The sequence below is a fragment of the Erpetoichthys calabaricus genome, chromosome 2 (assembly GCF_900747795.2).
Source record: "Erpetoichthys calabaricus chromosome 2, fErpCal1.3, whole genome shotgun sequence".
Classification (NCBI taxonomy): Eukaryota; Metazoa; Chordata; class Cladistia; order Polypteriformes; family Polypteridae; genus Erpetoichthys; species Erpetoichthys calabaricus.
Genome location: NC_041395.2, coordinates 94,351,652 through 94,423,740, shown reverse-complemented (window position 1 = coordinate 94,423,740; position 72,089 = coordinate 94,351,652). Strand labels below are relative to the sequence as shown.

The window sequence follows — 72,089 nt, the reverse complement described above, 5'->3', positions numbered from 1 at the left end:
TTGTGAATTTTACTTTGATCTGCTCTTTCTTGCTCTTTCATGCTTTAGTTTAAAAACAGGAAAGTGTGGCATAAATGTGGAAATTTTTTTTGCAGATGCTTATGAAATGTGTTGACTAAGTAGAGTATAATCAAATGTCATGTGTCAACACTAATGCTACATGACAAAGCATGACATGGGTTTAAAAAAAAAACCAGGAAAAAGTCAAAGAAATGTTTGGTAGAAAAAATAAAAAAATATAAATCAAAAAGATAAGGTAGAAAAGTAGAAAAAAAGACAAAGACACTATATTACAAGATCCTAGCCATTTAAGGGTGGCATCTTTGTGGATACACTTAAGAAAGGATTTAACAGACAAAATGAGGCATTTGTAACCTTACTTTAATAAGCACAGAAACAACCTTTTTTGACATTCTGAAATACTACAAAATACATTGAAAAGTATACTTAAAAGTATGAAAAAATGTGTTTTTCATTATCTGTGGATCTCACTGAACACAAATCTTATTTTGGCAGAACCAGGCTTCACTCTGTTGTTAATGGGTCACTGAAAGGAGCTGCTGAACAGGAAGGAAATTAAGCTTCAAATCCGCCTGCACATCTGTGTGCTTTTCCTTTCCTTTTAGTTTCCATGATCTGCTCTGTCATGAGCTTTGTAACTCCACTTATGTTGGTGTCTTTGGCTCCAGCTGCATTTGTCTTTAACTCATCTGACCCAGCCTCAAATGTTTGTGCAGATTTCTAAAAGTTTAAAACTACACATTTTTCTTATTTTCTTTCACCTCACCTGCCATCACTCCTTTTGCCACTCTCCACTGCTATCCTATGGCCTAAAAATGTTTTTCTGTATCCGTGGATCCTTTCCTCTGAGTGCTGTTGGGACAAGTGACCCCTCAGCCCCCACCATTTGTAAATCTGAGCTAATTTCTGTGACTTTGCCCCTTTGTACTACAACACACTGATTGCTTTTTGTCCCTGGAGCTGCCAGGCCTGGATTTTTGTCATTGGTTGCGGTCTCCAATGTGACCTGGAATTCTGTCCTAATTACTACCTGGCATGGCCTTAAATGTTAAGTTTCTTTTTCTATTACAGCCCAAGCTTACCCAACAAATGAGTTCTTCTGTACAGAGGAGTTAGCATGCTTAGTCTTTTATTTGCATCTGCTTGAGAGAGCAGGCATTATCAGGTTTTCACAGCTGAGGTTCTGCTCTGCCATTTAAATAATGAGAAAATTGGTACCTGCTGTAAGGAACATTGAAAAAGCATCTTGGAATTTCCTTATAATATGGTTTCTGTTCTTTATGGGTGCAATTTCAGTATTGGCTAACTACTACTACTAATACTAAAAATGATGATCATCTTAATTTGGGACACTGATTTCAAATCTTGACCTGGTCAGTCTATGAGGAGTCTGCATGTTCTCGCTTTGTCTGCTTGGATTTTTCTCTGGGTATTTGTACTTCCTCCAATGTGTCGATGAAATGAATGTTAAATTAAGTTACTAGCTGCACCTTTAAACTATCCCTCTATGAATAAGTTTGAGTGTGCTATGAAAGACAGAGACACTGTCGTCCCCTTGAACCCTCAGATCAGACGTCAGACACCAGATAAAAGTCCAATTATTATTTATTTTATAATAATAATGTGCACCAAGCACCCTTCTCTCCACAATACTCATAAATCCAAGAACAATAACCAATAAACACTACAATAATCAATCCTCCACTCCCAGACGCGTTGCCACCCTTCCACCCAGCTCAGCTCACTCGTCTGGTGTTTCCCAGAGTCCTTTATACCCCCTGACCCGGAGGTGTTCCTGTCCAACAATCCACAAGTCCTTATGACTTCCAGGTCAGGGTAAAAGTCCTTTTCCTCAACCCGGAAGCACGTCGTTTCTTCTTGTCATGTGATCATGACGCACTTCCGGGTTATAGGGCACGTAAGAGTCCTTGAGCCTCCCTGCAGCGTCCTCTGGTGGGCCCCATGGTGTCCAGCAGGGTTGGGAATAAAAACTCCATTGTCCATAATTCCCTGCTGGTCTTCGGGGCACTTCCATGCTACAGGGAGGGCTCCATCTAGCGGCCTGTGGGTATTGGCCGGGATGAATGGCCGGCCATATCTCACAGTGCCCAGTGATGTACTGATGTCCCATCCAGAGTGGGTTCCTGCCTTTTGCCTCATGCAGCCAAATAAGGTTTGACCTCTCATAATCCTGTATTAGGCTAAATGTGCTCAAATGATGAATGGACAGACAGTAATAATTTACACTGTACAAATATCTATAAACTGTTTTGACGTGTGACACTCTTTATACTCTTCATTATGAAGGCTTTAACGGAAAATAAGTTATATTACAAGGGCCTTATATCAGACCTTTGGCTTTTTTGTTTTTCTTTCAATCGAACTCCATGTGATGTTTATGCTTATACAGTTTAAAAAGTTCTTTGGTGTTTTTGACATTCAGAATATGATGGTTTTTATTACAATCATTTACTAAACAGTCCACTTGATTTAAATGATGAATTTTATTCTCCATAGATATGCATCCTATCAGTATGGAGTCACTTAATATGGCATCTGACATTAAGTAAAATGTTAAACAGCTAAAGAACTTTACATGTATTGTACATATAAAAATAAAGTACATCAATATAGTCAGTCATTCAGTTATTCTCCAACCCGCTATATCCTAACACGGGGTCACGGGGGTCTGCAGGAGCCAATCCCAACCAGCACAGGGTGCAAGGCAGGAACAAATCCCGGGCAGGGTGCCAGCCCACCGCAGTAAAACAATATATAAATATGTAAATACTGTATGTCCAGGAAAAGCCACGTGAAGTATTGATTACTGATTATTTTTATTGCCCATTGGAATAAAATGATGTAGCATGCCTGACAGAAAGGTACAACCAAAAATGTGAAGAATGCGATAGAAACAATTCATTTGACATCAATAGAAAGAACTGATCAAGACAGTATAATTTTAACAGGTGTCTGTGTGATTATTATTCTGGTTGTCTAATTTTGAACATACTGTAGCCCTTGCATTGCTTTCTGAGAACTTGCAGTCCTTCAAGAGAAAGACACCAGAGCGTGAATGTTTCAGATGCTTATTCACTATGATAGAAGGTTTGATATAAAAATTATCTCTGTGCCTAAAGAATCAAGTATTAATTTCATTTTTAAAAATTCTATTAACTATGGGAACATTAAAGTGGGTAAAAGAACCAACTGCTAATATGGGAAGAAAGGTTTATGTGGACACAGATTATCAGAATAGAAATTAAATAACAAGTGAAATATTCTCACCTGTTTTCCTTCCACATATATTATTAATAGTTTAAGAACAGAAACACCAATGTGACCATAACTCCATACTCTTCTTAATTGCTTCGTCTGAGAATACTATCTCATGCTGATAGAAGTTTTGCTGTTGTGGTTCAATGTAACTCATTAAATTTGCTGTGGATACAGCAGTATTTTTTGTGCCCCACAGTACAGTATGTTATCACCTGAATCCCAGTACTCCTGGCTTAGGCACTCTTATGGCACAGCCATTACTGCACTGGCTTAACTTTATACCTTGTTTGTGTAAATCTTTTTTGTTGTTTAAATATTTTTTTTCATATTCTGTCATTATTTCTGGATTTGTTATTGTTCTCTATGTGTTTTATTTATTTAATATGGTGTTGTTTATTAATATGTTTTAAATTTTGTATTATTTTAAGTGTGTTCCTTGTCTGCCCTGCTTAATGTATGCAGAGCCTTAGGAGGCGGTGCCACCTAATTAGGTAGATGGTGTACTGGCTCTGTAGTATTTAAGATAAAGCTAAAGAGGTTTGAACAACTTTGGAATCAGATTTGTGATTTTGCTTATTGTTTATGACCTTTGCTTCTTTTTGAAATTGGATTTTGACCCCTGCTTCGTAATTAAGGTTCGGTTTCTGATTCTGTTTTTGGATTTGTGAATATGTTTGAATATGTTTGTGAATATGTTTGATTTTTGATTGCTAAATGTGTTTGCCCCATTTTTGGTACTTGAGAAATCTGAAGCTTGTCTTTTGAGGTTGGAGCTTGGCTGCCAGTGAAGAGGCCAACTCTGGGGAATCAGACCAAAGTAACGTTCTGGTCTGGATGGTGGTTTTGAGGCCTGCACTCCCATTTTTATATTTAGTGGTGGAAAGATTTCATTACATTCACCAGCTCCCTGCAGCCCTGAACTTTGGTGATTGTCACTCTGTTTAACATCCATTCTTATTATTTCCCTTTGAGTCATTTATGTCATTTAGTTATCTATGGTATTCATTTCAGAGTTTCCCTTTGTTGCCACTATTTTTGCTTTATGCTGTACTTTTTTGTATTTCTTCTCCTCATCCTGATTACTATCAATGATGAGATTACAGGCAGTGTTGTTTCACCTTAACCACTTTAAATTATCTTTAACATTTTCTTAATCCATAGTGGAGGGACTGATGCACTGAGTGAAAGGTAGGAACTCACAATGGAGTGCCAGTCCATTAATTCTCTGCTATGTAATTAAGGAACAAGGTACCCAGAACTGTAAACCATAAAAAAGCAGAGTTAAAAAACCTACAGACTGAGTCTTTCCAGTACTTTCTTTTGGTCTCTCCACTAAGTTACCATAGTTACTGCCTTCTAAATCAGAATTATTGCATGCAATCCAAACTACCAGCTCCACCATGTGACTGCCTCTTTCCCCATCAGTCATACAGTAAAACCTCTGCCATATATAGTGTGCCAGAGTGTCAGACTGGCAAGGAATTCCATTGGGCAGAAGGCCCACAGGTATGGAATGTGAAATGGGAAGATGCCAAAAGGAACATTATTTGCCATAAAACCAAACTGGAAACAGGAGATCCAGAAATATCATTGTGAGATGACAGAAGCACTAGGGGCAGTAAATACAATATTCATTATGAAGTGAGAGAGGAAATAGGAAGCTGAAAAGCAATGAAAAAAATATTTAAGCATTAATAGCAGTAGTTAAAGGCCATCGATTCAATCCTGAACCATAGCGACTTGATGGATAAATGATCTGTAGGAAGATCAATCTTATGCTAGTTGATTAAGTTCAGCCAAAGTCATCCTTGTTGTTGCTGTAATGGTGTCAAACCATCCCATTGCTGGCCTTCCTTGTCGCCTTGTTCCCTCTGTTCTGCCAATCATGATATTTTTTTTCCACTGACAGTTGTCTTCTTATGGTATGTTCAAAGTAAGTAAGCCATAGCTTTGTAATCCATGCTTTGAGTGACATTGCCAACTTGATCTGTTCCACAACTAATTTGTTTGTCCTTCTGGCTGTCCATGTTATTGATAAAATCTGTCTCCAACACCACATTTCAAATGCATCAATTCGTTGACTGTCCAGTTTCCTTAATGTCCAGCTTTTGCAGCCATAGGTGACCACAGAAAATATCAAACTGTGTGTGAGCTGTATCTTGGTTGGTAGGGAAATGTTCTTAGATTTGAAAACCTTGTCCAGTGATTTCATTGTCAAGCATTAAGAAAGTGTAAAAAGATAATAGTTATGAAAGACCATGGGGCATGGTATGGAGGCCTTTCACCTGGGAAAATGCCATGACTGGATGTCAATTTCGTAATAAAATAATAATAATTATTATTATTATCAAAGATATATTAAAGTAAATCCCACAACTTTCTAGGGGTGGAGTGGTTGCTTTGAGATTAGGGATCTGCACCCACAATCTGAAGGTGGCTGGTTTTGCATCCTGTAAATGCCAGAAGTGACTCTACTTCATTGGGCCCTTGAGCAAGGCCCTTAACCTGCAATTGCTTCATCCTGGGTTATGACGTTAATCTGCATCCAGCCCTACAAGCAGGTCCTCCAACTTATGGGATAAACTTTGGTGGCAGGATTGACACTCCAGCCACCGTAAAAAACCTCACACTGCTCCAGTGTTGTGCTGAGGTGTCACCCACTGCACTCTGGTCCCAATCCAGGTGGCTTGTTGTGTGGTGGGTATGGCAATGCACTATCAATGTATGCTCCCAGATCTCCTCTACAATTTTACTTTATTAAACCAAAAACATTAGATGGTAATATTATTTACATCCATGATGAATTATTAACTAAATAAAAACCATTCCTAACACAAGATGGACAACATTCCTAAAACAACTTCAATCCACTTGTGTTCCCTGTGAGTTCAATGTACAGTATTTAAATGTGCTTCAAACTACTAGGGTATGCTATTGCAAGTAATGGTGCCATATTTTAGTAAGTAAGTGTACCAATGAATAGAAATGCTGACATTCAGCTCTCATCGGTTATTCTATCTAGATCTAATGTAATTATTTAGATAACTAAAAATTTAATGTTAATTTTTAAGAGATTTTTCAGGTAAGGAAGACAGGCAAAGTGAGGTAATTATTAGAAGTAAGAAAGACAAAAGATTTGTGGTAAGTCAGTTATACTCATTAGTCATGGTACTTTTGTACTATAAACCTATAAAAACACCATAAACTTTTCTCTAATACATTACCAGGAAAAACAAACTGCTCATAAAAAAGCATGTTAGCTTTTTCTTCAATAGGTTCATTTGCCTTATTTGTTTCAGAAATGTCAGGTAAACATAAGAATTTCAGAAATTTGAGTGCAGTTGGACACACAAGTGTGAGGTGAAACTAAGACCTTAAGTGACCTGAAGTGATTCTGGCGATTGCATTGAAATAATTCCTGAACAGGTTTTCATGGCCATGGATAAAGAGGTGTGTAAGGGTAAGGGATAGACTGACAAGGAGTGACTGATGCTGGTAGCACAAAGGTGATATCCTTCATATGGAGTTCATCTCTTTTCTTGAACAATATCATTAAAAACATAGCACAAATATTTAATATACTAATACTAATACATACTATATAATATGTATAATATATACTATATATATATTATATATACTAATATATATTAATATGATATATGCAGCAAAAAAATCAACAGCTGGTCTACAAATGAGAAAAGTTGCACAGTGAAAAAAAGCAATTCATTCACTAGAGAGAAGCTGAAAGTCAAAGAGAGAGAGAGAGTAAAAAAAATGTGAAACCCAGCAGATGGAGTGCCTGTGGAAGAAAACACTCCCACCATTCCAGAAAAAAAGATATATTGCCTGCCGGGAAAATGAGCCATTTATGGTTGGCAGGAAGAAGGAGAGAAAAAAGAGCAGAATATCAACCAATGAGAAAGAGACACATTGGTCATGAGAAATAAACAGAGTATTAAATGACACGGGGAGGAGACAAAGGGTGAGGCAGTGAGAGCCATGGAGCTGCTGTTTAAAAGAGGAAGCAGGTATGATAAAATGGGAAAGAAGAAAGCAAACACATTCCACACAGAGATGTTTTTATGTAAAAGAATTCACTTCAATGTCTTATTGCCTTTCATTGTTTTCTCATATTCAAAGAGCCATCATTCAATCAAAAATGATAGAGAATTGTATGAAAGTCTGTTCATTTTCACTGGAAATGCTGGTCTTTCTGCCATCCAACAATAAAAGTAAATGATTGACGGAATTTAACAAGTTGCCCATAAAATTTCTTTTATGATTTAAAACGTTGCTTTTCCTTGTTGGGACACATTGTTTAATAGATATATATCCAGGTAGTAACAATTAAAGAGTACTTAGTGATATCTCCGTTTTATCCCAGTGAAAGCCTGGAAACTGTTCTGTCTTAATAGCTCTAATGAAATAGAAAAAATGTTGACTTGAAAAATATTTCAACAATACATTAATGAATTAATCTATGACTAAATGAACAAAACCTTAATGCAATATAGTTTTGAGGAATGTGCCTTGGTGTGCACGCTTATGTGATGCTAAGTAGGAGCATAATGCACACTCGTTCAGGGCAACTGGACAACAGAGAACTCAGTGAAAGACAATACGGCGAAAAGACAACTCAGCAAAAGACAACTCTGCGACATCTTTTACCAGTTAGGTAATAGTTAAGTTCAAAGATATTTTTTAATGATATTTAAATGATAACATAGGGCGCTGGAAAATCCATAGAATCACCTGCTTTATGAGAGTCCCAATACATTGAGAGTAAAGATATTCCTTAAGCCATACTCGCAGGTCACCTTTTGTATTCTAAATAACATTATAATACGATTACAATCAATACAATTTATATAAAGGATTAGCAATTTTGGTTGCAGAAGATAATGTAAGATAGAGTTTGTTCCTTCTATTACCTAACTGGTAAAGGGTGTTGCCGAGTTGTATTTTGCCAAGTGGTTTCTTCGCTGAATTGTCTTTCGCCGAGTTGTCTTTTCGTCGAGTTGACTGTCTCTCAGTTGCCTCCAAACCAATGTACAACATCAAATATCACAATGCAGGACACATTACAAAGTAAATGTAAAATTCATAACTTGAGGACTACACTACCAACTATCCTCATTAATATTAGATTGTGTATCAGAATAAATTAATTATAATTTAGTAGTTTTGAAAATGAAAGGCATTTTATTTAATGAAAGGACAGGAGTAGCAAAACAGGAGTAGCAAAAACAGATATATAAAGAGATAATAAAATACTGTATATCTATCAACCCTGTACCAGTCCTCCATGAAATGTGCCAGGATTCATGAGTAGCAGAGGATACAGACAGTCTCCTTCCCTCTTACACTTTCCATTTCACTTCAGGTCCTTTCCTTCTCCTTTTCTCACTCCATATCCACCCTAACTTGCCAAAGAGCTACCTCTGCCAACTTTGAACTCCATGTTCAATGTGTTCTGGCAGTGGTTTCCCACTGATGCCATATCCTACATTTCACCCCCAAAAAGACTGGGATAAGCCACCAGGTTAGATATCTAAACTTTCCAGGCCACCCAGGCATAATTTTCCTGGAACACCCTGGGTGGACTGTATTCTAAACTCTCATTGTTCTCATTTATAGAGCTAGACAAAAAAGAGTTGAAAGATTGTACCATGCTGCTCTTCAACTCTTGTATGCTCTAGTGAGTTGTTTCTGAAATTCTGATTACTTTTAAGACCCATTCAACTCCTTCATTTTATGTTAGAAAGTTCAAAATGCTGCCTCAACATTTGGCCTACAAATGTCTTATTTCATTATGCCACTATGGTCTGTGTATTTAATAAGCTTTGCATTCATATAACAACAACAATTTATTTTTTGTATAGCCCAAAATCACACAAGGAGTGTCGCAATGGGCTTTAACAGGCCCTGTTTGTTGACAGCCCCCCCAAGCCTTGTCTTTCTAAGAAGACAAGAAAAAACCTACACCCCCAACAAAAAAAGAAAAAACCCTTGTAGGGAAAAAATGGAAGAAATCTTGGAAAAGGTGATTCAGAGCGAGACCCCTTTCCAGGTCGGTTGGGCATGCAATGGGTTTCAAAAACTGTGGTAAATACAATACACAAAACAGGACACAAGTAATCGTCTTCACAGATCTAGACAGCCAATCTATCATTGCCACCTCAGGAATACAATAGAATAGTACAATAGTAATATAAGTACAGAGCAAAATGCAAGAATAGATTATATCACATCAGAGGATTCCGATTTGTTCAGTGTCCCATAGACCTCGGCCAACAAACTGCTGCTCTCTTACTGGCCATTCTAGAGCTGAGTCAGTGCTGTTGTTGATATCTGCTTTTGAAATACAGTATTGTTCTTGGATATACAGTACATGCTTGGCTCTTGCATATTATTTTTATGTTAAACTGCTTACTTTTCCTATTATGTTATAGCCTTGCTTTTTGCTTTCACTGTTATGCTGTGTATTTCTGGGGCTCTGCCTGGTGAAACACCAAAAATGCTCTTTGTTCCTAGAGATTCTTTATTATTATAAGGTTCACACCTTTATCCATGGCAATTTACAACATTTGAGATACAATTTATTACTTATCTTTTGTTTTCCCAAATACAACACAGGCAGATGAAGTGAATCCACAATCACAGGGTTTGAAGTCCAGAGTCCAAGGCCTTAACTTGTAGCATAATTGGGAGCATGAAGCCACTAGTAAAAAACAAAACAATGTTATCTGAAAGTAATACAAAATTTGAACACATCCTGGAACTTTAAACCCCACCACCAACTGGACCCTGGACACACTGAAGCACTGAACCTGCTGATCTACTCAACACCAGAACTTTTGAATTGTGGCCTTCAAGCTCTCTTGAACTGTCCCTCCTTTTCTACTTTGCATTCATGGACATGATCTCTTAGGGTATAAACAGTGCCGGATTAACCAATAGGCACATGTAGCTTATGCTACGGGCCCCGCAATTTTGGGGGCCCCCAAATGGTGGACCCAATATTTAATGAAAAAGTGTAGCATTGAAAAACTGGTCTTTAAAAATATTATCTTTACGTTTTTAAACTGTAAATTTCTTACACAACAAAACTTTAGGGGCCCAACACATAAAATTCACATAAATATTATAAGATTCTTATTATAATCGAGAGTAAAATAATTATTTAGTCCGGTTTGAACTGTTCAGAATCTAAACTTCAGATGATGCAGACCAAAAGGGCCCCCAAATTTGAAATGTGCTACGGGCCCCCAAAGCTCTTAATCCGGCCCTGGGTATAAACTCTTGTTTTACCATTTTTATATTTAGGCCATTTTACCACACTTCAAATTATAAGCTTACGGCCCATGATCAGAATTACGTAATCTATTGCAAGGTCCAAGCTTAAAGCTATTGTAAGGCACAAGGCAGGAATCAGCTCCACTCTGGACGCTCTCTCTTGAAGAACAGTACATGCTCACACCCACACTCATGCAGTACCATTTTTGAGTTATCACTTAACCAAAAGTACACATCTTTACAATGTGAGAGGACAACACTGAGAAAATACATATGGAGATGTGAAAATGTCTTTGAAGAAGTGAACCACATAAAGCACGTTTATGCAAGACAGCTTTTGTAGCACTGTGGCAAAGAGTGAATGAATGTTATGTATCATCCCAGTGCTTTTGTTTAATTTTATTTTTTTCACATACAGACATTTGCTCCTCCTGTCCAAATACCCTTTATATAACATATCCGCTTTCCAAGCTACTATCATAAGTCCGTCTGCTATAAAACAGATTGTATGAGACACAGAGAGGTGGAATTTGTGACAAATAAGGCATTCAGTGGGGGAGCGGGGTGGGGGGGTGGGGGGGGGCATATGAGAGAAAGCACAGTGGAAAAACAGGATAAAAAGTGCTGCTTACAAGAAAGTGAGAGTGAAACAAACACACAGAAGGCACAGTTCAGCAGCCAACCTAAAGTGATCTCAGTGGATGAAATCAGCAGCAAACATGAACTGCTCTTTAATTAAACTTCCTCTGGATCACAGTCTGTGGAATTCAGAAATGTTTTTGTTAAAGAAGCAGAGGAAGGGGAGGTATGTTGTGCAGTGCCCATCAGTTCTATTTCATAGCTCTAAAGACCTGGCTTTCAAATTCACAGTCTCATCACTATGCAGAGTTTGCACAGTTTCAAATTGTCTCAACCAGTTTCATCTATTATGCCAGACACTTGTAGTTTAGATTATTTTATGAAATATCTGTCTTTGCTCTTTGACTCAAAGGCATTCTAACTTGGACTTTTCCATGAGGCTGATAAAGTTAAGAATTTGAACTTTGAACTTTATTGTGAAGCTACATAGTTGCTAGGATTTTTTCTTGGTGTTACATCCATACACTAACAAGGTACATAATAGAATGAAACAACTCAATATAAAATACATGACACCATCATAGCATTATGTACAGTAAGCATAGATACATAAAACAATATGGTAAAGTAGAATTGCACTCTCGCCCAGGAGTATATTAGGTAAGTCCTATATAAAATAAAACATAATTTTTATTAAATAGAGGAGAATAGAAACCAGGAAGGGGCAGATGAAGCAGAGACTGTGTTTAGCCATTGCGACTGCAGGAGTAACGAAAAAATAATCTTGCAGTTCTGAAATAAAAGATTATATGTTTATGGGGACATTATTGTCATGTGTACAAAGAGCTGTAAAGAATCAGTGAAAAACGATAGTAATAAAAAAATCTTTTGAACGCCTTCAAGTGCTTCTTTAAGCCAGTCACACAATCTCTGAAGTGAATATTTTTGAATGTACAAAATAATTTGATTCAATTACCGTTGTCCATCCATTCATTTTCCAACCCGCTATATCCTAACTACTGGGTCAGGGGGGTCTGCTGGAGCCAATCCCAGCCAACACAGGGCGCAAGGCAGGAAGCAAACCCCGGGCAGGTCGCCAGCGCACCAAGAAATGCAAATCTTAATTTAAAAAGAATGCATGTTTGTTCTTGTCCTTACTGTTATTCTTATCATGTGGAAATAATTTCCATTCTTTCAATGAGGCCTTGTGGGTTATGACAAGGTTATGATAAGCTTTGGAATTTATACATTAGTAGCCAAGATTAAAAGTACAAGTTACAAGGAGCCACATGCCTACTATCTAGTTGTACATTATTATAATATCAGTACAATTTTAAATACATACACAAATTCTTATATTTCAATTTATCTGAAATATATTTCTTCAAGTAAATAATGTAAAATGTGCCATATATATGTTTAACTGTAGAAATCTTTTGGAATTCAGAAGATAGGATTGTTGGCTTCTCGTGAAAGAGGTCTCCCTTCTGTTGCATTGCCGGCAATGTCAGTATTGGAATTAAACAAAGAAATGTGCAACAAAAAAAGGAAATTTGAGAATTAATGGCCTGACTCAAGTATCCTTCGATGAGCTCCGCTGTGTTGTTGCACAATGCTGCTTCCCCTGCTGTTCCTGTAACATACCATTGTAGTGTAACTCCAATAGTAACAGAGCCTACACTAAATTTGATTTCCAGACTTGTTCTGTTATAGGGCATTCATCACAAAAACTGTCCTGAACATCCATATAAGCCTCATTAATGTACAAAATCTGACATGCTTTAAAAACATGCTTTTCTTCAAGACAAACATAAACAGCCTGCACTATTTTTATGAAGAGAAAAACTCATTCAGGATATGAAAAAAATGAAAAGCACGATGAGTAAGTACACCTGCAAGCTGTAACATGTACATGCCGAGTGTCAGATTAGAGAGAACAAGCAGCTGATCGCTTTCTAGCACTTCAACTGTGAGTTCTTGTGCCACTCACCTGTTCATATGAGGCAGACTTCCAGTGGGGTGGAATATAACAAGGAAATTAGTTAATCCCAGGACTAGACACACACTCACACTCATACCAGGCCAATCTGTGACCACCAGTTAACATACAGTAAAAGCTACCTCCTAGCTGAATGCAGCATAGCTCACTATTGAACTGTGGCCTAGGTTCTTTGAGGTTGCAAATAATATGTCTGTTAATGACAAAACTATGTTCTGAGATTGTTCAGGTAAGGAAAATAGTTGTTTAGAGGAAAATAGGTGTTTAGAGGTAAGGCTATATCTCACAGACCATGTCTCTGGAAAGTGGCCACATGTTTAGCACCTACAAGTAAGGATTTCATTGTGCTCTGTACATGTGAGAGTAATGACCCTATAAACTATAAGCTATCACACAAACTATATGAATAATATAGCAAAAATGTGAAGGATTGCAAAAATGTTGGGCATCTGTGTGTCATGCTGGCTTTGATGTGTAATACATTCCTGCATACACAGGTGATAGATGATAATATAACATGTCATGAAGTGTGGACACTATTAATAAGTTAAGTTTTGAGTTGTCTGCCTTAATGTCAACAATATACAGTAGTTACAATGACAGACTGACTGTTGTAAAAACACCTTCGTGGAGATGGTTAGTTTGGGGATTCTGGAGAGCTAGGAGGATGACCGTCAGACAGTTAACATATTTGAAAGACCGATCTTCTGTCAAACCTGCTTAATCCACTTCAGGGTCACAGTGGTAGTGCCCTCTGACAGCATCATGCACGAGGCAGGCAACAATTCTGAAAGAGGCACAAGTCTGATAAAGGTAATCACATGAAATTATCCTATACATATTTTACTAATTTTATTATGAAAGTGCCATGAACAGCACATAACACCAAAATTTGCTTCACAAATTCTGATTTTTTAAGAAGACTATATACAGTAATAAGTATCCTGAGCAATATGAGCATTGCAGATTGGAAAGGGCCTAGGAATGCTTCAGGAAGGACAGGAAAAGAATGCATTGGCAAGTATGTTGTCATGCTGGGGCAACCTTATGAAGCAATACATCCTTCTTTGGTTTACCCAAGAATGGTTATGAATAGGAGCTCCCTGGGATATAGGCTAAAACATGGTCTGAACTAGCATATGCTGTTTTGTCAGTTTGCTAGACGGAAGGTGATGTGCCAGGTTCTGGTGATACCTGTCCCTTCCTGCTAGAAAGAGAAGAAGGTCAAGGAGTGAAGGGAAGACCTCTTGACTGCATGGCTGACAGTGTGCTGCAAACTGTCCTTTATAAGATCTCTGGAGACATGACCCTCTTAATTGAGCTGATAGCTCTGGGGTCACGAGAGGGAATTGGCAATCTGGTGTTCATGTTGCAATAGCAGGCCTGTAACTGGCTTTAGAAGTAATAAAGACTTGGTCAGAAGTTACCCCAGGAAAGGGTTTAAAGCCAATCTGAATCCTAAGACTCATTGGATTTGAGTCAGGAGGCAGATTTCAACTGCAAGGCAGAAGAGAAAGGCCATGTTATACAGAGGGAAATAGAGAGCAGTTATGATTGGCAGCGTTCATGCCACTTTAGGATGGACAAGTGGATGAGCCACCCCAACTACTAGACAGAGCTAAACACGTGTATAGGTAGACCTACAGAGGCTTCAGGATTTGATGTTAGATAGATAGATAGATAGATAGATAGATAGATAGATAGATAGATAGATAGATAGATAGATAGATAGATAGATAGATAGATAGATAGATAGATAGATAGATAGATAGATACTTTATTAATCCCAAGGGGAATATACTTCGTCTATAGGCTATTCTGTGTTACTCTCAGTTTATTGTTCCCTAGTTTTTTATTTAATGTTTGTCCCTAATGTTTTGTTATTCTGGATATGAGGACCAATAAAAACTATTACTCATTCATAGTTATCAAAGTATTGGATGGTGTGGTCAGATAAATCTAACTTTAACAAGATGATGACTGTGACATTGTTTGCAGATTATTGAATATGAGTTTATCAGTTTGACAATTAATGTATTTTAATACATGACAATGATATTTTCAGCAGAGGGGCAGAGTGGTGGCTCTGAGGCTAGGGATCTGCACTGGTAATCGGAAGGTTGCCAGTTTGAATCCCGTAAATGCCAAAAGTGACTCTACTTCATTGGGCCCTTGAGCAAGGCCCTTAACCTGCAATTGCTCCATCCTGGGTAAGACGTTAATCTGCATCCAGCCCTGCATGTAGGCCCTCCAACCTGTATGGATAAACCCCGAGGTTGTTGGAAGAATTTGCACTCCAGCCACCATAAAAAACCTCACATGGGTTCAATTCCATCTGAACTAGTGTGGTACTGAGGTGTCACCCGTCGCATGGCTGCACTCAGGTCCTAATCTGGGATCCTGAGTTTGTTTGTCATGTGGTGGGTGCGGCAATGCGCTGTATCAGCATGTGCTCCTAACATCCTCCTCCTTTTTTATGACTTATTCGCACCCAGAAACAGACTTTGCTCTAGGAGGTCATTCACAGCATTATTTTAATAAACAATGCAATGGCTGGCATTCCAGGATGGACTCCCTTCCCTTAACTGGCTGGTAGGCCCAGGTGGCAAGTGGCCAGGGAGAGTGGCAAGGTATTCCCTGTCTTAGCCAGGAGGATAGCAGAAGATGACATTGTGGGTATGTTGGCATCCCATCAGGGTTGACCAGTGTGATGGAAGGACAGGAGGAGAAAACCTCTCAGAGCTACATGCTCTCCTGACACACTAGGTGGCAGCATCCCTGGGCAACACTGCCTGTATGGATGCCTGCAAGGCATGCTGGGACCTGTAGTCTCATGTGGTGGCCTATTTTATCTGACACTTAGCATCCATTACAGTATGTATCATAAAAGTACTGTACATTGTTTAAAACTATAGAGACTATATGAATAAATGTTAAATCCTTAATATTAACATTGATTCTTAGCATTACAATTTATTTCTCTATCATTTGGACAATTAATACATATAAAAAATATGGAATAATTGATGGATGGACAGCCTCATACCTTATTAACATTTTAATCTGATTTATTTTCACATAGTGCACTTCACTTTGGCCAGCTGAGAACTGTACACATTTACTATTTAAATGTAGTTAAAAAATATTACCAAACATAAAATAGCATTTAATAATAAACACAAACCACCATGCAGTAAAACAAAAAACACTGTGCAGGAAGAAAATAAGAAAATGTGTGTGAATGTATCTACATGTTATCTAGTTCTCTCTTCTGTAGCTTGTAAATAATTTCATGGTGGTGAGGGGCTGGCACTTATGCTGGCAAAACTGGGCACAAGACAAGAACCAGCCCTGCATGTGAAACCAGTCTGTTGCAGGACACACTCACTCATATCATGCTTATTCAAAGTCACCAATCAGCCTAACCTGCATGGTCTTGGGATGTGGGGGAAAACCAGAATGCTCATTGGAAAACCCACAAACACAGGGAGAGCAGGCACTCTGTATAGAGGTGGTATATTGGCCAGCTGTGACGCTATAGTGCTGCACTACTAGATCAGGCACCTCCAGAAATTATAAGCAGCGCTGAAAGTGGATGGATGGATGAAAGGATGGATGTTTTTAAACCCCTTGACAATGATAATGGTGATTGATAATGTAAACAAATATCAAACAAAGAAAGACAAATTTCAAACCTTGAAATATTCTTCAAAAATTAAACCTCCATTGGCCCCGATCATAGTTATATTAAGTGAAGACAAGTCTGACCCAGGCCAACTGGTTGGCATTTCAAAGTGTACTACAGTGCAGGCGAATGTTCATGATTTTGGTGGAAAAGGCTTGATAGTACAATATAATACAATACAATTTATTTTTGTATAGCCCAAAATCACACAAGTGCCGCAATGGGCTTTAACAGGCCCTGCCTCTTGACAGCTCCCCAGCCTTGACTCTCCAAGAAGACAAGGAAAAACTCCCAAAAAACCCTTGTAGGGAAAAAATGGAAGAAACCTTGAGAAAGGCAGTTTAAAAAGAGACCCTGTTCCAGGTAGATAGGGCGTGCAGTGGGTGACAAAAAGAAGGGGGTCAATACAATACAATACACAGAACAGAACAAATCCTCAATACTGCACAAAAATAAAAATTTTACAAGTACGGAGCAGAATTTAACAGTAGATGATATCACATAATATTATTAGGATTTGTTTAGAGTCCTGGAGACCTCGGCCATCAAGCTACCTCCCCCATTTGGCCATTCCATAGGTGAAACAGCACTGAGCCTGCCAATCCGATGAAAGGACCCCTCTACCCCACGATTCAGGGATGACTTTACCTTAGGCAGGCAAAACAACTTGGCAGGTGGGCCGCAGCACTAAGTGCCACATTTGAGTACCGAGAAGAGAAACAGAATAGGTGAGGGTTAGTAATAAATTATAACTATCATGTTACTTATGTTTTAGTGCCAATGACTAACAACAGAGATACAGTCTGTACAGTTAATCAGCAGCTCTAGTCAAGATATGCTAAACTGAAGTAGTGAGTCTTCTGCCAGGATTTAAAAGCTGAGACCGAAGGGGCATCTCTTATAGTAGCAGGCAGACCATTCCACAGTTTAGGGGCCCAGTAACTAAAAGCTTGACCTCCCACTGTTATTTTATTAATCCTTGGAATCATAAGCAGACCGGCATCTTGAGATCTTAATGTGCGCTCTGGTTTGTAAGTCATGATAAGTTCAGATAAGTAAGCCGGACCTTGGCCATTTAAGGCTTTATATGTTAATAGGGGGATTTTGAAATCTGCCCTAAACTTAACCGGGACCAGTGTAAGGATTTAAGAACTGGAGTTATGTGTTTGTATTTTCTTGTTCTTGTCCTTGGGTTTAATAAAGTATCTATCTATCTATCTATCTATCTATCTAATAATTCTTGCAGCTGCATTTTGGATTAACTGGAGGTTGTATAAAGAACAGTTTGAACATCCAGTGAACACTGCATTGCAGTAGTCAATCCTACTAGAAATAAATGCATTAATTAATTTCTCAGAATCCTGTTTATTTAGAAAGCACCTTAATTTCCTAACATTTTTAAGATGGAAGAAACATGATTTGTTACGCTCAACTTACTCAAAGTATCTATAAATTTTGAAGCAGAATTACAATCTAGATGTCGCACTGTCTTTGTTTTAATCTGTGAGTGCATTGGCAAGGCAGGACTAAATCAAATGTAATTAAGTAGTGATCGGAAATAACTTAATTTAATGGAGTAATATTTAAATTTTGAATTTCAACTTTGTAAGTTATAATTAAATCTAATGTGTGGTTATGATTATGAGTTGGACCTTTGACAATCTGACAAAATCCTACTGAATTTAACAAATAAGTAAAACATTTGCTAAAAGTGTCAGTTTCCACATCAATGTGTACATTAAAATATCTCATCAGTAATACGTGATCATAATTTATAGCCAAATCAGATAAAAGGTTGCTAAATTCAGTCATGAACAATGAATATGGCTCTGGTAGTCTGTAGACTAGCACTATATTTGTGTTGGAATCCATTTTAATATTTAAAATGAATGCCTCAAAGGATGTAAAATCACCTAAATTTTTAGACGTGATTTGCATTTTGTTACAATGAATTATTCCAAGGCCTCCTCCTTGACTTATGAAGGAACAAGTATCCATCTGGTGACGCCTCAGCTAGGGGATTTACTAAGCCAGGCTTCAGTGAGAAGACACAGATCAGATTTTGTACTTAATATAATATCATTTACCAAAACAGCTTTACTGCCCAGAGAGCGAATGTTCAATAAGCAGCATTTAAAACTGCATGCTTCTTTCTGAACTGGTAATGTATTTTTTTGTTTTAATTTGAAGTAAATTTCTATTACAGATGCCCCTGGTGGAAGATCTGGTTTTATCACTTGGTCTAATTATACACCTTATTTTCTGGTTATCAAGTAATTTAAGGTTTGCATCAAGACAAAATTTACAGGATGCCCCACAACAGGGACTATGGGTAACAGCTTCAGGACAGTAACAGGTGGAATAAACAACAGCCTGTGATTTAAGAGCACATGACTGCGGCCTGGATGGTGCATTAATCAATCACCCAGGCAGTTTTGCTGCCATATTTTGGGATAATACATAAGATCCCCTCCAGTTAGGATGAAGACCATCTCTTTTGAAAAATACAGGCCTTTTCCAAAAATCATCCCAATTGTTCACAAACGCTATGCTTTTATTTGCACACCAGGTTTCTAACCAGCAGTTAAGGGAATGCAATCTGCTATAAATCACATCCCCTCTATGTAAACTTGGTAAGGGGCCAGATACAACTAAATTCTGACATTTTCTTTTAGCTTTGGTGCATAGAGAGATGAAGTTCCACTTTAATACCTCAGATTGTTGTAAATAAATATCATTAGTGCAGACATGCAGCAATAAGGTAGACACTTCATCTTTGGCGACACGGTCCAATGCAGCCTCTATGTCAGAAATCTTGTCCCCTGTGAGGCATTTAACATTAACTGCTGGTTTAACATAGTTTGGAATTCTAACATTCCGCACTATGGAACCGCCAATTATGAGCACTTGGTGACCTGGGTGCCGAGGGACTCAATTTTGGCTTCTTAGACCCCCATCTTACTGTTACCCACTTGCCCTGTGGCTGAATTGGTGCTGCTGACTTTGGCCGTGCACTGATTACAGTGGGACCTGGATAGACTGAAGCCGAATCAGAAGTAGCCGAATTGTCTAAACAAACCGAGTCAAACAAATTTTTGGTTTGCCTAATTGCTATCAGGTTCCTAACGCGGTCCTCCAATTCGTGTATTTTCCCGACCAACTCTAAATTAACTAAACACTTTTGGCAGGTGAAGCTATCTACACTATCGGCCAGAAAACCTGAATTATACATGCTGCAGGACACACAACATATAAACGTGCCCTCAACGGGCAGAGAGCAGATAGAATTTACGTTTAGCGCTGATATCGTCTGTTTTTGTAGTAACTTCAGTGCTTCGGCACTTTCCGCGTTCAGCTGAATAACTAAGAGACCGTTGACTTTAAGTTTCCACCACCCGCTGAGCGATCGACTTTGATTTCTCACTGCCGGTTATTTCTCATGGTCAGCTGTTGGCTTTACTTCAGTTGAACTTACTCGGGTGTTTATGAAGGGCTACGTGCCTGTGGGAGACACCGCTGCTCTCTGATAGTCTATCATTGGTGATCGTAATATACTCGCATCAATTTAAATTCTACAATAAACAAAAGGTGTAGAATCATACCATTTAGTTTTAGTTATTCCTGCTGCCATGTTTAACAATTGTAAGGAATCACTCAAACAATTTGAATGGACTGCTAAAAAAGCATTACAACAGACCATTCTACTTGATGTAAAAGAATGAACCAACTTTTCCATTTGTTATATTTCTTACATTGATCCATCCATCCATTCATCCATTTTCTAAACCTGCCTAGAGCAAAAGACACAACTCAGATGACTACCGCACCAGGTCCAAAAGCTTACTTCAGTCCAGCATAGCAATTCTCTGTCTCCTTCCACTCCTTCTTTGTGAGCGTTGTTTTCTTTCTCCCGACTCTGACATAACTGGATGAGCCCCATGGTGGCACCTAAGGACCTCGACAGGGTCACCCTTCGGCACTATGATTCCCAGATAACCCTGTCAATATCCAGGCTGGGAGCAAGCCAGAGGAATACTGACACTTCTTGGGCCGGGGGATGAATTGTTCTTAATATCCAATCTCCCCCTGTACATCCATTACTTGTTCATCCTAATTGGAGTAGAAATTTGAGGATCAATCCAGCCAAGTAGGGAATTGTCCTCCACCCCATTCTGGATGCCAGAAGAGTTACACCGAGCAGAGTTACGGGGAAGCTAAAGTCAATCCCAGGAAACATTGGGTGCAAGGCAGGAACAATTCCCAGACAGGGAACCAGCCCATCACAGGATGAACACGCACACACAAATCTCACACACATACTACAGCCAATTTATTTAATAAAAAAGCACAACTTTGAATATAGCAGATTTTAAACTGAAGAAAACACATCTTAAAAAGTGTATAAATGTAATGATGACTAAATATCATATACATTAAGCCACTTTCAAATTAAGAGGTATCATTTGAGTCTTGTGGGATTTCCATTCAATCACAGACCTTGTGTTTTTTTCAGTTTTTTGTGTTCTTAACAATCTGCCCATGCCTTCAGAGGGTGTCACCCTCCATTTGTGTCCTTCCAGCCACAGGATCCTTGGCAATCATTGTGGGAGCGCTAGATTGGCAGGAACCACCAGGATAAGGGGCACGATGAACATGTAAAGAACAAAGATTGTTTAATTTAGGACAAAAAAAAGGAGTATCAAACTGAATCACATTGAAAACAGGCAAAGGTATTACTGAAAACTAAACACGGTGAAGGGTTAAAAAATCTCATTAATTACTGGAACATTGCAGGAGTTTGACTAAAGAATTTTGCCATTTTGCTAGCTGACCTCACACTGTTTGTCTTGTTCTTCCAATCACATAACTGTGGCACAGCTAATGCTTCCCAGCAACAGTCAAAGTAAAATGTCAGGGCTAAAGTCCAGGATCACCCAGAGGAATGGACCAAAAGCAAACCTCAAACTCTAATCCTTAACCCTAAATTACAAAAAAGAAAAACCATGAAGTTGGTGAACACACCAGGAACACTTTCATTAATAATTAAATTAATTACATGAAGGTTATTACATAACATATCATTCCCAGACCGGCTTAATCCAATTCAGGGTTGTGGGGCACCAGAGTCTATCCTGGCATCACTGGACAAAGACAGGAAAAAGGGCATCAGACTTTTCCTGCATTCATGAACTTTCAGGCATATGGTAAAGCTGAGTTTCTGAATTGGTAATTCCACATGGATGCCCTATGAATTTGAAACACCGAGCAGGAAAATTTGGAGAAGGCAAATTGTCAATTGTATAAGTAAAAATATAACCTGGTCAGACATAAATGCCATTTTTGTGGTCAAATTGCATTTGGAGTGAAGTAATGCACATTAATTACATTTAGTTTGCTCTTTATTTTCACTAAAATAGATAATCTTTAGATGCGGTGGGCTGGCGCCCTGCCTGGGGTTTGTTTCCTGCCTTGTGCCCTGTGTTGGCTGGGATTGGCTCCAGCAGACCCCCGTGACCCTGTAGTTAGGATATAGCGGGTTGGGTAATGGATGGATGGATAGATTATCTTTAGTTGATTTTTCTTGCAGATCAAGTAAACAAATCACCAATGCTCGTGCATTTCTCCTAACAGTACAAAACAAAAACCTCAAATGAACACATGAAAGTGGGAATGTGAAACATTACAAGCCGGAGCTTTGAAAACTCTGAGAGCAGACGAATACAAAGGGCCAATTCAGAATCCCCAATCAACCTCACCAGTGTAGTCAAAATCAACATTTTAAGTAAAGAAAGGAACTTATCTTGTAAAGGGACAAATCAGTAATCAGGCAGGAGAAAAAGCTTGTCCCATCTGCGTAATTTTTTTTGTGACCTGCAGCTCCATGCTGAGGAGGAAGCATCTTTCACAGCAGTCTGTTACAGCATAATGAGAATGGTCAGAGTGACATATACAGATTAATTTTATAAACTATTGAATTTCCAAACAGTATCAATCAATGCATACATTTATTCTGGTTGGTTCACTGGTTTGAACCTAAATGACCTAACAACACAAAAGTTTAAGACACCATTCAGATTTGATCATTGTAAACTTTCAGCATCTGTTTGGCATTTTTCAAGCATTTTAATGACATTTTGCAAGTTTTTCCCAGATGTTTTTTGGGTGTTTTTCAGGTGGTTTCTGGGCATTTTTCTAGGGTTTTTCAAGCATTTTCAATGTAGCTTGTCTGGCATTTCCTGTCACCTTTTTGTTGGTTGTGTCTCTAGGGCATTGTCTATGATTTTTATGCATTTAATCCTTGTGATCACAGGAATAAAGAGGATGGGTCATTAGTGCCATGAATGCAGATATTCTACACCAAAGGGAGTCTACAGTAGAAATCAGTTCCATTAAGAGCACAGGCAGCATTCTGAAAAACTCCAGAATTACACACATATGTTGATAAGCATATACACTAAATACAGTGATATGTGATAGTGTCTTTATAATATTTACAGAACCTTATTCCCTCCATTCAAAAAAATGAATATTATTGTGGAGTGTCAGAAAGATATTAGCTGCTGCTGTCAGTGCAAAGTCGTGTAGTTCAGTTGTCTAGTGACAGTTAGTGAGGAAGAGGTTAAGAACAGGTATAACATGTAATCAAGTGACAAGAACTGAACTGACATTATAGGTATACATTTAATCCTGTATGTGCTGTGGGATACAGTTAATCCCCCCTGTTTAGTATCACAGAGAGCCAGTGACTATCACAGCAGTTCTGGGTGTAAGGAGCAAATGTAGTGGACAGTAAGCCAGTCCTCTGCAGGGTTCAGTCGCCGGGCCAATCAGAAAAGAGTGTTCTGCATGCTATCCTGTAACAGAAACCTAGAAATAAAGTGTCAGTTTAGTTTTAATCCAGCTATTTGCTAAAGATATTTTGAAAATGTGTGATCTGGTGGCGCAGCGGCCAGTGTTCAGGCCTCAAATCTTCAGGGGTTCGTATTGGAGATGGAAAAAGGGGATAGAGGACTAAACATATTTTCTTAATTGAGAAGTATTACTGACACATTTCTAGTATTCATTGTTAAAACAGGTAATTATGCACAGTTAAACACTGATACTGATCGATGTAGAAATGCACAAGTAGAACATGCAAACCCCATACAGTCCCTTGCACCGTGAAGAAGGAATTTCAGCTCTGTGCTATAACTCTGTTTGTGTTAAAATGTCTGTACTAAACTTGCTAAACTTTAACCTGATTAAAACTAAATGTATGTGTGTTGCTTTTATTCAGCAATTTTCATCTAATTGCAAGATACACACATTTTTCTCCATCAATAGCTGTCACTAGATGATTGAAGCATGGGTATGCACAACGACTCCTGGCTCATCCAGAAAGAGGGATTGACCAGAATTTCACAAGCATTACCATTTATTTCAATGGAACAAATGTTTTGGATGTAAATTCTTGAAAACCGCTGCAAACAAAATTGTTCTAAACTGCTCACTGCTAAAACACTTACAGATACATGTGTATAGTGTCAGGAAAATAATAGCAAATAACTTCGCAGATGGTTTAGGATTCTTGTGGTCTAGTGCTGAAATATCTTAAAAATGCTGAGGTGTGAATGGGCCCTAAGAAGTTGGTATGTTGGGTTGGTGAACAAGAAATACGCATATTCACTTAAATTTCAAATTGATAACACCGTGTGTGTGTCTCTGCCTCCCAACTCTGTGGTCATTAAAATATGATGGTTTCATAGGCAATGTAGGCAAAACAGAACAAATTGGTCCCTACACCAAACCATGAGTGAATCCATATATTAAACTATAGAAGGATGTGATGCAATAATGAAAATTGCAAAATAAATATTATGCAAACTATTTAAGAACAATCCAAATAAATCTTCAAGCCTTTGTCGCAAAATTCCATATGATGTTTAACCTGATGTCAAAAGCTGTGAGGAGATGTGGAAAGTTCCCACAATTTGTGTGACTGGTAGATCGGTGACCAAGTTTACCTCTGAGAATCTGGCTGAGGTATATCATAAACTAACATTTTGTAGATTCATGCTAAAGAGATATCATAGCCGTATCAGGCCAAATAAGGAACCCATTGTGTATACTTATCAAGAACCCAAGAGACCATTCATTGTTTTTGCTTTTGTAATTTATTTGCATTATGATAGTGCTGAACAATAATATTTTTGCCAGGAAGTCTCCCAAATCTGCATTACTGGCCAGAAGTTGATGGAATGATAAACTGTTACCAGTAATGCCTGACAAATCATTTACTTAACAACCACAGCTTTTACCTTAAAATCATCAATGATGCAACCTGTGAGACTAAGGCTCAATATTCAGTCCTTCCAAAGCTATTGCCTCTCCCTGATATAATGCATATGCAATATGCTATGTCAAAGATGTGAGGCCTGCAACTTTTGCTGGACTAATACATTGACTTATGAAAGAATGCTCAGTGAACCGATAAATCAATCTATTCATTTTCTAAACTTTGTTTTTTTTTACTGTTTTGTGACTAAAAAGAGACAGAGCTGATTCTAATGACATCAAGCCCCTAGAGGGGATACTCACTTACACACCTATTATTATTATTACTGTATACTCATTCAGTCTAGGCCAATTTATACTTAGCAATTCTCACAACTTGCACATCTTTAGTGTGTGAGAGAAAAGAGAAGTACTGAGACCAAAGTCATTGTGACACGGATAGATTGCAAACCACACTACAAACCCCACTGTATGGCCAAATTATTGAGTCCAGATGTCTCACTTACACCCATTGGTAACAGGTGCACATGGCCATGTGATCTCCATGACGAACAATGACAGTAGAATGGGTTGTACTGAAGAGCTCAGTGACTTTAAACATGGCACTGTCATAGGATGCCACCTTTGTCGCTAGTCAGTATGTGGAATGTCTGCTATGCTAGATCTGTCCAAGTCAACTGTAAGTGCTATTTTTATGAAGTGGAAGCATCTTGGAGCAACAATAGCTTAGCCACGAAGTGGTGGCCAAGGCAAACTCACATAGAAGGGCCACTGAGTTCTGAAAGTTAATAGTGGAAAAAAAAGATTATCCTCTGATGCATCACTTACAACACAATTCCCAACTGCCTCTGGAATTAAACATCAGCACAAGAACTGTGCACTGGGGCCATCGTGAAATGGGTTTCCATGGCCAAGTAGCTGCTGATTGCGAGCCAAGTCTTCCCATCCCACATCAGTACCTGACCCCACAAATGCTCTCTTTACGGAATGGGCACAGTTTCCCCCAGATAAACTGTACCATCTTGTGGAAAGCCTTGCAAGAAGAGTGTTAAAGTTGCAAAGGTGGTGGTGGTTGGGGTAGACAACTGCATATTAATGCCCTTGGTTTTGTAATGTCCAACAAGCTCATATTTGGGTGATGGTCAGGTGTCCGCAAACGTTTGGTCGAATAGTATATCTATAGAGAGTGGGTGGGCCAATAATTGACTCCAGGTCCCTAGAGGTGTGAGGCAGCTATAGTGACTATTGTGCTGCCAGTCCTGTGAACCCAGTAAAGTAATATATGGATATTAATGCATCAGATCATTTTTTAAATCTGCCTAGTCCCATATTGCATCCTGGCATATTAGACAAAAGGAGGAATTAACCATGTATTAAATACCAGCCCACTGCAGGCTAGATTCATGTACACATCTACTGTATACTTACTAATACAACTTAAACTGAAAATGAACATCCTTAGGATATGGAGAAGAAAAAGAGAACCCTAAAACTTAAAAGGGAAAAATATTCAAACCGTACAGATTGCACCTGGCCTAAGAACTGATCTCACATCCCTGGAGTGCTGATGTAACATTTTCTGGCACTGTACACCAGCTCTATGAATCCACAAAAAGAATATATATTATATGCAAATGCATTAAATATATTTTCTAAACCTACTCAGTCTGAAATAAGGTCATGGCGAAATTGAAAACATCCGGACAACATCTTGTGTAAGGACGGAACCAGGCCATCACAAGGCACAGTGAGGCAAAATGTTATTCTTCATCATATGAGAATAATTTAGTGATGCCAATGAACCTAAGTCACATGTCTTTGGGATGTGGGAGAAAATGTAAGGAATAACTAACACAAATAAATGCCTATGACTGGAAGTAAACCCAGATTCCTGGAGTTCTGAGTCAACAGAGGAAGACCAAATGACCACTAGAAACTGTCCGCTATCCAAAAGAATAAGCAGAATCTTGATTCTAATTAAAACATGTCCATTCATAGATTCTTACACTGCCTAAAGTTGATGTCAAATTAAGGAACTTTCTGTCATAGGGTACATCAAATTTGCCACTTGATCTTGTTGCTGCACAGTTTCAGATTGCACGACTGAAAATGCAGCCTGTTCAACATTTGCTGACTGTGCACTGATCTTCCAGTGTAGTCGTCCTTGCTGCTTTTTCTGAAAGTCAATAAATAGCATGTTACCTGAAGGAAGCTGGCTCTGTATGAAATAGACATGGTGTGTATGGCTGCAGTCTTTGCCTTTTGCTTTCTTTTTATATTCTGTTTTTATATAAAACATGAGACATCAGACAGACCAACTTATCTTCTGTTGGTGAGGGTTCAAACACGTGTGTTCCTCATTCTTCAAAGTTACATTCTATGTATTGAACTTCCACCTGAATGCTCATTGTTTCTCCACTCTCGCACACAAAAAGCCCACCCCTCCAACGAGATTGCAAATTAATCCGGTTTGATTTTATCCTAGCCAGTCACAGACTAGTTGGATGTCACATTGGATGATCCAGCTTCTGACTGGCTAAGATTATAGAAATGAAGGCTATGACTGAAAATTCCTGGCACAGCCTTAATGTGATAAGTGCTCCAGCATAAAGACAAAGCGTTAGACATTTTATTTAGAAAATAGCATAACACCATCAAACCACTGCTGCCTAAACTGATCCAGTGTCCTAGGTTTAGATACTGTAATGTGGCCAATCGTTATCTGTGTGGTGTTTGCGATTTCTCCCTGCGTCTGTGAGGGTTTTCTTTACACATCCCCAAAAAAATGCAAGTTTGGTTTATTAGTGATTCCAAAGTAGTCCAGTGTGAGTGTGAGTGTCTGTGTGAGTGGGTCCCACAAAGAACTGGCACCCTTCCCTGGGCTGATTAGTAGTCGGAGCCCAGTGTTCCCGTGATAGGATCTGGCCCCCCATAACCTTGGATTGGACTAAGTAGATGTGAGATTGTTATGATAACCAAAGTGACCCAACAGTCCCTTAAAATAGTCAGTCAGTTATTGTCCAACCCTCTATATCCTAACACAGGGTCATGGGGGTCTGCTGGAGCCAGCACAGGGCGCAAGGCAAGAACAAAGCCCCCTGCAGGACACACACACACACCAAGCACACACTAGGGACAATTTAGGATCGCCAATGCACCTAACCTGCACGTCTTTGGACTGTGGGAGGAAACCCACGCAGACCCGGGGAGAACATGCAAACTCTACGCAGGGAGGACCCGGGAAGCGAACCCAGGTCTCCTAACTGCGAGGCAGCAGCGCTACCACTGTGCCACCGTGTTTCCCCTCCCTTAAAATACACGCTATTTAATGTCTCATACAGGGCAAATAAAGTTACAGTATCTGGTAGATCATGAAGCAGTAATATTTTTTAAGCAACCAATTGACTCTCCCCACTAGTCTAAATACTTTGCTTGTTGCTAGGCATTGTTAAAGAAAAAAAAAAGGAGCACACAGCTTCCTAAGGACTTTTTCAGGACGTTTCATAATCACTCCTGCAACCAGTTTCCTGTGTTTGATAATCTGTGAACAAGACAAAAGGAAGGCCTGAATCAAAAACTTTAAGAGCAGAGGAAAAAGGAGAAAAAGTTTCATGTCTCAAAATAATTATACCTAGAAGATGTAAAGCGCCATCTCATAATCTCAAGAGAAGATTAAGCTAAAGTTCCCTCCTTTGGAGTTTTATTACATAAATAAGAACAGCAGGGCAGATCTGTTAAAGTTACTTCATTCTGTTCTAATTACAGACTGTAAACAGAAAATATCTTTTTTTACTTTCCATTATCTTTCACTGTCCTGCTGATTTGTTACTCTTTATACTCTGTATTATAATCTGTAAATGTCACTTTCTTGGACAACACAAACAATTTACCTCCTAGAGTGCTTTCAGATGGCCTTCCTGGCATGTACAATGCCCAGGCCATGTTGCTATGTAGAGGATTATTTATTCACAGCTGCTCAAAATGCTGCATTTTCTTTTTTCCTCTGCTTTGAAAGGAAACCCCAAACCTTCCCAAACTACCATAGCGGGGTGGGTGTGTCGCTGGCTCAGCACTAACAGGTTTTTCCTGTAATGTATAAGATAAGCAAAGACTGTTGCAAAATGTACAGAAAAGCATGAGGCCAAATGAAAAACTCAGTTGCAAAAAACTGAACAGAATCAGCAGTATTTGCATTCGAAAAAAAAATCTTTTAAGTTGTAGTCTTGGTGAGGAGCAAATTAAAAAAAATACAATAAAATAAAAATAAAACAAAGGAAAAAAAAAGTAAAATGGAATCACGTGTGTGGGTGTCGGCTTGCAAAGAAATCACAGCCTAAGAAGAAAGTTCCAGAAAGTAAACAACTCAAAGTGATTTTAACTCTTGACTTGGAGAGTAAGGTGCCCTCTGGTGGATTATGAAAATATAGCATGTTTTAAAATAAGCAATGACATGTAATACCGTTTGTAGTCTCATATCACTTTTATGTTTGAAACTGTAATAAATATACTTAGGAAATATAAGTTGTGCTAATAAACCCAGGCATTCACTATGCCCTCATTACAATGGTTAAATAAACAAATAAAGAAATAATTGAGTAATTAAAACAGTAATGTAATCAATCAATCAATCAATCAATCGATTCATCAGAATTCTGTTTTCAGTTTAATTTCAATGTATACACAATCTCTCATTCTCTTGGTCTTTGACTCTTCCACTGTCATCCACAAGTCCTTTTCTATAATATTACCGTACTGTACATTGCTCTAGTTTCTTTCAATATGTCTTCTAGCACATCTTTCACCAGAGGTTAGTTACTTGATTTTGAAAACCATTTGAAATTTTCCCACAATATGCTTTCACCACTTTTTTTCTTTTGACGTCATTTGCTGCAATGTTTAAAATGTTTCTGACTTCAGTACTCACTAAGTTGTACTACAAAACACAGCCCTCCTTCAGGATGTCTCTGTTCAATATGTTGGATGATCATCCATTTTTCCTACTAAAACTGTCACCGACAGTGCGCTCTTCTGAGGGGGTCCTCTGTCAAGGATGATATCAAGAATAATTATTGATCGACTCTACACCGAATGTTTTTCAGGACTAATTTATGTAACAAAACCTTATTTCACATAAGAAACTTTTAGTAAACATAAGTTGATTAGCAAACTATTAAAACAAACAACACCAAGGGACAAGAAAAAAGTACAAGCTGATAGTACATTCTGTTGCACTTAAGCTGGAGTTTATCTGGTGCATTCACTTGACAGAGCATCTCTTGGCTTCACTCAGAATTGCTTTCACATACCAATTTATATCAGTGGGGAATTTAGTTCTGGGCCTGCAGGGCCAAGGTGAGTCAAGTTATTTTTATTCTAACTAAATGGTTAGGGTTAGGGTTAATTTCATGTCAGTTCATACTGTTAATTGAACTGTTTAAGTAAAGGTCTTGCTCCACATTTCCACTTGCACTCTGAGAAATCAATAAGAATGCGCTTTCTTCTTAGTGAAAATATATATTGCTGTGCTTGCATTTTCCACACTGCAAAAATTGTTTTGGCAGGTTGGCATTGTTTTTTGTGCTTTGGATTGATATTTTTTGTTTGTTCATGAAATCTTTATACAGTCATGTGAAAAGTACACTACATAGAAATTGTTGACTTTTCCAATATATCTGAATAGGCAAACATTAGAACTTCATGCAAACAGTGCCAAAAGGAAAATGTGATATACTGTACTTGATAAAATGACACATAAAATTCATTCTTTCTTATACTCTTAACAAAAACAACATAAAATAAGTAAACCCCTAAAAGTATCACCACGTGAAATCCATAAAACTAGAATCAGGTGTTCCACATGAGGTGCCAATGATTAGACTCTCCTTAGGGAGTATACTGATTGAACCTGTCTATTTAAACCACAGATACCTAAGGTTTGTGGTGTCATCATGCCAAGATCAAAAGAGCTCTCGAAGGCCCTTTAGAAAGAAGGCTCTGAATGTCTAGGAGTCTGGCAAGAGATTTAAAAAGATCGCCAAATTATCTGAAATCACTCATTCTACTGTAAGGAAAATCATCTGGAGTGGTGTAGATATCAAATGATTTCCAATTTGTCCAGGAGTTAACTGATTAATACTAAAAGCAGTCTCCAAAAGCCCCAAAATTTCATTGTGGGATCTGCAGATAACACTTGCAAACATTGGTGCCAAAATGCATGCATCCACAATCAGAAAAAGACTGAAAAAATGTAACCATGCATGCATGGTGTGCCAGGAAAAAGCTTTTGCTTTCTAAAAAGAAAAACAGTTTATGACAACAGTTTGCTACCAAATATATAGGGAAGGACTTGGGGCTTCATGTATGATACCTCACTTAGATTCCATACTGAAATTTTGCTTACACTAGTAAGGCAGATACAGCATATGTACAAAAAAAAAAAGGGATTTATTAAACCATATGTCTGCCAGGTCCCACGCTAAGTTCCTTTATAAATCTCAAATGATCTTAGAACTATGTACTTGTGAATGTGCTTTGTTTGTTGTAAAAAGATATTATTTAATTAATTACCAACTCTCTATGAGAAGCTGTCGTGTGGTGGGTGTGGTAACGTGCTGCATCAGTGCATGCTCCCAACCTACAACAGACCATCCTCACAGTATAATATAGTGACATTATTCTCTGACATCCTACAGTTGTTGATAATGACACAGTACCTCATAGAACTGAAAAAGGCGTAATGATAGCACAAAATGCAGTTTGTGATGATCGATGCTTCGACAGAGACAGGCTGTCTTTTTTGAGGCATCACAAAGTGTGTCACCTCCCCATCATAGCTGCTGTATTTTCTGAGACAGCATGGCTGTGAGGTGTAAGGAGGATACTGAGGACGACAAACAGCAGGTTCTACATTCCTACTCTATCTGCAGTCTTTCCACAGGGTCTGCTAAGAATGTCACTTCCTCATCCCAGCAGCCATACTCCCCGAGAGTGTATGGTTGGGACACAAGCTTAGGACACTGGGAATTACAGCCAGCTGTTGACTGAGCTACTTACCTGTGTGTGAGCTTACTGCCTGTGCTGCTGGTTACATCTGATGACACAAATACATGAAAGTACAAAACGTTTGAAAGTGCTGACATAGTCCATATTGTGTAGTGATCTGGGACCCGTCTGTAATTATATTTAAAAAAAAAAAACACAATTCAAAAGTTTCTAAATAGTACAGACATGTAGAAATAAGACTTTCAATGCTTTTATCATTTAACAATATCACTTTGTCTATTTTTTTTTTGCATATATATCATCTGAACAGTAAAAGCCAGTCATTTAAAGCAAAAGGACTATAATATACAGCATTACCAATATTAATCTGAAATGTCTGTGGGGCATCTGTTGGTGAATAAAGGGGCACACAAGAGACTGAGCGAGGAATCGGAGTGTCTGGGCTTGCGAGCGTCCTGGATAAAAACCAAGATCCAGGCTTTTAATGACCTCTTGGGCACAGTCATCAGCTGTGTGTCTGTTTGCGGAGAGAGTGTTGACCTTGTCGAGAGGTTTACTTACCTTGGCTGTGACATTCATGTCTCTGGTGACTCTTCCTATGAAGTCAGTAGATGGATTGGGAGAGCATGGGGTTCATGAGGTCGCTGGAAAGGGGTGTGTGGCGCTCCCGATATCTATGCAAAAGGACAAAGGTTCAAGTCTTTAGAGTACTGGTGCTTCCTGTCTTGCATGTTGCGAGACATGGACACTATCCAGTGACCTGAGAGGAAGACTGGACTCTTTTGGTACTGTGTGTCCGGAACATCCTTGGGTACCGTTGGTTTGACTTTGTGTTGAATGAGTGGTTGCTCATGGAGTCCCGAATGAGGCACATTACCTGCATTGTGAGGGAGCATCAGGTACGGCACTATGGCACATTTCTCCGAGGTTGATCCAGCTCGTAAGAACCTCATTGTTGGGGACCCGAGTGGCTGGAACAGGCCAAGGAGTCGCCCACGTAACACCTGGCTGCAGCAGATAGACGGCCATTTCCGGAGTGTCTGCCTGGGGGGTTGCCAACCGGGATCCCGAGTTGTTTCGTCATGTAGTGGGTGTGGCAACGCACTGTACCAGTGCATGCTCCCCAACTTGACTTGACTTGTTAAGAAAATTAATTAGCAAAGACTTTTCTTCTTTTCCTAGTTCAATATTAACTCCAGAGAAATGAAAAAAAAAAAACTGAAGTCACTGTGCTGATGTCCAACTAACAGGCAAAATGCTGAAATCAGCACAACTGGATAATTTTTCAACACATGTATAACTTTATTATATTTTTGAGGACCTGCATCATAATGTGACAAGACGTTTTTAATCAATCCAATGCTATAGTTGGGAAGAGACAAACAAAAATAGTAATACATTTGTATATCTTAATCAGAACAGAATAACAATTAAAGGTCTTACCAAGAATTTAAAAATTGGATACTTAAAAAAAAGTATAAAAAAAGCATCACCTTCAAAACATGAAGCTAACAGTTACTGTTCTAAGAGAGGGAATACATGAAATAAAAGCAAACATGAGCCTAAAAAGCTGGAATGGTTGAGAATTTATCATATTGAATCCTGAAATAACAAAAATGGATGTTCATTTAGCTAGGTGTTCAATTTAAGGGCAGAAGTTAATAAAGACTGGTTGGAATAAAACCCCTGAATCCACTATTGCCAAAGATGTCCATTCCTGGTCATGTCATTTATTAACAGTCTGCTGATATTGTCCCACCTGCCTTTCCCCCACCCTGACATTTACTGCCTCTTTTGACACGCATTTAAAATCATCTGCATTTTATTTTCAACATCTTCCATTTTCTTTCTCCATTCTCTAATACATCGCTTCTCATTATCCTCAATTATAACTGTGTAGCCCACAAGGGCTATGATTCCAATAGAAAAAAGACACCTTAAGCGAGTGCACAGGGTTCCCATAACATTGGGATCATTATTTGAATACTTTTTGTATACCTCCAAGATAGGTTGGCCAAAAAGCAAGTTTTTTCCCATGACAAGGTCATAAAGGGTGTGCAGATTTTGGTCTTCTCCTCTCTTTGGGAAATTATCTTCAAAGTATTGTGTCCTTTGTTGTTTGTGTTCTGGCTTGGCATCATAAATTTCCTGAAACATGCGAAACTGGTCTTTAATGTTTCTCTCAATCCTAGAATACTGTAAATCGGCAGATACTTTTTGAACCTGATTCAGTGTTTCATTAGTTTGCACTAAGATTTGATCCAAGTTTGTAAAAATATTGTCCATTTCTTCTTTCAATTCACTGACTTCATCATTGCCTGTTTGATCCAATACAACCTTTATGAAGGATCCTACTATGCCAAACACAGGATTGAACACTGCTGCTGCAGAGGAAACTTCTGCTACACAATTCAGAAACACTATCAAGCCTTGCTTAATGTCATCTTTGTATTCTAGTATATCTTCCATAGTTTATGTATTGGCTTGAAGCAGCTAAAAAGGAAAAGTGAGAAGAGAAAAAGAATTACAATTTGACACTCCAGCATAATCAAAACAGATTAATTATGATCCTAGCAATAGGAACTTACAGATAAGCATAAGCAATTAACCTTTATATGAGAAGAATAAAAAGCAGAATGCTGCAGAAAACAGTAAAATATGAATATGCAGGTTTATCACATCAATCATTTCTGCAACACTACTGGATAATTATTAGACGAGCACTCTTGGCACACTTTCAATAAAAGAGAATGTAAAAACATGAAATCGCCAGGCAGAATTTCACTCATATACTATATGTTCAATAACTGTGATAAGCCCAGAACTCAAATATAATGTTTAAGATAGGTATGATTAAGTTCAGTCCTGCGAAGCATGGTGGAGCAAAGCTCTATGGGTACACTTGCAGAATACATGCAGGTTTTCTTTGGATACTCTTCATAGGTATGTCTTTAGTAAGTGAGACAAAACAGGTTAACTGGTATCTAAATAGGCCCAGTATGAAAAGTGCCTCATTATAACCATTATGGTACTCAAGGATATCATTTCTGAACCCCAGTACAAGCACTCCTTTTAGGTAAGCAGCACAAGGGGCATAGACATTAATGGTTAAATATCAAAAATCTAAAAAAAAAAATCATTGAACAACAATCATTAAAATCTACAATTACAATTAAGGGAAGCCAGTAATTAAAATGCAATAACTAAACCTTCAAAATGGGTACATATAAGAGGAGTGTTTTACTGATTTTTCTAACAGAAAATTCTTTGGGCCTCATGTATAATGTTGTGCATAGAATTCACACTACAACATGGCGTGCGGACAAAACTGGCATACACACAAAAAAATCCAGATGCATAAAACTATGCGCATGCCAAATTCCATGCACTTCACCTTTATAAATGACAATGAACGTGAAATTTAACCCATGCGCCTACAGCCCCATCCCGATTCCTCCCAGAATTTTGTATATTTGAATATGCAAATCAATATACATAGCCCCTAAACTTCAGATTCACCAAATGTTAAGTGGTGGCCAGGAAAAGTGTACTATTTCTTGGCTTAAGCAGTGGTATAAGCAGCAAAATGAAACTGATGGAGTAATACAAAAGTTCAAGTTCAATATGTCGCACAGTACCTAAAATAAAAAAAGAAGTTGTCCAATAACAAAGTCGAGTCGTAGCCCACTGTCTGTTTATTCTGCTTCAGACAATATTACAAAATCTGACCCCTGTGCCAAGGACACAACTCCAGGCATTGATGGTGCTGCTGTGCCCAGCACATCTTTGGGCACTGGCTGCTCATACACCTCTGCCTTGGAAACCACTGGGTGACCATATGGCTGTGTGCTGATGGACACTGTTCTGATGTAACAAAATGCACTAAGAGATGTGGCCAATGAACTAAGGAATGTAAGCGCTGTACTATATGATAATGACCACAAATTAAATTAATTGGTTAGAAACAAATGCTGCATCTGATTACATTCTGCTAATTACAGTCAAACGCAGTTGTAACACTGTTCTTTTTGGCTGATCATTTGTTGGGGCAGGTTGATCATACTGTATCTCTTCAGGTAGGGAAAGCCATGATTGTGTGTGACATTATGAAGCATGCTACATGCTTGCACAATGCAACACATTTTCTGTGGACTATAAAGCAGCATGTTAATAGAGTGGAAATGCTTTCTATGTACATAAGCAAATTCATTCTCTGGAGGTGTCTATATAGTGTAGCATCGGCGCCAAGCGCCCCAATGGATAGATTCTCTGCTCTTTACGTGGCTCTTTTGAGGTGACTCTCCTTAAAAGGACTGCTTGCCTTTTGCCGCACTAGTTGTTGCATATCCATAAATAGTGAAAACCTACTAATGTCATTATGCCTGAACATGAAACCTCAACTATGTATGTCTTTCAACAAGATGTTGTAAGCTGACAATTAAATGCTATGCTAAAATACAGATTTATAGTGTTTTAACTGTCAAAGGTACACATGCCAAACAACATGCAACATGTTGCCAATCTCCAGCACCATGATTAGTTAATATACAGTGAGTAGGTAACTACCTCATTTCGTCATCTTAAATTATCCAAAAAAAAAAAAAGCGATTTCCACCTGTCAATTATCAGTAAAGATGGACATCTTACTGCTCATTAAAAAGTTTCACAAAAGATCTAACTATACTTGAAATGACTGTATACAGAATTTTTAATTACAATTGTTTGAAAGTAGTACAATATAAAAACTGTATTAACATTTATCAAACAAAAAATTAACTTACTATCAGGAACCTGATTAGATAACAGTTTTATGAAATGTATTATTTAGATAAGTCATGAAGCTAACATCTAACCTTTTACTTTTAATTTGGCCAATCAGGTCCCTGTCAATATAAACTGCTCAAGAAAATTAAAGGAACACTTTTTAATCGGAGTATAGCATCAAGTCAATGAAACTTCTGGGATATTGATCTGGTCAGTTAAGTAGCAGAGGGGGTTGTTAATCAGTTGCACCTACTTTGGTGTTAATGAAATTAACAATAGGTGATCTAGAGGGGCAACAATGAGACGACCCCCAAAACAGGAAGGGTTTAACAGGTGGAGGCCACTGACATTTTTCCCTCTTCATTTTTTGGACTGTTTTTTTACTCGTTTTGCATTTGGCTACGGTCAGTGTCACTACTGGTAGCATGAGGCGATACCTGAACCCTACCAGAGGTTGCACATGTAGTCCAACTTCTCCAGGATGGCACATAAATATGTGCCATTGCCAGAAGGTTTGCTGTGTCTCCCAGCACAGTCTCAAGGGCATGGAGGAGATTCCAGGAGACAGACAGTTAATCTAGAAGAGCTGGACGGGGCCGTAGAAGGTCCTTAACCCATTATCAGGACCGGTATCTGCTCCTTTGGGCAAGGAGGAACAGGATGAGCACTGCCAGAGCCCTATAAAATGACCTCCAGCCACTGATGTGAATGTCTCTGATCAAAAAATCAGAAACAGAGTTCATGAGGGTGGCCTGAGGGCACAACATAGAGCTCGATTGGCCTTTGCCATAGAATACCAGAATTGGTAGGTCCACCACTGGTGCTCTATACTTTTCACAGATGAGAGCAGATTCACCCTGAGCACATCTGACAGATGTGAAAGGGTCTGGAGAAGCCGTGAAGAACGTTATGTTGCCTGTAATATCGTTCAGCATGACCAGTTTGGAGGTGGGTCATTGATGGTCTGGGGAGGCATGTCCATGGAGGGATGCACAGACCTCTACAGGCTAGACAATGGCACCTTGATAGCAATTAGGTATCAGGATGAAATCCTTGGACTCATTTTCAGACCCTGTGCTGGTGCAGTGGGCCTTGGGTTCTTCATTGTGCACAACAATGCCCAGCCTCATGTGGCGAGAGTATGCAGGCAATTCCTGAGGGATGAAAGAATTGATACCACTGACAGGCTCCCATGCTTCCCTGACCTAAATCCAATAGAATACCTCTGGGACATTATGTTTAGATCCATCCGATGCTGCCAGGTTGCACAGGAGCTCAGTGATGCCCTGGTCCAGATCTGGGAGGAGATCCTCCAGGACACCATCCGTTGTCTCATTAGGAGCATGCGTCGATGTTGTCAGACATGCATACAAGCACGTGGGGGCCATACAAACTACTGAGTACGATTTGGAGTTGCTGCAATGAAATTTCAGCCCCTGCGACATCATTTTTTCACTTTGATTTTCGGGGTGTCTTTCAAATCAGCCCTCTGTAGATTGATAGTTTTCTTTTCCATCAATTGATGTGGCATCCTTTCATTCCTATCACATTACCCAGTTCATATCAGTATAGATATCCAGCATGATTTTTTTTCCTACTGAGATGTTTTCAAAGTATTCCTTTAATTTTTTTGAGCAATATATTAATGTACAAAATGGGTGTGGCAAACACCATGCACATAGGCAGTGTTTTTGAGAAACAATAGCACACAAGCAGCAAGTAGAAAAGTACACAAAACACAGTAAGAGAAAGTCTGCATTTCAACCCATGAATTAAAGTGGTGGAAATTTGTTAAAAAAACAAAAAACTGTCAATTATAAAAAGACAATGTTCAGTTTAATACAGTTTTCATATTCCTCAAAGTTGTAGTCTTTCAGATGATGATTTAAAGATAGCACTTTACTCAGGAAACAGTACTTAGATAATGAAACCTCTTACCTGTTCTGCAATTGCAAAAGCCGAGCTACAATGCTGGTCTTGTCTGTTGTATATGAGCCTCAGTTAAACCTTGTTCTTGGTCTAGAGGGAAAAAAAAAAGTTCTTAATAATGAACATCACAAACAATGAAATAAAACAGAAAACAACCAATCTGAATTAACTGTATGTTATAATGTGTTATCAAAATATACTGTATTCTGAACCACCTCATGCACACTAACATGACAAATGATTAGCTGATCTCATTCCTCTATGCAAACACTAAACATGGTTAATAAAAAAAATAGTTTGATACTGTTAACAGAATAGGACACACATCCTATTCAATCTCACCCACAGGTTATTCAGAACAGCACATCCATCCATCTAGCATCAAAAGAGTTTTGTACTATTTAAGATCACCAGAGCTGGAACTTATCTCAGCAATAGCAATTCCAATACAGGAATCAACCCAGAATGGTGTGACTGTCCACTGCAGCACACACTAACGCCTGATTAATTTTGATGCACCAACCTAACATCTTTGGAATAGGAGTACCCAGACATGGAGATTACATCAGAAATTCACCTTACACATTGACTGAGTCCAGAATTTGAACCTGGCCTTCTGAACGTGTAAGGCAGTCAAGCCAAATACTGTGCCACCCATAAAAGCATGTTCTATCTTCAATTCTAAATTATCACATAGGCCCCAAAAATACAAAACAAGAAAGGGGCGAGACAAAATGTCTGCACAATCCTTCTCAGCATCATTTGTACAGAAAGAGCACAACTCTTTTCAGACAGAATGCATTAATTTATTATTGTCAGTCTCTTGTCTATAGGTGTGTCTTTAAGTATAAAGTGCAGGGAATTTGCTGGCTGAGAATATGCAGTGTAAGAAATGTTAATCATTCCATACAGATTCCTTTCCTTAGTAGATGATTAGTGGTTGGGAAAAGCACTTTCTTTTAATAGTATTTTCAGGACACATAAGTCATAAAATAATGGCCTTTAAAAGAACAGACTTCTAAATGATAAGACATTAAAATTCCATTAGTGGTAAAATGCAGTATCGACTGAAGAGGCTAGCAGCATGCAGTTTACCACTGAGAACAGACATCACAGTAAAATAACAAAAATAAGACATAAAACTTAATAAAAAGGTAAATGGCATAAAAAAACAAAAAAATGACAAAAAGAAGGTGCTATACAAAGGAAGAAACATTCTCAATAAAGTAACTAACAGTTTTTGGCATACAGTATTAATATGTGGCTAGAAGCTTTGGACCACAGAGAGAGCCACTAAGAAGGGGTTGAAGAGTTTCTAAGCTTGTTTTTCTCTTCCTCACTAAAGTACATGGAGTGCATTACCCAAGGCAGGTTAATCCAAAACAAAAAGGGCCTAAGAAAGGATCTGAAATTACCTCTTTCAATTATACCCTTCCCTTGGCTGAAACCTACAAAGATGGACACCACAGGTAATTGGCAATTTTGTTGTTTACCACTAAAAGATACCAGCCAGACTGTTTGTGTACTGTTGAAGAACCTGCCTTTCAATAGCCCAAAATAGACACAAACTGATGTGGATTTAAAAATCAAATCCAAAAGGAAGTCTGAAATAAACATATCTGGCATGATTTATTTCCAGCATAGACCCCTGAGATCACAACAGATATGGCAAGTTTAATTACATTTGAATTATTTTTTATTTAATCCTTAACACCTTTAAACAAGTATTTATGAATATACTCATTGTTGCAAGAATCTCCTTTATTTTCCTCTTAGCATTATAATTTTTCAGCCAAAATAACATCTTACTAGTTTTCTCTTTATCAACTAACATGTATTACTGGAAGTGAATATGCTGACATTTTTACGTAATACCAATTGCTACGTACAAAGGCAGCTAATGAAGGAGTGTTATGATGTGGCAAAGCTTCAGACTGTTTTAACCTGCAATATCTCTCTGGAATCAAAAAAGTATTTTTTCTGTTAATTGTGCACTGTGTATATATTATACATGTGTTGCATAAAGTTAAACAGTAATCTCCTTCATAACTGGAAGTAACAAGGGAAAGGTATTCCCCAGATAAGGACAAGATATAAGGTGCAGTCCAAAACTCAGGGAACTTTTGCATATTATACAACAAAAACTGTACCCATAACAAAACAAATGATCTTGTGATGCCAGCAAACTTGTCCATAATTATTTAATAAACAATTGTTTATTTTATCAGATATGCATAAATATGAACTACTTTGTTTTCAAAACTGACCACACACTGTGGGAAGGTGCATTGTCCCCAGTGCAAATTGATGTGGGAGGTACGCAATGTGAAGAAAACTAAAATATTAAGCTTTGTGTAAAACCTTTACTAAGTCTGTCAACGTGTTTCAGGAAGCACTTGATAAGAGACAAATTCTACAAACATAACTGAAGCAGCAACATTGCTGTACAGAAGAAGCAACTGCAACAATGTCTTTTCAAAATACATTGGAAATTACATTAACCTCCAGCCCATCTGTAAATTATAATCCACCTTTACAATTTTAGAATTCACAGTTTAAATGAACATTGCCCAATCCCCTTAATCCAATTCAGATGCACATTTTTAAGGGGACTGAGCCTGTCCCAGCAGCACGTAGGCAGGAATTAACCCTGTTTTGGATTCCACCCCTCTGCCAGAAACAATCATGTTTGCACCCACAATAACGGATATTCAAGCTAGCAAGTATCCTTCTGACATGAGAGGGAAAAGGAAGTACATGGACAAGAAAAAAAAATACACATTTGCTGAGCACCTTCACAGTTACATTTATGTCTGACACTTCCATTAACATATGCTTTTAGAAACATTTTGAAAAGTGTCTGTGAAGTTAAGGCAATATTAAATATCTGTAATCCCACAGCACATATTGATAAAGAGTGTTCTTTGTGGAAAGAAAAGCAAACTGAAATATTCACTGGCAAAAACATGGGACAGTGACACACATTGGTAGGAAGTAAGCAAAACACCTGACAGTTAACCCGTATTTCTTTTCAAACTTAACAAGGGACACATTCAAATTATTATGATGTCAAATTAGGACTCTTAAGAGACTTTAAACAACATTTGGTCTGCATTTTAGCTGAATTTGGCGGGATAGCCTACTCTTAGTAGACATAAGTGACATCCATCCATCCATCCATTTCCCAACCCGCTGAATCCGAACACAGGGTCACGGGGGTCTGCTGGAGCCAATCCTAGCCAACACAGGGCACAAGGCAGGAACCAATCCTGGGCAGGGTGCCAACCCACCGCAGGACACACTCAAACACCAAGCACACACTAGGGCCAATTTAGAATCGCCAATCCACCTAACCTGCATGTCTTTGGACTGTGGGAGGAAACCGGAGCGTCCGGAGGAAACCCACGCAGACACGGGGAGAACATGCAAACTCCACGCAGGGAGGACCTGGGAAGCGAACCCAGGTCCCCAGATCTCCCAACTGCAAGGCAGCAGCGCTACCCACTGCGCCACCATGCCGCCCCCATAAGTGACATTCTCAAGCTAAATAGCTAAATCACTAAAGATGTGGTAACTACTCACTAGTACAAAATGTAATTACATGACAGGAAAGCAAGGGTTTACTTGCTTTTGTACATGAGCTCTTACTGTCCTTAATTTTATGTTGCATACAAAACTTGGTTTAAACAAAACATTGCTTTTGTGAATATTAATATTTTATACTGTATAAAACAATTGAAGAGCTGGTTTTGAGTAAACATCATCCAATGGAGTTAACACACTTTTTAACAACACGGTATACTCATAATATCCAATTTATGTAATCAATAAGGAATTTTAATTATGCCAAAACTATTGCTCAAAAGCAGTCACTATTTTGCCTTTGTACAACATCTAAAAATGTCCTTTTGTTGTCCATTTCCTTATTCTGGGGGTGTAGCCAGAGCAGTATTTTGAAGAAATGAGTTATATCTACAACAGGTAGGTTCTGCTTTTTTGTTCTTTGTTTGTTATGTGCATACTTTCAGAAAAAAAAAAATTATGAAAAAGATATAATTTTCAAGTACTCAGATTGCTGAGGTTTATGAACATACTGCAAAGAGACGGCACTAATCAACTATATACTTTATGGCACAGAAAATCACAGATACTGTATACCAGATAACATATAAACTATTACACATCATAATATTTGTAAGATATATATCTTACAGAATATTATAGCAGAATTTCACTTGATGTTGATCATTTAGATCAATACCTGTTTTCATAAATGGTTGTCCTGCAGTTTTACTAGTGGAGATTTAAGGGTCCATGAAGCACTGAATATATGTGCTTAAATCACCCTTTAGCAATCATTGTTTGGTAAGCCAGTGAGTGCATCAGCACAACAGAAAATGGTGCCAAGATTGCTCATAAATAATTCTGAACTAGCTAGATAATGCAACAGACATCAGATTCATGTGGTACATTTAAAATGTTTATGCTTTAAGGCAGGGCTGTGGAGTCGGAGTCCGAGACAATTTGGTTACCTGGAGTTGGGGTCAGAAAAAATGTACAGACTTGACTCCTAATAAATTTAAATTGTAAAAAAAAAAATACAGCAAGTTCAAATGACCCATTTCGCAAACAATAGTCATAATTAAATACTTCTCTGATGTAAGAATAAAGCCCAGTGCATAGTTGTGTTACTACTAGTGTGAATTTCAGCTGAGCTATTATACAACCTGACATTCACATATTGTAATCTGGATTATGATACATTACAAAAAGTGTTTTCATTTTATTTCAGATATAATGTGTTTAACAAGTTAATCTGAGTGTAAACAAGTGTCATGATGTAAGTGGAGGTGTGTGCTATGGTCTGTTGTGTGCTCAGGGGTTCTTGTCTTTTGTTTAAACTGGCCAATACGGTAGAGAGTCAGCTTCATAGCTAGCAGTTCTGTGGTTAAATGACGTGTATGTTACCTTCCTTTAATCAACATGGAAAATACATTATCATATTAAATACAAGGTACGCGGAGTCAGAAGTACCAGAAACTAAGAAGTCAGAGTTGTAGTTGGAGTCAAAGGATTTATCTACCGACTCCACAGCCCTGCTTTAAGGTTACAGATGAAAATACATATTGTGTCCAATATATTCCTTAATAGTATGTAAACTGCACACAGAAAGTGACCAGTCTAAGATAAGCTCTAAACCCCCCAACTTACCTCTCCCTGCACCATACAAAAGGAGATGTATGTCAAATCCACTGGTAAATTTAAAGGGACCTGTTGTAAATGTTTGTGGATGTGTATATTAGTATGCCCTGTAATAAAATGCAGTCTTGGTTCATATCTTCTGCACAGTGCTGCCAAAACAGGATCTAGCTCCCATGGCCTCCAGATTGGAAAAAGCAGGTTTAGAAAAACCTGCTTAGATTTCCTTAATGAAAGTATATATGGCACTTTGAGCTATTGTACTCTTCTGATGCAGGGATTCAAACAAACAAAAATGACCACTTGCAGGTAAAAGGCACACGTTTCTTGATGTGTTGTTTGCGCTTGGTGTGCCTACAATGTAGTTGTAAAAGAACCACCTTTGAGGCGTGCATGTAGTGTGGTGAAGCCTGGGCATGTTAAGTATAAGAAAGTATTATTCTATTATCATTCTGTAGATAAAATTATACCACAAGTTGCGAAATATTATAGTGATAACTCACTGCAACAAAAAAAGATACCTGCAAACAAACACACATGTACAGAAAACCACATACAATATAATGTATATACTGTACAAATACCGTATATGTATTATGCATTATCTAATATATAAAGCTGAAGGTGTGTTTCTGTTACGTGTTTCAGGTAATCAAATCCACACTACTGAACCTCACTGCCAAATTTTACATCACAGGCTATATACAGTATCTCACTCCTAAATTTGGTGCCCCACCCCAGGCAGTACTGTTTATCCCTGGAAGTCAGTGTATGTAATGATAATAAAGAATTTAATTGTGCTGCTACACAGTTTGAGTTCCTGATTATTTTCTGTGTAATGTGTATATTCTCACCATGCCTGATTTTTCACATACAAGCCAAACATGTTACTGGTAACTATAAATTTTCCCGATATGAGCATGGATTGGTGTCCAGTTGTTTACTGATTACGTCAATGTGCCTAGTGCTTCCAAAACAGGCTCACTAAAAAATTAAATGGTTAAGAAAAAAAAACTGATATATTTAACTCAAAGACTGGAGCAGGCGGTACATTTCACAGTTATTTAAAATGACTGTACACTCAATTACAAGAGACTAAGGAGTCCAAGTAACTGCGGGATACAGAAAAAGTTGGGAGACCATAAAGAAAAAAAAAAGTTTCAAATAATACAATATTTTAGTCATTGTGAAACTTAGTCATAAAAAATACAATGGAAATTAATACCAGGATCAGCCAGCTTCCTGGAAAAAATGTAAACATTTATGACTTATTTTGCAAAGGTTTATATTTAACTAACTTGTCATCTAAGCCTACATAAGTAAAAATCGGTTAATATCCCAATCTTAGAAAAGATTTTTAATGTACATCAGGATAAAGAAAACAAAATCTTAATACTTTGATAGTATGGATTGATGGATAATTAAAGTGAGTTTGCTCACTTTTTCAACTTGGACCACAACTGGATACCGTAGTGTATGTTTTGTGCGGTGGCTGAGCATAAATAAGGAACACTTGAATTATGGTAGAGGCTCAGTTTAAACCGAACAGAATTAGTCTCACCTATAGTTTATCTCTGATAACTGGACCGAGTTTGATCCACGCTTGTAATCATTTAAAGCAGAATTGTTTATTTTTACCCAAGACTGATAAAATAGGCTAGTTCAGGTTTTCAGCATCAAGGCAAACCGCTACAGGCTGATTGTCTCTAGGCGAACACCCAAGGCAAGTTCAATAACATGCAGCATAATCGAACAGGGGCAACAGACTGACGGCTGGACTAAGGAAAGGACTGCAGTGGCGCTTCGTGAACCTATACAATGAACACATAGGCGATACACAGCAACGATAAAACGCGCACACAACGGTGAATTCGGGCTTTTCATCTCACGAGAACTACGGCAGAGTCACAAAGGCCTGCAATGTGGTAGCAATGACGTAGCCTGCATCTGCAATGACAAAACGAGTAAGCGAAGCGGCAGTGAATAAAATAAAGGGCGTGAGATGCTGTACGATCATCTAAGCCTGTGAAAAAGTGCAGAATATCTCAAAAACGACAGTTTTCTTACAATATCAGACAATTTTATCATAAAAGTAGACATATTTTTCATTATTGCTTGAATTATTATTGTACGATCATAGACAGTCATAGTGGAAGCTTTCTCAAAGTGATTAAGTTAATTCAGATAACCGATTTTTAAACTGCGGTCCCTGTACAAACAAAAATTCTTTGTGCTCTGCGTAACAGCAACTAAATAACTAAATTAAATGGCAATTTTAATATGTCAAAAAATTATTTTATTTTTATTGTTACAGCACGCCACATTAAGAAACGTGGAACTGCAAAGTACAATGATTACACTTAATATTGCTTGAAACCAGGAGAAGCTCTGTTAAGACATCTTCATCTGCGGAAAATGCAAAAATTGGAAGACTTACCTGCTTCCAGAGGGGTTAACCTCCACTGTAGTTTCGGCTGCTGGCTCCTAAATGTCTGCACTTAACCAATGAAAGCCTGTGTATTTAAAACGGGACGGGATCTTCGTAAAGAAGAATTTTTTTCTTCCTGACACTGACTGTCAAAGACCTGCAGAACTGTATTTCCTATGAACAGTGGTGGAAGAGGAACGCCCACCTTCTCTCTTAAAAAGACACGCCGCTTTCAGCGTGAAGAGATGTCAATCCCGCAGGGTCTACTTGCCGACCGACACCTTCGAGTAGAACCACCAGCGTTTCCAGACTTGACAGGCAAATTACAGACCAATCGCACTCAAAATCTGTCCTAATTTTACAAACTCAAACCGAGTGTCGATTAGTCCATTTCAGGCAATCAAATTGCCACCCAAATACACCTTCCTAACTCCAAGCTGCAAACATAAATTAACGTCACTTCTCTGATTGGTCAATTTGTACTTAATTTGCATTAGTAGGTGAGGCCAGATACTTCAATACTGAGCGTATTTTACCCTAATGGCTGAGGTCCGATTGTACAACTCAAAAGAAAAGCTTTTAAATGAATTGCATCTGGATCTGGATCTGAATCTGCATCTGCATCGGAATAAAGTTAAAGGTTTATATATCCTCCCTGAAAAAGAAAGAAGGTAAGAAACACTACCTTTCAGCTGTATATCATTCAGAAGATGTGACACACGTTTTTAATCTTTTTTATTTTCCAAGCTGGAAATAAACTTTTAATTTTTCATTCTTATAAGAAAGATATGACACCCAAACAATATTGCATATATCATGCTGAAATACAACACATTTTGTTCAAACATAGCCTATCGTTTTATATATATACATGTATTTATATGCATAAATGTATTTAACAGTGTAAAAGAATAAATGTTGCAGTTATATGAGAAAAAAATACTTCCTAACTATCATCAGTCTTTAACTGTTGTATTGTCTCAAATAACAGAAGGGAGTGTTTTGAACTGGGATTATCTTTTCATACCATTTAATACTTTTTTTCACATGTTTACAAAATTAAGTTCGAAGGTAATTTAAATTTATTGTCATGTGTACAAGTACAAATACCATGTACAATGAAATGCATGCTTGCATATGCCCCTGCAGACAGTGAACATAGACAAAAAAAAAAAAACCCACACACAATAAATTATAATAATTCTTTGCATTTATATAGAGCATTTCTCACTACTCAAAGTGCTCAGTAATTGCAGGTTAAGGGCCTTGTTCAAGGGCCCAACAGAGCAAAGTCCCTATTGGCATTTACGGGATTCGAACCGGCAACCTTCCGATTGCCAATGCAGATCCCTAGCCTCAAAGCAACATAAATAACAATAAATAAATGAATATAAATAAGTAAATAAAACCAGAATCCTAGGAATAAATAGAGACAGTGGAAGACGTATATGGGCAGGTAGCAGTGGAGGTGACACAAGGTTACTGATTGTTCATGAGTCTGATTGCAGTTGGGTAGAAACTGTTCCTGAACCTGGAGGTGTATGTCCGAATGGACTTTAGTCACTTCCCAGATGAGAGGAGGGTGAAAAGTGACAGTGCAGGGCTGCTGGGGTCCCATCTGATACGGTTCAGCGTGTAGTGTGGATGTCATGGATCACAGGGAGCTGTGTGCCCATGATCTGCTGTGCTGTGTTCACCACACGCTGCAGAGCTTTGCAGTCCTGAACTGAGCAGTTGCTGTACCAGGATGTGATGCATCCTGTCAGGATGGATTTCACAGTACACCTGTAGAATCTGCACAGAGTTGTGGGGGACATCTGGACTTTACTCAGTCTCCTGAGGAAGTAGAGGCGTTGTTGGGCTTTCTTGACTACTGCCGCAGTGTGACTTGACCATTTAAGGTCATCAGTGAGGGTGACTCCGAGGAACCTAAAGCTGCTGACCTGCTCCACAGCCTCACCTCCGATGTAGATGGGGCTGTGCTGTGTTGCCTGTTTGCAGAAATCCACAATCATCTCCTTAGTTATGCTAACGCTGAGGGTGAGGTTGTTATCCTGACACCATTCTGATAGAAGTCTGACCTCCTCCCTGTAGTCCGTCTCATCGCCCTTGCTGATCAGAGACAACGAAAATAGTTTCTGTACTGCTGTTATCTCACCTCTCCATTCCTGTTTTGGACACCCATGTGTGAGGTTTTTTTTTGGGCAGATCCTTTTATCAGCTGTAATTGGTTGTTACCTACAGCAATGTCCAATTTTATCAGTAATTGTGTAGGAGTATCTGTAAATGCAAGGTCATTGGATGAATGGACTGTAATGAAACTTCAGATTTTAAAGTTTTGAAGAAGGTTGTCTGAAATTTCACTGTCAGAGCCTGAAAAGAGAAGACGGTTTCATTGGCAAAAGGGATGAGGAATTGCAAATAGACATTTACAGGCTTTACAAAATCACATATAATTTAAAGAAAAATACAACAAAAAAAGAGTCATGCCCAAACTAACTTTTTCATGCATGACTAGATTAGAAATAGCCCAACTGGGCGTGAAACCACACAATCTGACAACAGTGCGAATGACATTGCTTAGAGTGAACCCCATGATGTGTGTATTTTATTCTGTGCTAGTTAGTTCATAAATGTAGTGGTTTATTATCTGTTTTGCATATAACGCACAAACCGCAAAAGGCTTCTGGTGCACAAGAGTAGGACGGTATGCCACTAACTCATCTGCACTTCCTGCCCATTTTGTGCTATGCATGTACAGAATGTTTATACATGCATACCGTAAGGGTACTCCAAATCATACTTTATGGCACTTCCTGATCTGTTTCACGCACATGTGAATAATTTATGGTGTGCACATATCGAACAAAGTTATGAAAAATTATTTAATGTACACATCTGAAAAATGGGGTGCAAATCGGGTAGAAAGCACATGCTAAATGCAAATTGGATAGTATCTCATTTCATAAAATAATAGGAACAAATCAGGCAGTGTCATGAAAGATAATCATATGTACACGTGTGTGAAAGTTCACAAACTGGGCAGGTAGCACAGTCCCAGTAGCAACACAGTACAACTTGATGGAAGGAATATGATGTCACACACATGCACTTGGGAGTCAAACAAAGGGACCAGGAAACGCTAATTCTATGCCAGGCCATGGGGTGGAGGGGTGCACTAAGCCTCTCTCTTTTCTCTCCGCAGACCAACCACGAGAAATCCCTCCTGTCCCGACCCCGAGGACATCACTGTCTGTTCCGGCCCCGAGGACATCACTGTCTGTTCTGGCCCCGAGGACGTCACTTCCTGTGAACCACCTATAAAAACCCCTCATCCTCCATACTTAAACAGTTCTGTTATGGACTCTAACCTATACACATTGTACGCAAATTTAAGCCTTTTGCAGCCAGGGAAACTATACGGGCGGCTGCCCCAAACCTTTGTTGTGTGTCTGGCTATTTCTTTCACAATGAAAAATTCTGGTTTGAAAGTATAAGAGTGTCAAAATGTTATCAAGATTCAAAAATTCCCACCTAATGGAATTTATTGAAAGTAAATTAATAGTGACATTGTAAACTGCATTGATAGAAGAAAATTATTATTCAGTCTAGTTATGCTCTCCCAGTGAAAAGCTTTTCTGTACTTAAACCGACATGTAAGACCAACTTTTAAGGCGAATTCCATTGTGAATTGTAATCAACCAAATAGTAGTATTTTATTATCTGGAAAACAATCTGGTGCCTACCACATACTTTCAGATGAGTGCCTGATACTATTGTGTGTGCTTTGCATCATTTCCTGTTGACAAAATGCACTGTTAATAGTTCATGTACACAGTTACACTCTTAATTCTTTATGTTTTTATATAGTGCTTTTCTCACTACTCAAAGCACTTTACATAGTGAGAGGGGAGGAGCCACTTCAACCACCAATAGTATGCAGAATCCACCTGGATGATGCAACAGCAGCCATTTTGCTCCAGTACACTCGCCACACATTACCTATTAGGTGTTGAAGGGGTGAGAGTCAGGGGAAGATGGGGGGGGGGGGTTATTGGGAGAGAGGCTGCAGAAATTAGTAATGACTAGTCTGTAGTGAACAATTTAGCTAGGACATCAGGATACACCCTACTCTTTACGATGGATGCCCCAGGATCTTTTTTTAGCATAGAGTGTTGGTATTTCGGTTTTATGTCTTATGCAAAGGATGGTGTCATTTTTACAGCACAGCGTACCCTTCACTGCATTGGGGCATTGGGATCCATATTCAGACAACATGGTAAGTGCCCCCTGCAGGTTTCGCCAACACTTCTTCCAGGAGCATCCCAAGTTTTTCACGGTTGGTTTCCCATCCTATTACTGACTGGGCTTGAACATAAGTTTAGAAAAGAATACATTCGATCCCAGGTTGCTGGGTCTACGAAGCAGCAGCACTAATCACTGCATCTTTGTGTAGTAAAAGGTAATTACTTTGGTTAGCTAGCTACTTGCAGCCAGCTTTTTATTCACACACCGTATGAGTACCTATTCATACTCCATATTGTCATTGCATGTGAATTGTTGCCCAGTCCAGTGCGGGTACACTAATTTAGGGGCACACTCGGTAATCTACAGGAGTAGACTGTGAAGATTAATATGCACTCCAAGGGGTGAAATAACATCGGGCCACTGTAATTGTCATTATTTTGTGATATGAGCCTTGTTCATGTTAAAATAAGACAAAATATACAGCTTCAAACTTGAATATCCTGGTCAAATCCACTGGCACACTGAGTCAACCCCTACACTGTACAGAGTGAACTGTGCTATTGAATGGGCACATTGTAAATGTCGTAGACTGCCCTGTTCTTTGAAAAGTGATTTTATTACCTTTTAGTACATGGTAGGGCAGTGGTTAGCATTGCTGCCTTGTGGATACAACAACCTGGATTTGAATGTCAGTCAGACAGTCATTGTCCAACCCGCTATATCCGAACACAGAGTCACACAGGGTGCAAGGCAGGAACAAATCATGCTATTATAAACATGCCAATATTCATTATTGTAGAGTGTAACTGTGTGTGTAATATCAAACTGTTAAACATTGATTTACAGGAGCATGTGATAGTACTGGTGGTCATCAGAAAGTCTATGGTATGTAGCACATTTCTCTCCAGGATGAAAATATTCCCCAGTGTCCCATCATGTGTTCCATTATTAAATATTAGCAAACCTGATTAATCTAATTCAGCTTTATGGGAGGAGCCTGAGCCTATCTTGTCAGCAATGAGTGCAAAGCAGATAACACCACCATGCAGGCTGCCAGTCCATCAGAGGTCATACTCACTCACACTTTAGTGTCACCAGATACTCTACCCTGCAAGTCTTTCTGAAGTGGATAGAAACTCTGGGTCTGATCTTCTCAGAACGTGCAAGCTCCACTTGAACTTATGTGCGTGATTCAAACAACACAGTGAATCTGTGAAGTGGCAATATGTATCACTGCACCACTGTATAGTTAGATAATAAAAAAAACTGATTTTATATGTTTCATTATATCCAGTGTTGATTTTTGTTTTTGATTTAGAATACAGTTGGATGGAGGCAGATTTTTGTTTTATTATTGGGTGAAGCTACATCATTAGCCAAGTGGTTATGAAATGTCTAAATTAGCTAATGACGAAGCTTTGGAGCAATTGCTGCATTTATTATATTATGGAAAGTTCTAATAAAGTATAATTTTTGACATATTTCTTGTTTTGCCCACCAGAAAAAAAGAAACCATACAGCATCTTTGAAACAGAAGACAGAGCAACTAATATGCTTTATCGAACTCCAGTCCGGGAGGGCAAGCAGTGGCTGTAGGTTTTCATTCTAATCATCTTCTTCATTATTGACCAGTTTTTGCTGCTGATTAACTTCTTTTGCCTTAGTTTTAATTAACTTGACTCAGGCCCCTTAGTTGTCTCGTTTTCCTTAATTAGCAGCCAAACAATAATGAGACCCAAAACAAGCCGCCACATGACTAGCTAACTTGTGCTCATCACACAATATCTGAAAATAAAGAAAGGTGAACTTCTCAGTAAGGTTGATGTCTCAGGTCACCAAAACATTGTGACGGTGTTTAAAAAAAAGATCAGTTTTAGAAATGTCTGCTGTGGCAGAATGAGAGCAGCAACAAGCCATTGAATTAAATAACGAGTTTAATTAACAGCAAGAATCAGATTCTCATTAAGAGATTGATTGATTGGCGTGAAATTGGTTGGAGTTTGAAATCCCAGTTTAGCTGGTCATCTGTTGGCTCATTTCACGTCTCATTTCGGTTTGGATGCCATTTAATGAAGAAAGGAATACATTCAGAGGACTGAATCCTTAAAAGCAGGGCTATTAAAATGAAGGGAAAAGGAGTGAATTAGCAGTGAAAACTGGTCACTGATTAGGAAAAGGGTAAGAAGGAAAACCTGTAGCCACTGTGGCCCTCCAGGCCTGGAGTTCAACACCCCTGCTCTACAGTATGAGGTCCTAAATACCTGCTTTGTGTGTTTGCTGTTTATTGTTTGTTTTACTGCTTTTTGTCACTCTTTATGAATTGAATGTGGGTTATGAAAATTGATGAATGCAAGAATAAATTTATATAATGACCCAATATGTGGTAAGTAGCCCAAAAATTGACTATTGGCAACTTCAGCTCCACTTTCACTACACTGCTCAGCTGCTTTGTACCTTTGTCCACTCACACTTGCTGCCCGATTCTGCCTTAATCCACTCTGAGGTCAAAGGCAACCCGTATGACTACTACCCCCCCAGCTCACATTTGGGACAGTGGGCTTTGTTAGCTTTACTGCCAGGTTCTTCAGGTATTCCTAGACCCTTGGTAATGGTAATTTCCTGCCAGAACACAAGAGGTTGCTGTTGACTAACACCTTATTTCTTCCTTTCTCTGCAGACCAGAAGATTGATGTGTTTACCACCCTCGATGTCACTTTCGGTTTCAGTCTGCCTGGACCCGCCTCTTCCTGCCGGAAATCCTTATCAGCGGAACCTCCGCCATCTTGAACTGGCCTATTTGGAAAGTTGCTTTTATAATGATGTTTTCTTTTACGACATGTTTATACCAGTATTTTATCTAAATTACTAGCAAAATACCCGTGCTTCGCAGCGGCGAAGTACTGCCTTAAAATTTTTATTAAGAAGAAAAGTAAACCTTTTTAAACTGAGGGAAAATGTACAAATAATTATTTGTTAAGGATTTCTTTGTATACCACGTTGTCAGTTTGGCGGTTGTAATATGACCAAGCTGTGCGCTGAGCTCACTCTTGAGCATGCAACATACAGTTGGCCATGTGAAAAGCAATCTTGCCCCAAATCAATGCCAACCTTTTGTAGGGTCTGTCCCTGAGACTTATTAATTGTCATTGCAAAGCAGAGCCTTACTGGAAATTGGAGGCGTTTGAATTGAAATGGGAGATCAGAGGGTATAACGGGGATGCGAGGAATAAAAACTCTCTCCCCTGAGCCACTGCCAGTAAAAATACTTGCCTCAATTAGGTTCTTTTGCAGACACGTGACCTGATACAAAGTTTCGGTGGCTGTAAGTTTCTCAGTAACATTATTGGTGTCCCAACCTTTAAAATCAGATTATGCTCAGGAGTGCCTGGAGGATTCAGAGTGTGGCGAAACTCTACCAGATAGTGCAGCACGTCTTCCACTTCTACAACTGAATCCACAGACTTATATGTTTTCAGTTGTGAAGGTAGTTCTTGAAGTAAAATGTGGTTTATAGTCGTAGTCATGTCATTTCTTGGTGTCAGGAAAGCTCTCTCTCTCAACCATGACACGTCGTTTTCATGGAGATTTCGTAGATTGGGGTAAGGCATTCACGAGGAGACATAGATTTGTAGGAATATTTATTTTACAATTTTCTTGAATGAAGGTGCCATTACCTATACTCATCAGAAGAGCAGAGAACTCCCCGGCTTTTTTGTCGCCTTTCAAATGAACCCTCATGTTTATTCTTAAGGTAACAACATTGATTTGTGGCCAGAGGTATGAAGATTTCAGACATGCTTTAACTTCGTCAGCGCGTGTTCCTCTGGGTACGACTGGTAGGGTTTGCTGGATGTCTCCAGCCAGCAACACTGTCAAGCCTCCCATAAGTTTGTTGGTCTTTCGGATGTCTTGGAGGGTCCTGTCTAAAGCCTCAACATCTCCTCTGTGTGCCATAGTGCATTCATCCCAGACAATAAGCTGACAATGTAGCAGCACTTCAGCCATGTTGCTCTGGTTTGATATGTTGCACATGGGGGATTCAGTATGGCTGAGGTTCAGAGGCAGCTTGAAAGCTGAATGAGCAGTTCTGCCACCCTCAAGAAGAGTTGCAACAATGCCAGAAGAAGCCACAGCTATGGCAATGTTACCTTCTGCTCGGATTTTCGCAAGGAGAAGGTTTATGAGGAATGTCTTACCAGTACCTCCTGGAGCATCAAGGAAAAACACAGTGCCAGTGGCCGAGACAATGCTCCTCATGACTTGCTCATAAACTGTCTTTTGGTTACTATTTAGTAAAAGCTCGTTATTTGTGACTATATTGGCCAATTGCGAGGTGTTTTAAGATGTCTCTTTCAAGTACTCGGGATATGACGTAACTTCTGCCAGTTCTCTGAAAGGTGAAGGCAAACCGTAATGATCAAGAGATTGACCTCCAATAGCAATCACATAGTTTTCAAGCAACTGTAGACACTTGTTATAGATCAAATGTAACCACTGGTGGACTTCTGTTCGTATATGATCTCTTTCAGTCTGTCTCCTAACATCTTCTGCTATGCTGTCTTTATGTTTTTCCCATAGGTTTAAGGGTTTTTCCGTTTGGCAGAACACCAGCATGACAGCAAAGAGTTCATGGATCTTTTGAGGTGACCGAGACAGAGCAGCTTCCTGTAGAGTCTCATCCCAGTTGATATCGTCGTGTAAAAAACCGAGTGCCCTGCAGGCCGACTTATAGGTTGGATGTAGGACACCATCAACTGTTCTGAGAGATTTGAAAGACGTGGGACCTGTGATTTTGTTGAGCAGCAGTCGAAGATGGCAGCATTCAGAGTTATTCGGGTGCACAGTGTAGACCCGTCCCAGCACTTTAGCTTTTTTCACTCCTGAATGTCCTGGTACAGTGTTCCCCTGTTTCCTCCGACGAAACATGTTGTTTGCCCACACATAATATGATGGAATTTCATTATAATGAAGTTGTTTTCCAAAATCATCGTGGTTGCAAAGGTCAAAGAATGCTAAAAGGGTCATGGTGGATTTTACTGTTTTGTGGAGGGCAGGGTCAGTCTGTGGATCAGGAATATCCACACGGATCACTTGATCGATGACAGCTGGCTTAATCCTATCCTTTAGCCACAACAGAATGTGTGCATGGGGAATACCTCGCTTTTGCCACTCTATGGTGTACATGTAGCAATTTGTACAGCCGAAAATGTTACTCTTCGTGAGCAAGTCCATCATTTTGCGAATTTTGAGATGAAATACATGACTGATAAGGTCGCGGCGATCATGAGGTTTTTGACATGGAAGGAGAACTTCAGTGATGTCAGTCCATTTAGGATTGCAAGTAAATATGATGAATAAGTCAGGGCGGCCATAATGACGTATGTATGTCATTGCGTCTTGTGTACGCTCGTGCATATAGCGAGGTCCTCCAGTGAACGACGATGGTAATATCACAGCTTGACCAAGTTCCTTTAAATTGGTGTTGTTTTTGTCAATAGCATCTTTCAAGTGGACATAATTTTCAGCTCGTAGTTTCTTCTGATTTAGTATGATATAATTTAGTCTTTCGGATTCAATTTTTGCATACATATCAACTAAAAACTGATTTAATAAAGTTCGGAAGAAAAGGATAGTATTATCATGATGTTCTCTGATCATAAGCCGGTATGAATAGAAGTTTGCTGCAGAGACGGTTTTCTTCATAGGTAACTTACTGGCAGCATGAACTTGAGGTATAGACACAGAATAGCCATCTTCACCATAGCAGAACATGAAGGGATATTGAAGTGCATCATAGGATCTGTGGGTTTCCTTAATGCATTGCAGTTTATTGTCTCTGCTTTTCAAGACAATATCCATATTCTCGAACGTTTGCCCAACGATGACAACACCAACTTGACGTACAGTAGGTTTATTAAACCTGCCTTTGTGTGCATTTAATGGTTTTTTGTCGGCGTGAATGACAACTTTGAAGTCTTTGTCTTCATCTGAAATACTGTCGATTGCGGAGTGGAAGTCTTGGATGTAAGTGTTACAGTCATGCAGCATTTTTTGTAATTGCCGCACCAGGGGCATGTTAACTCCAAAAACATTAGTGCACCGCATTTGTGCTTCCTTTTCATTGTCCCCGATGAAATAAATTTGCAAAAATTTGTGTTCCTCAGTCGGCATAGGTAAAAGACTGCCAATCAAGTGATACACTTGTCCCTGGACTTTAAATGAAGGCATAAAATTTCCCTCAACGATTTGGTTAGCACCAAATGACGTCATTTGAAATGCGCTGTTGTACTTTCGAATGTTGTTCAAGAAATGCTCACTTTGAGGATGTTCGCCATTTAACAGGCCCTTAAGAAGGTCAGGAAGCTTATGTAAAGGAGTGAGAGAGACTTTACCACCATTACAGCACAAACCAGGAGACTCTCATTTCCACCTATGAGCTTGACAATACTCATAGTCAACATCCATGGATCCAATGTGTACTGTTTTGTCAGATTCATAATGTATGTTTGGGTCATACGCAAATCCACAATCAGCTTTTTTGAGCCAAACCTGTTGTTTTCATATGAGCCGCTTTTCATTATTGGGATCGTACCTAGAAACAGAAGCTCTATTAACTTGTGGATTTGCCTGCGAGTATTTAGTGACAGCAGCGCTATGAACTTGTGGATTTGCCTGCAAGTATTTGGCGGCAGCGTCATGAAATTGTTTCCGTCTAGTTGCATCAGAAAATGTACAACGACGTGTGATACGCCTCTATGAACTTGTGGATTTTTCTGCGAGTATTTGGCGGCAGCGTCACGAAGTTGCTTCCGTCTAGCTGCATCAGAAAATGTATGATGAAGTCTGACACGCCTCCTTTTTACTGTTTTCTCACAGTTTCCGAAATAAGTACGTACATCGGTTTCGGTTAGCGCAGGGTAACCGCCTACCAAATTTCATTAAGATGGGGCCATAAATACGAAAGTTTAACATGGTGGACGTTGTCGATTGTTATGACCGTTATGCGTAGAATTATGGAATGAAACCTGCTTAACTTTTGTAAGTAAGCTGTAAGGAATGAGCCTGCCAAATTTCAGCCTTCTACCTACACGGGAAGTTGGAGAATTAGTGATGAGTGAGTCAGTGAGGGCTTTGCCTTTTATTATTTAACATGGCGGACGTTGTCGACTGTTATGATCGTTACGCGTAGAATTTCAAAATGAAACCTGCTTAACTTTTGTAAATAAGCTGTAAGGAATTAGCCTGCCAAATTTCAGCCTTCTACCTACACGGGAAGTTGGAGAGTTAGTGATGAGTGAGTCAGTGAGGGCTTTGCCTTTTATTAATATAGATAACATGGCAGACATTGTCGACCGTTATGCGTAGAATTTCGAAATGAAACCTGCTTAACTTTTGTAAGTAAGCTGTAAGGAATGAGCCTGCCAAATTTCAGCCTTCTACCTACACGGGATGTTGGAGAATTAGTGATTAAGAGTCAGTGAGGGCTTTGCCTTTTCTTAGTATAGATACGGGGTTTGCCTATGGGTGCCTCAACACTTCACAGTTGTCTATGTTCTTTCTTACAGCAGCTACCTGAGAAGTGTTGCTCTCTCAGGTCCGAACCTGAGTTGTTGTCCGGGTTGTTACACTATATATATCTGTAGCGTTGGCACAGGGTGCCAAATGGATTCTTTGCTTTTTACAGGGTTCTTTTAGGTAGCTTGCTATCCACTCACCATTGCCACACTAGTTGGAATTCATATGTGACTGTGGCAGGCTGGCTATTTTTCCACGTTCCCCTGCAGGTGATACTGAAGCTGCTAATTTTTTTTATGATTGAATGCCAGCTCGTAGTGGTGGTGACTCAACCCAAGTTGATGCAACCTGCCAGCGCTTTACATAGCCCTCTCTTCAAAGTTTCTTTCCCCAGTGACCACTTCCATCTCCTTGAAATGATGCACAACCTTTCAGAATAGCGGGGTGGTTTACAGTTGTGTAGGCAATGACAAAAATATATCAACACTTCTGTTTTGATTTCTGATTTTTCAAAAATGTATTGTGCAAATTCTTTCAGAGTTTGCAGCTAATCATAGATTTACTATGGGGTTTTAACACACAGATTCCAAATCAAAGGTTTGTTTTTGTTGTTTTTTTGCACCTTAACAAAATTTTTAAATTTATTTGCTTTTTACTGCAACACCATTTTGTCTTTTCTCTCTGGTACTGCAATTTTTGTGAAACCTGTTGCCATAATGTGATCTCCAATTGCTGGGAATATGTTCTCGGAAGTTGAGACCCTGCCCTCATTAGGTCAAGGGTTTAAAAGTTGGCTTGAGTGGCCATGTTTTATGTGAGCATGCAGATAAGCCTTGGATAACCAAGAAAGAATATTGCTTTTGATTTTTTCTAATTAATGAATCCTTGCTGTTGCCATTTTAATTTTGAATTTTTGATTGTGTTTTGGTTTTGATGAAATAAAACTCTTGAGTCTTCCCGGTTTCTGATCCGTTGCTCTTGGTTCTGACTTCTGATTTCTAACCTTGGATTACTTTTTTGACTTTACTTTTCTTCTGGTTCTAACATAAAAATATTTTTACTGTCTTCCTGTGTGGCAGTACTGTGTCATTGTTAAATGGAGCAGCATGGATGTGAAGTGCTGTGCTGTGCTGTCGTGTGGTGTAGCAGAGGTGTTTAAAGCAGCATTTCTGTGTGGTGGTCTGTCAGTTTATAAACAAGTAGGCAAACCTCTTTGTGGGGAGCAGCAGATGTATCAGTCAGCTGTGGGAGCAGAAACAAATGCAATCCATTGTTGTCAATAACTACATCCAGTAAAACAGAACTGTGATTCACATATAAAAAGTTCTAAATATTATGTCCTACAACCTATTCATAGCTTAGTGGTTTGAAATAACATGACACGTTTGGTGCAGATGACTGGCTTATGAGCTGATTTAAACTTCCAAGACCAATTCTCTTAGAACTGTGTGCCAAAATGCTGCTGGCATTAGAAAGACAGACTGCATGAAATTGGTCTATACGCATTCTCAGTGGTGGAGCGCATCATAGGACTCCTGAAATGCATTTGACAGTGTCTGGATGCGTCAGTAGAATGGTTGCTCTACCAGCCAATGAAGGTCTGCAACATTATGATTGCATGTGCTGTGCTGACTAATGTGGCACAGCATAATACTCTCCTGACCTCTTTAATATGGAGCCAGATGACTGGCTCCATAATACCCACCAATCTACTGACAACATTATGTATTGCATTAGCATGATTATTTCACTCTAAGGCATACTTTAAATGTTTACCTGATTCCTCTGTAGCTCTCTTGTCCACCATATCTGTATGTGCTAGCATAATGTTGCATAATAAAGACATTGTAGATGTGTTTTTTTCCTCTCCCATTACACTCCCAATCTGTCTGTTACAAGTGATCCACTTCTTCACTTCTATCTTGAAGCCATTCTTTATTATAATTATATTATTTTATTTCAGACATGATGCAGCCAGTAGAGTTTGCTGCATTTACAGCAACAGTAACATGATGCCATTCAGTATATTTGCATTTGCTGCTGACACCTGCACTTAAGGCCACCAAATAAAAGTTCTTTGTGTTCCTGTACTTCAGAGATGAGAACTTCTGAGACTGTTCAAAGTTTGTGCTTTCTGCTTTTCTTCTCTTGTCGCCATTTTGTCACCTTACAGGTAAATCATTCATTATATATGTATGAGGGGCAGCACGGTGGTGCAGTGGTAACGCTGCTGCCTCGCAGTTAGGAGATCCCGGTTCGCTTCCCGGGTCCTCCCTGCGTGGAGTTTGCATGTTCTCCCCGTGTCTGCGTGGGTTTCCTCCGGGTACTCTGGTTTCCTCCCACAGTCCAAAGACATGCAGGTTAGGTGGATTGGCGATTCTACATTGGCCTTGGTGTGTGTCCTGCGGTGGGTTGGCGCCCTGCCCGGGATTGGTTCCTGCCTTGCACCCTGTGTTGGCTGGGATTGGCTCCAGCAGACCCCCTTGACCCTGTGTTCAGATTCAGTGGGTTGGAAAATGGATGGATGGATATATGTATGAGGTTGATTAGCAAAGTCCATTTATGGTTGTTTCAGGGTGGCAACCGGGTGGGGTTTGATATATATGCATTTACACACATTTACAAAATGATTGTGATTTATAAAAGTGAAAATTGCATACAACCGTGTCTACGCAATGTTTTATAAATAAGAATTTTTTTGGCGTATGCATTTTCCTGTTTTTTGGCGTACGCATATTTTTACTCTCAAATCCATGCAAAGTTTTATTAATGAGACCTTTGGGGTCAGTACAACTCATTCTGCCACACCTTTCCCAGTTCCTTGAGTCTAAAGCCACTGGCATCCACAGACCCAGGCTAATGGATCTTAGCGGATGGAGAAGGGATGGTGGAGCTGTAGAGGTAGCAGTCTCTGAGCTGTCTTTCTCCCTCACTTGACACCAATGTATTGCTGGTGCTGAGTGCCAAATGGATTATTTGCTCTTCACCTGATTGTTTTAGGTGGTTCCCCATCTTTAAAAGGACAGTTTACGGTTGCCGTCCTTGTCGGAATTCTTTTTTGCAACTTTGCTAACTTGCTGTTTTTCCAGCCTCCTCTGCAGCTGGCTCTGAAGCTACTTATTTACATTATGGAATGCCAGCTCATAGCAGTGGTGAGTTTCACCCAGACTGATGCAACCTGTCAGTACAGTTACAATACTTTAAAAAGTACTTGTGCAAAGGGGGTACATAAGAAAAGTAGTTTGCTGCTTTCCTAATCAAGGGAGGTTTGAAAAAATCATTCTGGTTAACAACAGTTTTTAGCCCAAAGATCACCTAAAATACATCACATTCATCTTTAGAAAGTCAGGTTTATTGAACAGAAAAAATCATACAATAAGCAATACATTATACAAAAAAGTACAGTTACTGTTAATAATTTGCAATTTACTTTTTGTATCTCTATTTTCTTTAAAAAGAAATAAAAAATTTCAAAGCACAGTTGCGTATTGTAATACATTTAAGTTGAAACATAGCAAACTACTTCATAAATCATGTCAATAGCTTTACACTTTACCTTTTATTACTTGTATTAATAAAATCTCAATAATTTACCCCATCAACGTAACATGTGAGCTTTTCATGAAATAGATAAACTAAAATAAGTCTTAACCCACATAATCCCCATAAAAATGATCTTTTCTCTCTGGCCTCAGAAATTACATGTTGGCGTGTGTTGAAACTCTTTTCTTCTGTGGGATCAGACCAGATGAGCTAGCCTTTTCTCCCTTTTCCATCAATGATCCTTTGGCTTTGTTAGTTTACCAGTTGTCTTTCTTTAGACCGCATTTGGTAGGTACTAATCACTGTATACTGGGAAAAGTCCACAAGATCTGTCATATTGGAGATGTTCTGACCTAGTCACAATTTGACTCTCATCAAAGTTGCTCATATCCTTACACTTGCCCATTTTGTTTTGCTTCCAAGACATCACCTTCATGAACTGACTGTTCACTTGCTGCTTAATATATCCCACCTCTTGACAGGTGCCATTGTAACAGGATAAATAATGTTATTCACTTTTCCTGTCAGTAGTTTAAATGTTGCGGCTGATTGGTGTATATTACCACATATGTGGTGAGAAAAAACAAAAAAAAAACTAAGAATTGCACAGAATTTCATTGAATTAAATTTCACTTCCTGAAAATAAATGTTTTTTCTTGTTTAATTATGAGAAGATTGACAGACTGGCTGCAGAGTTTAATAGTGCCTTCTATTGTACAGTAGACATTTATTCTGAAATGGTTATTCAAGTAAATTACATATAAAGGCTTTACAAAATATTTCTTTTGTACTGATTAAACAATTGTCAGCCAAATCTGTTAATATGGAGCATTGTTCAGGTGCTTTGTACATGTAGTCAAAATGCTCCCTAAGAGAACACCTGCGACAGACTGAGGACACACTGGAGGGGTTCTATCTTTTGGCTTTTATGCCTGGGAATTCCACAGGAGAAAATGGAGACTGTTTCTTAAAATGGGGTGACCAGCTCAATATTTTTCCCTCATCAGAAAATTTAATCAAAAGTAAATTGATTTGTGAAAGGAAATTGTATAAAGAAAAACAAAAGTGGTAATAGCAATCAGGATGTGATTATCAGTAACTAAAATTTAATAATTTTGTTGTTTCTGAAAAGTAAGCCCTTCTTCTATATTTTTGCACAGCTAGCATCTATTTGCAATATTTTGGTGCTTGACTATTTTGCTATGTCATGCTATATTTTCTACAAGCAATGCAAATCCTAATATTACTAAACAATAAAGAAAAATATGAATAACTTTACATCCACCACAACAATCACCACAATTATGATTTATAAATGTAAAATAACATTTTCAAAAAACACAATTTAAACGTGTTTAAAGCTCTTTCATATAGTTTGCTCACTCTGCTAGAGTTACTGTATGTAGCACCTCACACGAGTTGCACACACAATGAGAGTGCATTTTCTTTCCAAAAGATCAACAACAATGTCTGAAGTATTATTTTGTGCATCTATTTTCAGTTGAAATGTCTGACTACAGTATTACAGGTATGATCAGTATTAGAAAATTTAAATAATTTAGTGATAAGCATCTTAAAGCTCTGTTTTGGCTTGATTCTTCAACTGGCATACATTTTACAATATTAAAAAATGCAGAAATATTACTTTTTTCTTAAATATACAGATCTTCACATTGGCCAAAAAGTATCACATCAACAATGCACAAATAGATGACAGTTTTTGTTTTGCTTATAATAATAGCAATGCTTTGAGAAGTTGTTCTTTTCTGTAATTTTTTTGCTTGATTTAATGACATGAACCAAACTGTTTGGCATTTTCTCATTAATTGCTTCTGCCAGCTCTTTCATATTACCATTCGCCGTTTTCTCTGTAAATGTTTGCTGAATTTGTTCCATATCAATTTTACATGGTACCGTACAATACGACACAACCACCTGGAGATCATCTGCATCAGAGAATGTAAAATGCCTGTTTCCGATGATACAATCATTTGTACCTTTTTTCTTGTCTTTAGGATGACTGTACACTTTCACAGACCATTTCACCCAATCGTATTTTTTCTCTAAGAAACTACAAAGATTCTCCACCAATAATTGATGGTGGCTCTTCTTAATAAATGTCTCCAAGTCAGTTTTAGCCTGGTCTTCAAAGTTGTTTTTGCAATATTCTATGGCGGATACCATTTGACTTTGTACAGCTGTCATCTTCTCCGACCACTCCTTCTCTCTTTTTGATACATCTAAACCCTTCAGTGAAGCATACACCATCGATGCACTTATCCCAGTGAGGAACAGGTAGCCTAAATGAGCACAGAACTCTTCCATGACACGACGATCTCTGTTCCAGTAATTTTTTACTGTTTCCAGGATGTCTATTTCTCCATTTCCCATCACACCATCATAGAGCTCATTGAGATTGCTTTCTCCTTTCAGTTTGGGGAAGAGGTCACAAAAATCTTCAATTCTTTTATCTCTGTACTTTGGCTCTTCATCTACAATTTTTGTATAATACATATATTGTCCTTTAATATTTTCCTCAATTTTAGAAAACTTCACATCCATGGGAAGTTTTTGAATCTCCTTGTTGACCTGTTTATAATTCTCTGTAATATCATTGAGCTTTTCATCAATTTGTTGAATCTGAATTTTTAGGTTTCCTATTTGTGGGCTTTCAGAATTATCTTGAAATGACTTTATTACTTCTGCTGCTGCTGAGCAAATAGGGACTACCTCTCCAATTACTTCCAGAAAAAACTGCGACCCTTTTAAAACTTTACTCATTATTTTATTAATGTCTGTTTGATGTTCTGAATCCTTCGTGATTTTATCCATCTTCCGTTAAATATTTTCTCTTGAGGAAAAATTCCTGTGAATGCATTGAAAGAAAATAAAATTAATCCATTAACAAAGACAAAACTATTCTATAAAGATGAGTTTGCTTCACAGTGAAAGATATATATATATATGTATTTTTATTCTTGAGAAATGTCAGCAGTGCATTGGAAAGGTATCTTTCCAGTCTCCTGAGCCTGGAGACACATTACTCTGTCCTCATAAACTGCCTGTTATTTTGTATTGAATTGTATTTAAATCAAATGAAAAATGGCTGTATAATAAGAAAATAAAGTATCATTTTGGCTTAAATTCCTATTCGTGAAAACAAAAAGAAATTAAAACATTAAGAATTCCTCCTAATTCATGATAATTGAATTGTTCTGGAAGATTTTGTATTGTCAACTTTTAAAATTGATTGAAAGAGCTTAAAGAATTTATATTAAGTATATATTAGAAGTTACACAATTACAATGTGTAGAACATATTGTTTCATATTTGTTCCATTTGAAAATTCTGACAACAGTCCTGCCTGGTAACAACAGAATGACAAGTTTTGGTGTTGATGAAATAATTATCTCATTTATAGTGGATTTTTAAATTTTGATACATGCAGTAAATAAATAAAAGTAAAATGTCTTAGTGGCAAAGCAGGTTGACTCCCCACTGTACTTCACATGACTTGAATTGGCTTAAGTGCCTTCTGTGCTTGTTCTTCCCATGTTTGATCGCTCGTCCTTAACTACTTCCAGTATCCTCCATAATATTTAATGTAGAATACTGATTGTAACAACTTTGTCTTTCTATAGTATACATTGTGACCACTCTACGGGGTGTGCCAGCCACCTAACCTGACACAGACAGACGCAGGAGGCACACTTATAAAAGCACAGATGTTTTTTATTTTGTTTTTTCACTTGTGGGCAATGCCTTCCCCATCCCACAAGTACAACACACAGTCCCAAGCACAGCACACAATAAATCAATTCCTTTCCTTCTTTTCTCTCAGTCTTTTTCTCCTCCACTCCACCTCAGCAAGCTTCGTCTCCCAACTCTGACTCCCAGAGCACTGTATGTTACCCGGAAGTTTTCCAGGTGCTTCATGATCTACTTCCGGCAGCACTTCCGGGTGTGGTGAAAGGATTGCCCATACGGGCTCAGGAGCAGCTGCAGCACCCCCTGGTGGCACCCCCGGATTCCAACAGGGCTGTAGGCAACTACATCTTTCATGAAGCCCTGTGGGAGTCTGAGGCACTGCTGCCCCCGATGGGGACTGCCATCTAGCGTCCCGGGGGAGGAAATGTTCTGCTGAGGCTTGCTCCCCCAGTCCTCTTAGCGAAGAGGCATCACGGCCGGGCAAGAACCCTGGCCGTCTGCCACAACATGTATTTTTTTTATTTACATTTAGTCTATGTTTGAATTTCTCAAAGAAAAGTATAGGTATTGCTATATAATAGGTACAAGTGGTTTAGATTAAGATTAAGTTGACCAATTTAATAAAAATACACTCATATTGTTAACTCTACTGGAATGGACAACACATTTAAGGTTTCCTTTTAAACTGTTATCTCCATTTTGTTGCTTGCAAGTTTTTCTTTCTTTGTCTAATGCTTCATTTTTACAATAAACTAAAGTCATTTAAAAATACACATAAACTTAATTTTATATCCCAGCCCTGTCCCTACTTATGCAGAGATGTGCTCACCTTGTCTGTGCGGGTTTTTCTCTTTGCACTCCGCTTTTCCTTCCGTACCCCAAAAACATGAATTTTAGGCTCAACCATAAGTTGGCCAATATATGTGCACGATTCCTTACAATGGACACAAACACTAGTTTGGTTAATTAACTTTTTGGTGCCATTATAACCTCTGACACCCTTTGATCCTAGCATTGAATTAAGCAGGTTCAGAAAATGAATTAAAGGATCTTTCATAGTTTACTCACCCCAAATGACTTTATACTTCCAGGTTAGATATTTAGTTTCCATTTTCTACTAGAGTAAATACAGGTTATGTGACAGGCACACTGTGAGTTTGGTACCTTTCTTGGTTAATTTCTTTTTTGAAAATGGGTTTTCCAAAAATAAGTTCTAGCAGACTGTTAAGGCTATTGGCTTTACTTCCAAACAATTTTAAACAGAAGCAAGTTCCTACCTAAAACTTTACTATTATCTTAAGTTTGAGTTCTTTTATGTATATGCATGATGCTCTAATGGTAAAATAATAAGTAAACACAAAACACGAAAAACTCAATGAGCATGTAGACACATTACGGAAGCGCTGAACTGCACAGTGAAAAAAAATTATGGGATAACAGCTTCCGTAACACATACATAGATACACTTAAACAATTAATTGTACTTGAAACACAGAGGCTAAAACAGTGCAAATTATGCATCGTATGAAAACAACGCAACTCATTATTACAAAACAATGAAATAATATTATACAGACACATACTGAATAACATATCAATACAAAACCAATGGAAAGCCAACACAGGAAAACCTCACACAGTACTGATCTTCCCTCTGGCCTAATGCGGTTCAGCATAATACCACAGCAGCTTGCATCAAGGAGGAGAGACAAAATATAGACAATATGACACCAAAGCACCTCAAGCAAATCACCTTAACAGATCTCACAGAAACAATAAGAGAAATGCACATCTGGAAGGCACCAGGCTTGAATGGAGTTCATAATTTCTTTTATAAGAGGTTCATCACTCTTCACTTGGTACTTGCAGACAAACTGGTTTATGCAACAAGGCATCACATACATGAAAAAGACACCACAGTTCCCAAAACCTGCAGAGCTATCACCTGTCTGCCTACACTCTACAAAATACTTGTTGCATGCATTACAAACAAAATATGCATTCACAGATAACAGATAATCATATAATGATGTACTTACTTACAGTAGGGGTGAAGCCATGGCAGGGAGTCATTTGGGAGCCCAGGCCCCCCATTCAGAAGCCACCCCTTCTGCAAATGTTTCTATTTAATTTATATTAATGGTCAATTGTCAATCATTTGAGCCGCTTACCTCAAGAGGGACCCTCCACTGGACCTTAGATTGATCATGAATGAATTAGCTATGCTAAACTTCAAGGGGAACCAACCCCAGAGCTTGCCTCTGGTCCCCAAAAAGTGTTAAAATTAAAATATTTAATGGCTTTCCCACTCAGTTATTTCCAGGCCCCACCACTTTGAAATTTCTGGCTATGCTGCTGACTTACAGAACAATAAAAGGCTGTTGAAGACAACATATGGTTTATAAGAAACAGCTCTAAATTGAATCTGTGATACTTCAGCAGTCATACAAAAATCTATCTATCTATCTATCAATCCATGCAGTTGAGAAATAGTCTGCAGCGCCCAATTGAATTAAACTCAAAGAAAAGATGTTCAATAAATATCATTATTTATAACATCTGGAGTATACTGCATACACATATATACATTAAAGGTAGATCTGAATTAGTACAAGAAAACAACGAACAGGAGTAAAACACTTGAAACATAGTTCAAACTAATGACCTACATTACAAGGACCAAGTTATAAAGAGGAAACTGAGAGAGTAAGAATGCTAGTGTAAGTGAAATGCCTTCTTGAACAGATTGAATTTAAGCTACCAATTAAGAAGATGAATTGAGTCAGCAGATCTAATAACTAACAGAGGATTATTGAAAAGTCCTAGTGAAAGTAGAACTAAAGGCTCTTCCACCCAAGGAACATAGGCTAGTTTGAGGCACAAGAACGCTGTCAGCAGTACCTGTAGAAGACTGAAGTGGGCAGAGTGGAACATAATGATGCAAGAGGTAACAGATATCATCAAAATTTGAGCTAACTGGAGCTCTGACGACAGATTTAAGTATGCTGATATTAGACAAGTTTAGGACTGAATAAAAACATCATCAAGACTCTCAGTGTTCAAAACAAAATAGGAGCAACTGGATGTAGGGCATATTGTAGATTTTAAAGATATTTCAGATTTGGACTTACTTCCATCCATCCATTTTCTAACCCACTGAATCCGAACACAGGGTCACGGGGGTCTGCTGGTGCCAATCCCAGCCAACACAGGGCACAAGGCAGGAAACAATCCTGGGCAGGGTGCCAACCCACCGCAGGACACACACAAACACACCAAGCACACACTAGGGCCAATTTAGAATCACCAATCCACCTAACCTGCATGTCTTTTGGACAGTGGGAGGAAACCGGAGCGCCCGGAGGAAACCCACGCAGACACGGGGAGAACATACAAACTCCACGCAGGGAGGACCTGGGAAGCGAACCCGGGTCTCCTAACTGCGAGGCAGCAGCGCTACCACTGCGCCACCGTGCCGCTGGACTTACTTTATGTTGTTTATATCAACTGAATAACAAGGGTGAAGAATCAAGAATAAAGCTAAAGTTCCTTAAAGAAGATGATTCGTATTTAGCATAGATTGAAAGAAAGGGGTTTATTTCTTAAGTTGAGATTTCATGCCATTTAGCATGATCTTAGGTTCTGTTGCAGTTCAGTAAGTAGGTAGTAAATCCAGCATTAATCCTTCCATAAATATTTACTTTTATAACTGAAATAAATCTTGAGTGTCATCTGTGTAAAAACTCCAAATCTTTGAATATTATGGTTAATTAAGTTTAATTATTTACAGTAGACTTCATTCAAAAATGCCCGTCCTTGTCAGACATCCTTACTGATCATGTGAAGGAACATTTTTATGGGTGTTGGTCTCAGAGAGTCTAACAAACTGATAGTCATTTCAAAATAGCACTGGACAGTAGGGGTCAGAGTTAGTCTAAAAAAGTGAACATATACAGTAATTACATACACTACATGCAATTTTAACTCATGTGGGTCTGGGTACAGTCAAAATCAATAAAGCCTTCTCAGTAATTCTTGCCATTTGGTCATTGGATGGAGTTACTAGAAAATATAGCCTGTAAATCCTAAAGTTTATTACCGTATTTTTTGCACCATAAGATGCACCTGACCATTAGACGCACCTAGGTTTAGAGGAGGAAAACAAGAAAAAAAATATTCTGAACCAAATGGTGTACTAATATGTTTAATAAAATATAGCAGAATAATATTTCAACCATCTAAATTCAACAGCGGTATTAAGAAACATCATCACTGTCATTAACAAATAAGGAGAGACTTTAAGGTTCAAGCACTTCTAGTTTTATGGAAACCCCAAGAACTCCTCATCGCTAGTGTCAGAATTTAAGAAGCTCAGTTGCTCACAGTCACTTTGCAGGAGCACGTACCTATCATCACACACGTTTGGACCAATGCTGAAGTTTAATCGCCAGTCTAGTCCCATCTATATTTGTAATGCCACAAAGCCCTTCATCTCGTGTTTTGTTGTGGGTTTCCAGTTTGAAAAATGAGAATGCGGTGCAAGCACAGCCCTCGATTCAAAAAATTGCTCTGCATACCTGTTTGTCTCGTCTGACAGTAGCTGAAAGGCAGCTTCAGGAAAGAACAGCCTGAAGTAGTCCAGCGGCTGGTAATCTCTCGTGTCCAACAGCAAGTCATACCGTCTTGTGAAGTCCGGTAGTCAGTTTGGCTCCCACGGATCAATGTCTAGGTATTCCTCCCACACGAACCTTGCCATAGGTGCATCAGCTGCACGAATGGTGTCTCGATCAGCTGATGCCAGTTCCTCACTCTCTTGTTCGATTTCCTAATCACTCTCAACAAAATCAGATTCTGAAAATCAGAGTCCGACTCAGTGATAATGCGCAAAACATTTGTTTTCTGCACTCGCTTTGCTCCCTTGGGAGATGTCGATGCCACCTTGCCTTTGTGTACATTTGTTTACATTTCGCAAATCACGCACATGCAAGGATTAGATGCCGAGTCAATGAGTCTAACATTCCTCCAAGCACAGAGGGAATGCCTGTAACGTATCAGTGAGTTTGTGAGTTTTGTCGCCCTCTACCCCTGGATTTTGACTTTTGTCAGGTAATACACATCATGGTCTGTGATGCAATATTCGCTCCATAAGACACACAGACATTTCCAACCTTCTTTTGGGGAAAAAAAAAGTGCGTCTTATGGTGCGAAAAATACGGTAATTATCTAGCTGCTCTTTCCACAATTGTTTGATTTAATCTAGAAACATGAACCGGGAATAACATTTATCACGGTGTTTACATAGTCGCCAGTAAATAACATCAATACCACATCATTGTTACAACAAAACTAGGTGCTAGAGAGAAACACAAAAGGGCACCAACTGTAATCCAAAATAAAGCACAAAATAGTGTCATGGAAACATAATAAACAAAATATAATTTTCAAAACCTTAAAAAGATGTTTAAACAATAAACAATGTTGTTCCCAGTTGTTTATGATGTTAAAGTCATGACATATTTTTGGCTACAGAATGGGAAGAATTCATTATTTAGATTTTGTCATGTTCTACACAACTTTGCATGTGGCTCATCTGTATGCCAGCAGATGATAGGAACTATTTTGCAGTGACTTACAGATGTACAGGTAATTCTGGACATTATGGTGCAGAAATAATGCAAAAAGATCAGAGGAGGACAGTCCCTCTAGGGCTTTACAATATTTTTTAGCATTAAGAATTACTTCACACATGGACCCAGATCCTCTTCTTGACCACCAATAGCCATAGGCTTTAATTAGTCTAATGTATTGGTTACTGGGTTGACTTTATGACAGGAATTAGTGCAGTTGTAGGGCAAAATTTCTAAGCAACCTTACCATGAGCATGGGAGACCCATAGGGTTGTACTTTGTCACCACTCCTAAATTTGTTGTGACTAACTACTACATGAAGATTCTGTAGTTTGCTGATGACACCATTTTTATGGGTCGCCTTACAAATAACAGGAAAGAGGTAACAGAATTGTTTAAATACTGTAGCACAACCTAATTAAAAGTCAAGGAAACAGAAGAACTGATACAAAGAACATTAGAACAATGTAGACAAGAACAGGCCATTCAGCCCAACAAAGCTCACCAGTCCTACCTACTTAATTATTCTAAAATAACATCAAGTCTATTTTTGAAGGTCCCTAAAGTCCTACTGTCCACCACACTACTTGGTACCTTATTCCAGTTATCTTTGGTTCCCTGGGTAAAGAAAAACTTCACAATATCTGTGCGAAGTTTACACTTAGCAAATTTCCAACTGTCTCCCCGTCTTCTTGATGAACTCATTTTAAAATAACAGTCTTGATCTATAGTACTAATCCCCTCCATAATTTAAACACTTCAGTCATGACTCCTCTTAATTTTTTTTTTTTGCTTAAACTGAAAAGGCTCAAACTGAAGGTGAACATTAAGCCTGGCAAAAGATCCCTCTAACCTTTATACAACTGGTAACTCAAAGGTTGCTGGTTTAAAACCTAGCAGTGACAGAAGGAACGCTACTCTGTTAAGACCCTTAACCTGCAATTGCTCCAGGGGTGCTTTACAAATAGCTGATGCTGTGCTCTGACTGCC

The 72,089-nt window shown here is 38.7% G+C and overlaps 2 protein-coding genes across 3 annotated transcripts in view; both read right to left on the bottom strand.

Annotated features, from left to right (window-relative positions):
• Window positions 1-33,345: 33,345 nt before the first annotated feature.
• Window positions 33,346-46,843, bottom strand: LOC114646143 (protein rapunzel-like). The gene is made up of 3 exons (XM_028794154.2): window positions 46,468-46,843; window positions 38,841-38,921; window positions 33,346-34,631 (listed from the first exon to the last, which is right to left on the bottom strand). The coding sequence occupies exon 3, from the start codon at window positions 34,605-34,607 to the stop codon at window positions 33,921-33,923; it is 687 nt and encodes a 228-aa protein (XP_028649987.1). The 5' UTR covers window positions 34,608-34,631; window positions 38,841-38,921; window positions 46,468-46,843; the 3' UTR covers window positions 33,346-33,920.
• Window positions 46,844-61,676: 14,833 nt separating this feature from the next.
• The window catches only part of LOC114646100 (protein rapunzel-like), a 20,032-nt gene continuing 9,619 nt past the window's right edge, over window positions 61,677-72,089 (bottom strand). For both annotated transcript variants that reach the window (XM_051922821.1, XM_051922820.1), the window contains exon 2: window positions 61,677-64,630. In XM_051922821.1, the coding sequence (XP_051778781.1) occupies window positions 63,457-64,596 (1,140 nt within the window). In that variant the 5' untranslated portion in view covers window positions 64,597-64,630 and the 3' untranslated portion in view covers window positions 61,677-63,456. The remainder of the gene's footprint in view (window positions 64,631-72,089) is intronic.

Coding starts and splice junctions, on each gene's coding strand:
- LOC114646143 (XM_028794154.2), bottom strand. CDS start 34,607: ATGGAAGATATACTAGAATACAAAGATGACATTAAGCAAGGCTTGATA.